The 72,089-nt window shown below is 39.9% G+C and overlaps 4 protein-coding genes across 6 annotated transcripts in view; all 4 read left to right on the forward strand.

The window, feature by feature from the left end:
• Nucleotides 1-2,802, forward strand: part of axdnd1 (axonemal dynein light chain domain containing 1) — a gene marked incomplete at both ends in the record, with an annotated part of 13,134 nt that extends 10,332 nt beyond the window's left edge. The window contains 5 exon segments of the mRNA XM_079221580.1: nucleotides 756-934; nucleotides 1,894-1,970; nucleotides 2,547-2,607; nucleotides 2,611-2,676; nucleotides 2,680-2,802. Coding sequence (XP_079077706.1) covers nucleotides 756-934; nucleotides 1,894-1,970; nucleotides 2,547-2,607; nucleotides 2,611-2,676; nucleotides 2,680-2,802 — 506 coding nt within the window.
• Nucleotides 2,803-5,679: 2,877 nt separating this feature from the next.
• tdrd5 (tudor domain containing 5) lies at nucleotides 5,680-27,653 on the forward strand (the record flags this gene model as incomplete). The annotated part of the gene is made up of 17 exons (XM_079221581.1): nucleotides 5,680-5,923; nucleotides 6,099-6,304; nucleotides 6,508-6,754; nucleotides 6,915-7,084; nucleotides 7,534-7,617; nucleotides 7,760-7,816; nucleotides 8,128-8,290; nucleotides 8,615-8,757; nucleotides 9,090-9,295; nucleotides 10,016-10,225; nucleotides 10,342-10,408; nucleotides 11,083-11,283; nucleotides 11,449-11,556; nucleotides 13,338-13,403; nucleotides 13,679-13,864; nucleotides 14,132-14,315; nucleotides 27,457-27,653. The coding sequence occupies 17 exons, from the start codon at nucleotides 5,680-5,682 to the stop codon at nucleotides 27,651-27,653; spliced, it is 2,739 nt and encodes a 912-aa protein (XP_079077707.1).
• A 20,385-nt stretch (nucleotides 27,654-48,038) lies between these two features.
• fam163ab (family with sequence similarity 163 member Ab) lies at nucleotides 48,039-49,103 on the forward strand (the record flags this gene model as incomplete). Its single annotated transcript, XM_079221104.1, has 2 exons — nucleotides 48,039-48,131; nucleotides 48,705-49,103. The coding sequence occupies 2 exons, from the start codon at nucleotides 48,039-48,041 to the stop codon at nucleotides 49,101-49,103; spliced, it is 492 nt and encodes a 163-aa protein (XP_079077230.1).
• Nucleotides 49,104-56,952: 7,849 nt separating this feature from the next.
• rabgap1l (RAB GTPase activating protein 1-like) overlaps nucleotides 56,953-72,089 on the forward strand; it is a gene marked incomplete at its 5' end in the record, with an annotated part of 94,179 nt that continues 79,042 nt past the window's right edge. Inside the window, 10 exons of one of the 3 annotated variants that reach the window (XM_079221060.1) lie at nucleotides 56,953-57,090; nucleotides 57,599-57,752; nucleotides 59,053-59,257; nucleotides 59,913-60,087; nucleotides 60,977-61,134; nucleotides 61,867-61,977; nucleotides 63,706-63,772; nucleotides 64,339-64,441; nucleotides 66,356-66,522; nucleotides 70,860-70,983. In XM_079221060.1, coding sequence (XP_079077186.1) covers nucleotides 56,953-57,090; nucleotides 57,599-57,752; nucleotides 59,053-59,257; nucleotides 59,913-60,087; nucleotides 60,977-61,134; nucleotides 61,867-61,977; nucleotides 63,706-63,772; nucleotides 64,339-64,441; nucleotides 66,356-66,522; nucleotides 70,860-70,983 — 1,402 coding nt within the window. Of the gene's footprint in view, nucleotides 57,091-57,598; nucleotides 57,753-59,015; nucleotides 59,258-59,912; nucleotides 60,088-60,976; nucleotides 61,135-61,866; nucleotides 61,978-63,705; nucleotides 63,773-64,338; nucleotides 64,442-66,355; nucleotides 66,523-70,859; nucleotides 70,984-72,089 lie in introns of all 3 variants that reach the window. The other 2 variants (XM_079221061.1, XM_079221059.1) reach the window with 2 other exon arrangements.

Raw genomic sequence — 72,089 nt, forward strand, 5'->3', positions numbered from 1 at the left:
TAAACATAGAGGTCTTTCTGGGTATTTCTACTTATCATCTTGTTTTTAAATAATTCTGATAATAATAAAGTTAAATTCATCTTTAGTTAAATGCCAATATTTGACCAAAAAAACTGAAAATCGATGAACATAAACACATAATATTCATATTATCATTTATAACAAGCTGGTGTACTTACTCTGACCTGGTGTTGTCTCCTGGCTGCAGCCTCTGCCAGACTCTGCTGTAAATCCACAGGAAAACTGAGCTCGTCTCTGACAGGAAATCAAACAAAAGCCTGGTCAGCAGGAAGATCACAGTACACTACAAATCTCTACATTCCTTTTTGTGATTTACCTGGAAAAATCAAAGATTTCAGAGGAAAAATACTTTGCACATAGAAGGTGATGCATTTTTTCTGAATCCCCGCTATCCCTTTGTAATGTACAAAATCAGCCTGGTCAGGGCTGGTTTCTTCTTGATTCTCTTTAGCCATTTAAAGCATCAGCCGTTAATATCAGGAATTGCTGGCAGTCCCTGCAAGAGCTACAATCATAAATGGTCACCCAGTGTAGAAGGAGCATGAAGACTAGATGCTATACCCACAGTAACGTGAGGTAGACCAGAATGCACAGGATTTGTTTTGTGCTTTTAAGTCTTGTCTTCCAATGAAACTCATGAACTGAGAAAGATGCTGCCAAGGAAGGTTATACAATACATTATCTTTCTTTATCTTCAGTCTTACATGTCTGCTCTCTCCACCTTGATGCCCCAGCGGCAAGCAACAGAGTCAACAGCTGCTTGTATCTGCTGTCCGATCTTCCTCCTGTTCAGCAGGATGTGGCTGAATGTGTGCTGGGCGAGGATGTCTCTGACCGCTGCCTGGACCAGAGTCTGCAGCACTGTGGTCAGACTGGACAGAGCTGCGCTGCACAAAGCCACGTTCTCTATCTGGTAATAACACACTGCACTGAGCTCCGGCCTCACTAAGTCCTTTGTCACCACCTGGGTAGAGACATATCAGAAGTCAGCAGTCTAATTAAATGAAACCCTCATCACTGTCTAGTTAATTACTTCAGCGGGGGGCACTTCATTTACTCATCATCCGAAAAGGTTGAGAAACACCGGGCAACAAAGATGGAATCCTGCTTTATTGTAAACGTCTGTGAAGATACCTAAGTGAAAGTAGCTAATGAAATGTACCAATAAGGGACAAAAGGGTCTGATCTCTTCATGAACTGTGACATTTTCAGGGAAAGCAAAGAGCATATACTGTGTACGGTAATCATTTTTAAGAGCTAAATGGAGCTAAATGGGAATTGTTCTGTACCGTGTGAGGAGGAACCTTCAGCATTGTCAGTCGAATGTCCACCTTGTGACACACATCAAGGAGTGGAAGGAAGAACAGAAGGCCTGGAGGGAGGAGGGTTGACGATGATGACTAAAGAAATTGAACTAATAGAGGGTCGTCCAAACTTAACACGATTTAGCTGTATGATCACAAGCCAGCCAACTGACACAGCCTCAGAAATGACAAGTCAACTGTGTTGCATGAAAAAAAGAACAGTAATTGGTGATAACCTGGTCCTCTGGGTCTTCCTCGCAGTAGATGACCCAGTCTGAAGATCACTGCTCTCTCATGCTCCCTCACTATCTGTCAATCCACATGACAGACATCAGTCAGTCCATGTGATGGAAGACAATGATGGCTGCACTGACTCAGTGTTTTATACAATACTTTTTTACAATAACAATGGAGTCAGAAAGTATTAGACAGTAGTGTTAAGTTGGCTATGAGTGCATTGCATTAGAAATGAAATATTGGATATAAGATGAAAATCCTGACTCTAAAATAGCCCATTGTCATGCTTAAAAGCTGTTGGGTCTGTGGTGTGTTTCGTACTTTGACACAGAACCAGATGGAAAGAGGGAGGATGAGGAGAACCAGAGCAAAGACGAAGACCATCAGCAGCCACTCAAACACTCCCAGGTTCTTGTGCTTCAGACCTGCAGAGATCCAAATACACACTTTGTTTGAAGAAACCCAACCAAGATACTCAGATTAAATATCCTTATAATTACATTTTCAAGCTCCAAAGATTTCCCGAGACACTTGCTTTAGTTATGATTTGTCAATACCAAGAAGAATGATGTAAATGAACATTTTATTTATGTGTATCATATCATTGTTGAATTCACAATACTATTTATTTAATTATCTGTAATTTATTTTATATAATGTACGCTTCAAGAAATTCAACAAATACATTCCCTGATTACACGATTACATCTTCATTTATCCGAAGAACGAACTGGGAACAACTAAACAATAACTCAAATAAAACCACTGTTGAGCTTTTCCCAACTGCATATAAAATGTGCCAGGCTTTCCTTCAGGCTTTGACTTACCTTCCTCCTGCTCTGCTGCTTCCAGGAGCACCACGTTCTCCTCCTTGACCTCCTTGTCTCTCACGCTGTCTATGTCCACCACGGTGGTTCTCACCTTCACTTCTGTCTCCTCCTGCTCCACTTTCACCTTGTTTGTCTCCAGCTTCTCCTTCTGCAGCCTCTCTTTCCTCACTGATGATGCACCGGGGACCCGGCCTGCCTTCGATGGCCTTTGTCTGTGACTTCTGGGAGGCACAGAGGCTCCGCTCTCTCTCTCTCTACTGGGCGTTATTCTGGATCTCGATGGGTGACCAGGGTGGACATCAGAAGACTTCTCCATTCTGGCCGGAGGCTCTGCAGTGAAGAGCATAGGAGTGATGGCTGCTGGGATGTTTCTGCTCGACGGGCTAGTGGATGGTTTTCTTTTTGGGTGAAAGTAGCTGGAGTCAGTGGTGTTGCTCTCTACTGTGGTGATCACACCGACTACATGGATGGTATGTTAGGCTGACTGTTTGAGGGAGTAGGACAGCAGTGGGAGTGACACCCACCACCTCTGTTTTTCAAATAATTTCAGGTCACTGAACTTTAGTAAGCATGATATTCAATAGGTTTTATGTTGTAAAAGCAGCCAACCAAACATTAAGTAAGGATAATAATGTGGGAAAACGTCAAGATACGGTAAAATGATTCATTATCATGTAATGGTCATCTCCTGATCTGCATGCAAATCTCTTCATCTATTCTCCCAGATTCAGAAAGGCCTTCACAGACATAAACTCAAAACATCCAGAGATTTATGGATAAGTTTACTTCAGCCATATTCAGTTTAATTTATTAGCATTATTATTTGCTCATTTTCATCAAAAAGCTCTCACAAGGGTAAAATACAACAACAACCGTATCAAGTTGTTGGTTTTCTTTAGCGGTTACAGCTTGGAAGCTTTTGATTCACAGAAATATCATCAACTATTACAATAGTCCTATGCATCCTCACATTTCTCAGCGTATCTACTATACCGTTCTGTAGCTCACTAAAATAACTGACATCATTGCTTTGGAAACTTAGTGAAGGTGCATGCCAGTGGCTGTCCTGAAGGGAAAAGTTAACTTTTACTCCATGTATAGAACATGCTACTTGAGTGAATGTCATGTAAAATATAAAACAGGCATACTAATTGCATTAAAAACCTCTAAATATTTGTGTCACTGGGTGCATGTGTTGGGTTATGCGTGTAAAGCCAAAGCCATTCAAAGGTAATTACTGGGACAAATTGTGTCATCGGAGCTGAGGGAGTCACAGTGTCTCCATTGGGAATGTGCAGACTTCGGCCTCTCCTTTCCCAAGAGCTGATGGTGTTTTTTCTCTGTTTTTACAGGAAGTAACACAGTATCCTCCCTCATAGATGCTTAATTAAACTAAAAATTGCACACTGTCAAATCACAGCTCGTCATTTCTATCTTTCTCCACCGAGTTCAGAGGAAATCCGGCATTTTTTCTTCTTCTATCTATTATTATAAAAGAAATACAAATTGAAACACTTGAATTACTTCTTTTCAATGCTATTTTCACAATATTTACAGGACAATAATCCTAATAATCATGTACAAAATAAATAATACTCCCAAAAAAACTACAACTGAAAAACAGAAAAGAAAAACAAATAAGACACCAAAATAACCCACTCAGAAGAAACTTAAGACTGAAGCCCCGTCCAACAAATAACCTTTTCCAAAAAAGTAATGAAGAAAAAAAAAATCCCCAAAAGTTCTCAAAAAGACGAATGATAGCAACCAAACCATAAAGAAATAAACACACCGACTGCAAATACAGCACAAAGACAGAAGTGACAAACTAAAGCTTTGTGAATTTGTAAATTATAAATCATAAAGACGGTTTGCTACAGATGCATTTGAGTGGAGGCTTTCGGTACTTTTTCAGTTTTATACAACTTCATACTTAATTTCAGAGGGCAACGTTATACTTTTCACTCCACTACATTTATGATTGGTCTTGCGACTGTTAACTTAGTTTGCAGATTCAGATTTGGCCGATAATAATATCATAATAACAGACTATTTGAATGTGCCCCTGACAAATTGACGGAATAAAATAAATAAAAGAAGTTAGTCCGACCTGGTCAGCAGCACCTGGATTGGACACCTGGCGAGGGCTAATGTTCTGTGAGCTTCTTCACTTCTCTTTCCAAACAACAGGGGGCGCTGCTGCTTCTTCAGGTAACCGAGCAGTAGTTTAGTTTTTGAAATCTGTACATCAACGCTTGAAAACGTATACATAATATTCTTAGCCATATCATCCAGCTCTAATTCATAGTGTTACCGCACTGATGATGAAAGTAAGTCAATGTGCACGAGTTGTGTGGTTGTTTTCTTTTTATTTAACTAATGTTTCTCATCATTGCTGCTACGCCCACGCAGTACTGACACGGTAACTTGACTGCAAGAGTTTGCGTGGCAATTTGAATTGAACTAACCAATGACGGCTTTGTGTTTTGATTTATTGTACGCTATTTGTGAGCAAGGTTTTGGCGCAGATAACTCACTCGTTGACTACAAATTTCATGGTCCCTTTTGTTTTCTTTTGCAGTTTTGACGTTACTCGTGCGTGGCTGTCTAACAACGTGCGCGGTGGTCTGTTAGCAGCAGGTGTGCAGAGTGAGTCAGGAAACCAACAAATTAACATTTGAGGTAAGGTGTCCACTATTTTTTTCACGACAGGCCTGTTCTGGTCGGCCCCCGCTTTTAAAGACAACGCTAATTTACGTGAATAAATGAAAAAAAAAAAAAAGTTAACGGCATTCGGGATACTGGATGTCTTGCTCAACCCCAGAGCGTTGGACGCTAACCACTCGTTTGCTATTCAACAGTTGAGTTGTGTGCATTGGGTGGTGTGTGTGTCTGCGCAGCAAACTGGAGCTGAACAGACTTGTTCTTCCTCGTATTCACGGTGTAGTGCGTTCACATTATCCCAAGAAGGTTTATTGGACCTTATGTTGTACCTATTGTAAGTATGTGTGGTGACGCTTAAAGATGGCCGAATAGGTTCTAATTAAACGCCATGACACCAACTGCACACATTTTCTAACATTGTCTTTAATATATATATATAATTGTGAGTCTCAGGGCAAAATTTGACCATATAGTTTTGTGTTTATAAAATGTTAATAGAAGTTAAAACCCACTCAAAGCAAACAATACTCCAGCATTTGTAACTTTATTTTAGCATTGAGGACTGCATTTCAGGTTGTACAGTGTTGTCATGCTTTGTTCCATCTGTCATCTTGCTTCCCCAGATGTCAACAGGCAGGATAAACCAGGACGAGGTTTTGGCAAAGCTGAAGAAAGATGTTCGTTCCTTGCTCATCTCATCAAAGATGGGCTTGGACCCCGATCAGCTCAGGAGAGACTATACTGCTATGTTGGGGCATCCCATGCCCCTGAAATTTCTGGGCTTCAGACACGTCATGGATATGGTGAACGAGATGCCTGAAGTGGTGTCTGTTAACTTCAGGGTAGATGGCAGCACATTTTTAAAGGGTAACGTCCTTTTTCATTGGAGCATGTTATTTGAGCAGGGTTTATATTCAGCAGTGAGGGGGGAACTACAGCATATCAGTGTTTAATGCATGCAAGTCCTCTCAAACATTTACCTATCCAACAAACAAATTCCTATACTTAATGTTGGCACCTTTTAACATGTCCGCAATTGCAGCTGTTGGCGACGATTCCACCCGAAAGATTGAGGCGTTAGTAGCTAATCAACGCACGCCTACCAAGAAGACTGTGAGAAGAGGTGTCAGCTACTTCTCACCCCGCTACCATCAGCTGTCCTCTGCTGTGGTCCTTCCCAGAAGAGGTCATGCTCCTCCGGCTGTCCCTGCCCATCTCAGGGCACAAGTCCGCATATTACTCTCCCAGGTAGGACTTGAAGGTAACCTGTGATGATTTGCTTTTGTTTGGACAAATTATGTCTAAACTGTTAACATTAGTTTTGCAATTCACTATTAAAACACACCCTACTAAATCAGAGAAGTAGTTTTCTATATGTTCATTTTTCTAACCGAAGCATTCAGCTCTGTTACTGCAGAATGGTTCTTGTAACGATGCGACCGCTCTCCCAGGGGCCACTCAGGTTGTCTGACCTGGAGTCCAGCTTCCTTCGCTGCTTCGGCCACCCGCTGCGTGTCCAAAACTATGGCTTCTACTCCACTGGGGAGATGCTGCAGGCATTGGCGGACCTCGTCCTTATTCAGCAAGGCAGGCTGGGATCAGTTCTGCGCTTGAAGGAATGTGGACAGCACAGGCCGTCGCCCGGACTAACCAGCTCACCAAGGACTGGACCCATTAAGTCCAACATCTTGCTAAAAGGTATCCCTAAAAGCAATCCATACCAATGTCATGTGTGAGAATTAAGACTTGAGCTTTGTTGTGAGTAGATAGCTATTTATCTTCCCAAAGGGAATAGTTTGTTATCTTCGTCACGCATTTCAATTTTTGAAATTCCTTTTGTGGTTTGCTCCAATCCAAGTCCCGAAGAAGCAAAGTCCTGTGAACGAGCCAGCCACTGAGCCTACTTTGGGCACTGTCCATCAAGAGTCCACAACTGGTAATAAGCCACAGGTAGTTGAGAAGAACCAGGAAGCGAAGCCAGAGCAATGTCAGGAGCAAGGTCAGCTCTTTCAGAAACGTGTTCTTGAGGTAAGAAAGCGTAGCAGCACCTTCATCTTGTTTCTTAGAACAAGACATGAGACATGAACTTAAAACGAGACCACACACAGCTATTTAAATGGGTTTACATACACACACACACACACACCAGGACGCGTCTTGAAGCCGTCGTCGTTACCAACGAAGGCTTTTGAAAGACGTATTAAATACATTTCAGTAAGCGTGTTCAATACTTTTTCCCTATGTCATTCCATTTTATTACACATAACTTAATTTCTGAACGTATTTGTTTGGTTTTCTTTGAATGTCTGGATTACTTGGGTTGTTACCGACATCCGGTGAAAATGTCATGTCAATAGCACCTTTTAGAAATATGTTTACTGAGAAAAATGGTTGACGAGTTCAATACTTATTTTACCTGCTGTATGTGCGTGTATAAGTACGTTATCTTTGTTTTTTCTACTTATATTCTATGTCAGCTGGAGGAGGAGCTTCGCCAGCAAATCCTGGAGAATGGACTCGCTGGCACCATTAGTCCGGAGCTGAAGGACAAACTACGACAGGTCAGAATTACCGTTAGTTTCTAAGCAGATCGCTAAGTGTCACCACCGACTAAATGCTTCTAATATGCTTTGCTTTCATGGCTGGAATTATTTTGGTTCCAAGGTTCCAATTGTTGTAATTCATATGTGTATGACTCTGCAGGTTGTAGGTCAGACCAGTGGTGGATTGTCGGTGCACGATCTGCCTGCTGAGTACAAGGTAAAAAATAAATTATCCTGTTCATCATCATTGTGTCACATGAAAGTTTAAGACAAATTGATCATGTGGTTGGGAGCTTCAGAACTCATTCATGTGAGCAACTGGATTAAGTCTTTCCTGATCAAGCTAAATAAAAAGCATTGGGTTCGCCGTTTTTCTTTTCTTTTTTGAAGCACCGTACTGAGCTACAAAATACTTCACTGCCATTTAGCCTACCTACCCCTACAAGTGATCAGGAAATGAGCAAGTGACAAAGCTGTTCTTCAGTTCAGATAATAATGAAAGATGTTTTTTTTTTTTTTGCTCCTCAGAGGCTTTTTGGGGAGGAATTCCCGCTCAAACAGAGCGGCTTTGTCAGTGTCACCGAACTGGTCGGTGCCATGAGTGACATCTTCCACCTGAAATCTGTACCGAGTGAAAGTGGGCAACACTGGATAGTCATCGACATACAGGACAGTGTCGATACACAATCAGGTGTGTATGTGTTTCAGAAACCAGTCGCAATTATCACCTTAATTACTTCACAAGAAATGGAATAAAGCTGGTTGGAAAATATTGGACATAGACAATTAAATTGGTGTTTACACTTGGTGCTATCGGTTATTGTTGTTGTCAATAAAGATATTGTGTATGGTCGCTACTAGTGTCTCATTTAGGACAACGTTCTGTGTTTGTTTCTGCAGTCAATACTTCTCTAATCCACGACAATGGTCGTGTCTGGGAGATCATGTGACAAATCTTACTTGTGGAACAATGGCTTTCAACGAAGTGGGAAATGTATTTTTCTTTATTTTGTAGAATCAAAGGTGACCGAGTGTGCTGGTGAGAGTCAGAGCTACTATATCGGCTCTGGCGAGTCTCCTTGGGAAGGCCATCTGGAAGGAGACGATAATAGCAGCACAACAGATGAAGAGAATGAGGAGCTAAAGACCAGTAACAATGTCAAGACAAATGAATTGGTTCGGCAATATCTAATTAATTCTGTTCCACATTACTAGGCTAACGAACAATCATAAAAAGAGAGACCTAAATAAATATTTTATCAAGTAATCGGAGCATCACATGGTGTGACGCCATTGCAAATCATGAACTTTTACTGCACTTAACAAGCAGGTGTCAATGCCCAATTTTCAGTGTACCCTGTGTAAAATGTTGATTGTGTCCATGTATGCAGGTTGGACAATGAAGTAGATGCTGTAAAATGATACTAAACATGGAGTAATACTGCTGTGTACTGCTCTCACTTTACATATTATCTGTCCTGATGTCTCAGATATACCCTGCCATTCAGGTGCACTGCAGCACTGCGGTGCCCCTGGATGCCCTGCAGAGTCAACGTCTCAAACCGCCGACGCGCCACAGTGCTCGAGAGCTGGTAGAAGTCCTGGTGGAACATGTGGAGTCGCCTGGACATTTCTACGTCCGCTTCAGCGAGAGTGAGGAGGCCCGCGCTATGGAGAACATGATGATTGAGATGAGGTGGTGTACATGCTAGTGGCAGCTTAGTCAAACGATAATGTACTAACACATTCCTGTACTTATTGCACATTGAGGGGGTCCCCTTTGGAATTGCAGTATATTCATTAATATAATGTATTTACCATTTTGTCATGCCTGGTACAATCTCACTATGTCAAACCATATCTCTCTATCTGAAGGGCAGGTAAGATATCAGTGTTTCCTAAGTGGGGTTCATCATAACGTGGCCCAGAATAGTAATTTAGCTTAATCAACATGAGTTAAGTATAATACATATATTAATGTGAACAACTTTAATATGTAGTCCCCCTAAATGTAGTTTCTCTTGAAGCATGACAGTAAGTAAACAGTAGAGCCAATACAGACAACACCACACATTTAATGGGGCATCAATCATTTAGACCTGTTTCATATAACATTTGTGCATATTATACCTTTTTTTTTTTTTCTTTTTTTTTCAAGCAAGAAAAAGTTAAAGATTTTTTCTTTTTTGACTAGGTCAAATACATTTCTGAATTGTCTCTTGACAGCAACTGTACCGTTGAAGCTAGGACTGGTACACATTTAAATATAAACGTTTTCTCTTATTTATTTATCCCAAAACTACGTTGTAAAAAATGTAAGCAACACTGCTCAACATAAACATTGAACAGTTCAAGCTTCTTGATGCTTCAATAAGAACAATGACATTTTTTTTCTCTCTTCCTCTGTTGCCCCTAGACGATGCTACACCTGCCCTGAGGTGTCAGAGCGTTACCGCCTGCCTGAGCAATTTCTCCGACCGGGTCAAGTCTGCTGTGTGTCACCCAAAGGAATGTGGTTCTACCGAGTGGTGATCCATCAGATCATCAGCCCCACTGAGGTTGAGGTGTACTATGTTGACTTTGGTGACATGATCGTGGTAGAGAGCGCCAACCTCACGTTCCTCAAGTAGGGACATCTCAACATTTAAGCATTTAAACCATCTAACTTGTACTACCACTACTAACTATTCAGCTAATATGTATCTGTGCTTTGCTCTCTACTGTTTATCTCTGTTTCCTCAGGTCTTGTTATTCGGTTCTTCCAGCACAAGCTGTTCCGTCATCGCTCGCTGGAATTAAACCCACCACTGTAAGTCTGATAACATATTATATGATATGCTCACAGTTACCAATGTGAACTTTCTTGCAAAGGCCTGGACCTTTGGCTCTTCTCGTTAGTACCACAGTGGTCATTTTTATCGGGCATCCATCCTGTATTCGTACCATAGACAGTGTTGAATATTTACTTACTTTTTGATTTGAAGGGTTATTTATAATACTCAACATTAGTGTTGTGTATTTTGTGTGGCCCTCCAACGGATTTATGATTTTATTTTTGTTCAAACGTTCCAAGCGCAAAACGATAGATAGATAGATAGATAGATAGATACTTACTTTATTCATCCCCAGGGGGGAATTTGTTTGTAGCAGCAGCAAGCAAGTTACAGAGTAAACATACAAATATTAAGTATGAAAATACTTGGTATATAAAATAGCAGAACATATTACATTTTCGAAAATTCAATAATAAAGAAAATGCAAAGTATATAAAGTGTATATACAGTGACTAACTAAACGACGAAGGGGGTTAGTGATGATTCAATTGAAGGAGGGTCTGGCCAAATTTGTTAAAAAAAAGTAGTGTGTAATTGTTTTCTACTTACATCTTGCTCCTATGAGTGAATTCAAACTGTTAAGCTGCAGACAGAACGTTCTGTTCCATGGAGTTTTATGAGTAAGAGTGTTGTGGTTTGCCTCTTGCAGGACAGCTGGACTGCTGAGGCCAGGGCTTCTTTTCAGAAGCTGTGCTCTGATCGCACCCTGGTGGGCGCTTTGGATTGTTACACTGGAGATGTGCTTCAGCTCTACCTGTGTGACACAAATACTGATCAGGACCTCTACACCCACACTGTCCTGCTGAACCAGGGCCACGGGACTGCCTGCAGGCATACGGCTAGTGCAGCAGTAAGCCGCGCACACAGACAGACTTATTTCTACTGTGGTCATGATAAATACCAGTCTTTGACTGGCTGGCAGATGTCTTTGAAAAGTAATCCATTTTTATTATATCAAAACCATACACCCTCTTCTAAAAATGTTGTGCTGTGTATTTTCTTTGTTTTTCTTTAGCTGTGTGTTGGCCCAGTGAGTCTCTACCTGGGGGAGGGAATGGTTGACCTGCCAGAAGTAGAAGAGCTTTCACCAAAGCAGGCAAACATTCTTGAACAGTCACTGAAGGTAACACACACACACACACACACGTCATGTCTTACATTCATTTCCTGTCGACTTACTCCAACCTATCCCATTTATTCACAGAATCCCCCCATAAAAATCTTTTAGTTTTAATTCCGTTTAGGTTATTTGAGATGTACCGGATTTTTATCCTCCACCTGGGAGACGGACCATGGAAATTCTTTTGATCCAATAGCCACTCCCGTCGCCCCGCCTGTCTGCTCCTATGTTCTTTTTAACCCCCCTTATTTTTTGTCTTTTATCCTTTGATTTTTTTTAATTATCAATTTAAATTGTTGTCTTTTTTTAATTTTTTTTTCCGAGGATTTATTGGACTTATATATGATGATTTTAACCAGAAATGGTTTTAAAAAGAGGAAACTCTGAGACCTTTTCAGACAGATGCTCCTCATAACATAGCCTAAAGCTAAATCTAATCGTACCTTTACCGTCATAACCTAACCTAAGGCTAAATCTAATCATACCCTTACCTTAAACCAAGACGTCACCATAAAATGTAGTGATTTATGTAATGGGGACTTGCATAAGGAAGGCTAGTCCCCACAGTGTGACTATGAAATCAGATTTATGTCCCCACACGACGGGTAAAACACGCCCACACACACAAACACGGCTAGCTTTTGCTGTTGTATGTAAAAAATCTTTGAAGTTGCGGTACAGCCAAAGTAAACAATAGTTTACTGGTTTACTTGGATTATTTGTGGTGGATTTGCAGCTTTGTCTCAATTGTTTCTTATCTATGAGTGCACTCTCTTTGTCTCTTCTCTCCCTCCCCATCTCACTTCTTTTTTTCTCACCCAATCTTTTAATGTTGCCGTAAAGCTTTTATTCTCCGCTGTCCATAGCTCTTATCCTACCAGCCATACTGTCACTCCTGCAGGCACACTGCAGCACCACGCACACACACAGTCGGTGTACACATTAACATCAAGCACACACATTCTCTTGCTGAATGCCCCTTAATGTATAGTAACACTGTTGAGAAGGTCACAGCTTGTTGTTGGCCAATAAATAAAATGGCAGCCAATCAGTGGGCAGTTGGATATTGGATTACAAGAGTGTGTCCCTCTTATGTTAATGAGTGGATAGTTGTAAACTGAACATATAGGAAAGGACATTTTACAGTGTCATTCTCAGCGACTGCAAAACACAGTTTTTCTGGTTATTGGTAAATCAATTTGCATGTTAATTAAAAATACAATGATTCAACTAGACTGATAAATAGTGGCAGAACACAAACATTATAAAGGAAAGAAACTGAATTAGGCTACATTGATTTGAATTGCCAATCATTGATCATTGTTGGTCAAAATGAAAATATGTTTGCCACCGTCCCAAAAATCATTTCAACCACTCTAAAGTCTGTAGACAATCCAACATTCTAAATGTTATACTTTTAGTTTACCTACAGTGTTTTTTTTCCTCTCCATAAAAGAACACAATTCAAATGATAAGGAAAATAAATATCTTCTATAGTTTATCTATATATAATATATTTAAGTTAACATTGTCATAAATCCATAGCAATAAATGAACAACTTCTATGGAAGCCAAATTAACTGTAACAGGCCTTTTTTATATTTTTTTATATGCAATGCCACCAGCTAAGATAACTTGCAATAATATTGCCTAATGTGCACTACAACCTACAGTTACAGGATATAGTGTATTTTGGTTTATGTAAAAATGAATCAACATGCACCAACTACAACTAAAGATCACTGGATAGTTACATGTGTTCATGAAATGTCTTGATGTCTCAGGTTGAAGACGAAGAGCTGCCCGACTTGGAGTTTATGGAGGACAATGGGGTCAGCCCGTATAACCAGGTATGACCACCTGATGCTGATTGTGACCACAACCACACCACCACTGCCTTCAAAACTGAGCTGCTTTCAGTGTCTGTATGACACTTCACCATCTTGTTATTGCATTGATTGTCAACTGACTTCTGAATGTTTATCTTGACTCCACTGCAATCACCCAACAAAGGATACATGGAATTAAATAGATGAAGACCGATAGTGTTGTTTGTCTGAAGAAAAAAAGAAAATACAGTGAACTAACGGTACTAAATTCTTGTTTATTGCTGTGTATTGTTCAGGGTATGGACGCCAACAGAGTCAATACTCTGCTCAATGATCAGACCTTCAGCTACAGTGAAATGGAATGGGCCTTGACCGACAAATCCCCTGCCATCAGCCCCTCCTGTGTGAACCCCAGCCCTCTCGGCCCTCCAGATTTGATCCTGACCCAGACGACACCAGCTCATTGTGAAGCTGATCTTAAAGTGAGAAGATATCAGTATCAGAATAATGTATTGTCCTGGGCAGTCAGAGTCAGTTAGAGGGGGTCCCGGGCTTTGTTGATGAACGAACTGCAGCTGGAAAGAAACTGTTCTTGTGGCGTGAGGTCTCGGAATGCAGTTGGTTTTATGGATGCAAAATCACTGTGGATTTATGATTTTTGTTTTGTTTTTGTAAAGCACTTTAAAACAGAATAAGTGAAAGTTGTTTCATGACTTTTGTCCATTAAAGAAGCGTAACTCTCTTCTCAGACACTAAGCCTGACTCCTCCTCCAACTCCATCCAGCGTCACCTCCAGGTCCTGCTATTCAACACCAAAAGAGGAGCAACACCAGCACAAAGTCGCTGCCCCCTGGTTGGACAGGCCACCTCCAATTCTGAGGAGCTTGAGCCTCCACACCCCGAATCTGGCCCAAATTCATGACTACACTCAGGGTACATATACATCCATCTTTACTTTTTAAGAAAAGTAGATAATATGCAATCCAGTGCCCACATGACCTAAGGTGAGTGTTGAGTATGTCTGATTAAGCGTGAAGATATTTCAGCAAATAGGATTTCTTATGTGAATTAGTTCTTGAATGGCAACAACATTTTTCTTATCATTATTATTCATTATATAAAGAGATGCACCACTTCCTGTCCGGTACTGTTTTAGACAGTATAGTGGGCCATAGATCAGAGAAGGAAATCACTCTGAAGCGTTAAGTTAAGCAAAACGCTTTACATTGTAAAACACATACATATTTTAGTCTTTTTAATCATTTGTTTGAGTAGTTACTGTTTCCTCAGGATTTTAGAAAGATAACATTGTGGAACAAAAGGCTAACGTACACACAAAGGCTTGTCCTCTCTATTGCACCCACGCTCATTTTTTAATAAGATTTAAAAAAAATGACCTTCATTAACCTGCACATGTACACAGGAAGAGAGAGAGGGAGAGAAGCCTTCAATGAAATTAGACTGTGTCCACGGTTCCAGAGAGGACGTATTGATTTCCATCCTGCTGCTTGCAGTGGTGGATGTACCTGCATAGAGAACCTGACACTGATTCAATTAGACCTGTTACCAGAGCTATTTGACCCAACAAGCTGCTTTCATTGCATTGCATTTGTCCTGATATCGATACACTGCTGCTCCACCATGCCTGTGCTGGCACAGTGTTAATGGAAAAAAGCAAAACCAAGTGGGTCAAGGCAGATTTATCTACAAATCGCTTTTCTGCACTGTAGCATTACAAATGCTTCACAACGCTGCTCAGATACAGATAAATACACAAGATAGAAACAAGAATTAGTACATGGCAGATTAGACGATATGGTGTTTGAGTGTGTTCCTATAACGTCTGTGACTACATGCAGACGGTACAATATGCTGACAATATTGGAGTTGGTAGAATTTTTTCTCCTTCCGATTTTTGTTTCCCAGCATGACCTGATGAGACTTGTATGCTGGCTTCCCTCAGAAACCTGACATTGCAGAAACTTGACTCAAATAAAAAAAATGAGAACCACTCGCAAATGCTAAGTCTGCACTTGTCTAGATTCTCTTGCATCTCTTGTTGAGCTGCTCCTAAGAGAAAAACAAACTGAAAGTGACATGGGTTTTTAGCTCCTAATTAATTGTAATGATGGTACCTGTTAGGGTTGTGTCCTACAAGGACCACGGTTAGTAGCACAATGGATGTTTTGATGTGACGCAAGAATAAAATACTGACTCTTGATGGTGAATGTGTTGTGGTGGAAATCACACATTTCTATGCTCGTTCAAATCACTTGGTCACTAAGCTTGTTCACATTTTTTCCTGAGCTAAGCGTCATCACTGCTCGAAGTCATTTGTACAACAGTAGTTGAACACATTTTCAGTGCTGCTTCAGTCTTCAGTCCAGGAGTTCAGCCTAAAAAACACAACTTGGCTCTCTTTCAGCTCAATTTCTTGAAGCTAGTGATGCGTTCACAACGTTGATTCAGTATCGTGAGTTCACTTTGAAATTTTGTTGATAAAGACTTGTTTGTGGCGAATATGTACTGAACCACTCAATTAGTAATAGTTGTCTTTTTTTTATTGATAATTCATTTTGAGTTTTATTCTGTTGTCCAGGTGTACCAATTTCTCCAGTCCACCTGCAAAACTCTGGCGTCCTGTTTCCTCTGTTTGGTGGCAGGAGGTCGGGCCTCTTCCATCCAACCCAACCACGTGAATGAAACCCCAAAGGAAAGAACATTCTTTCCTTAATAACTACAACTACTCACAAAATATTGTGACATACTTTGATAATCCAGTTTTGAACTAATTTTGCCTTTTTGATAAAAGATTTTTTATAAAATTTGTTTTAATCTATTCTAGATGAGTTAAATTGTATGTTAAGCTCTGTTTATTAGTTTGATAATGGAGTCACTGTAGCACGTTTCCTCTCTCAGAAGAATTACAGGAAATGGATGGCTGTTCTTTTTTAAATGTGAAAACGCTTGTGATTGTTTTTTGTTTAAAAAAAAAAAAGAACCTGTTTCTTTTATGTGAAGCGTTTCATCACTTTCTCAGAAGCCATCAAGATGTTTGTAATGTGTTAAATGGTTTATTTCTTATAAATACTAATGTAGCTGTTCTGGAATGTTAAAATCAACATTACAAAAAGTCATGACAAATGTACATTTATTTTGGAAAATAAATCTTATTTGATTGAAGATTTTAGTTGTCGTTTTACTTGTCTCAAAACAAATGGTAATTGTTGACCAACATACTTTGCCTCATCCTAATGAGTCACTCAAACTGTTTTGGCAAATCTGTTTTCCTTGAATTTGACTTCCGTGACTGCTTTCCCAATGAGGCCACACGCGAACAGCAGCACTTAAAATGTCTCTGAGGGAATATGAATGAAAGAGGCGAGATCAGCGCACAGGAACATGGAATGAAGTAAAATGACAAGGAGACCATCTCCAAACTCAGTGATGCTCGTTGCCGTTCTACGAGGCGCTTTACTGAGCAGAGCCGTTACGGAGCTGAATGTGTTTGTATTATTGAGCGGAGCCCACGCTAAAGTGTCTTCACACTTCCAAAGCCTACTTTCTTTACTTCATTTTCCTAAATGAGTTTAATAAAAGCTAAAATAATGTATGTATTCTTCTGAAACCTATGCAGAGGCTGGGTTACCAGAAAGGAGAAGGCAGAATGTGGCTTCCTACATCATTAGTCTGCATCCTGCTGGGCTCCCTGACCTTTACTGGCTCAGCCAATCAGCTTTCTAAAAAGACTCTTAACGAGAGTAGCTCCTCCTCTTATTCTATCGCAGCAAACCAGTGAAGAGCATTAGCCGATATATTGTGTACACTTACACACACACACTTTCCGTACAGTCCCACTGCATAACCTACATTAATGCGTACAGATATTATACATACTTGCACATCCGTCTTTGTTTTAAACCTCTAATTTTCACACACACAAACACACTGGATTTTTAAGCAGACATACAATGGCAGTCTTTAACAAGCATCCACATAATCACACACACACACACCACACACACACACACACACACACACACACACACCACACACACAACACTAACACCAGTAAAAAACAGAAAGCTTATACAAATGCACATAAAAATTACAAGGCTGTGCATGATAAAAGCTCCATTAGAGAGAGCGTGCACGTGCATGCGGCAGATGACCACGTAAACCTTATTAAGGAGGAGAGTAATGTAGTTGCAGCTGAATTAGCAGCCAACAGCAGCAGAGCATCCGTGTGTTACATGAAGCCTGAAGATCTGATGGCTTTGATTTACAGTCGAGACCCTGAAACAGACTGTCAGAGGAAGACTGCTTTTGTTTCACAGGCTTTTGGTTTGCTGAGTAGATGACAGGTACTATTGATCATCTGAATCTTTTGTCTCCCCTTTTTTACTTTAACATCCATAAATTGGGCATTTGGTTGTTGACAGCAGCTTTGTTGAAAGTAGCCTTCAGTGTGGGAGCAGGTAGAGAGCAGTTGTTGGAAGGGATGAGACCGACAATTAGACCAACCAATACTTTTACACATGCACTACATGCATCACCGCATATATATTTAACACATAAAATAAACAGTGTTTTTACCAATGAATATTTTTTAATGTGGAAAGAAACCAAGAATCTCACACCACAGCTCTTGTAAGTCGTTGTAGGGCCCAAACCCTCAGATTGGGAACCACAGGACTAAACTAGCTAAATGTATGAAGTGAGATAATTAGGTCCAGTGGTTAAAAAAAAGCTCCACTTCAACCATCTAATGTTATTTTGACGGGAAATAACATGCTATTCATGTCAGTCTAGTGCCATTCCTCTGCAGAACAAGTACTTTAAATTTTGACGCTTTCCTTGATACTTTTGGACTTGTTTTTTTTCTTTCCCTCACCCATTAGAAAAATTAAACAAAAAATCCAAAAATGGAGTATATTATTTTACATTGCTCTTAAAAGATCTCAAAGTGTGATTAAGGATGCTCGGATCGATCGGCAGCAATTTGTTATTAGCTAGTATTTATTTGAAATGGTTTGATCGTGGTATCTATGAAAAGCTGATCAAATGACGCAAAACAGACAATTTCTTGACGTGCAGCTAAAATTGGCTTCACTGGAGTTGTCTCTATGAGAGAGTGGAATATTTTATATAATATATATACATATTGATACTTGATACACGTGATACCTTCTCATCTCTTAATTGTATTACTCAATTTACAGTGTTGTTAAGAATAGTTAAATGAATAAATAATGCTGCACGATGAATAGAATCCTTCAACCAAACCCTGTGATCGGTGACGAGTAACGGCCGATACTGCTTCAAGTGATTGGCCCCAGAAGTCCTGATCGGAGCACACTGAATTGTTATTTGTGTTGTCTTTCAGAAAATCAGTTGAGGAATACAAAGGAAAGAAATGTCATATCTCAGAAGGCCACTAGACTATTTTTTTCTCTGTTCTCCAGTCTTTTCTTTTGTCTTCTTTTTCATCAGTGATTCTGGATGTTGATGCATTTGTGCGTGTGTGTCAATGTGAGCCTTCGGAAAGGTTGTGTAGTGTTTGGGGAGGTTTATGTGGGAGTAGATGTGTGCGCGTGGAAACGAGGGTGTACGAAGTCACACTCAACTGCCGAGAGATGATTTCTAAAAAAGAAGCGCCTTTATTTTTATCCCTGTGTCAAAATTCTTATCTGCTGTATTAATGTGAGGACAATTCTCCTGCTAATCCCTCAGGCCTCTAGTTATTCTACACGCACGCACACACACACACACACACACACACACACACACACACACACACACACACACACACACACACACACACAGCAGAACCAGCACCCTTAATGAAGCCTTTCCTCTCAACACATTGGGTTTATATGTTACACTAATGGTTCTCTTGTTCCTTCCACTAAATCCAAACAGCACTTTAATCACCACGGCTTGTGCAAGGATTGGTCTCGTTGATACACGGTTTGTGTTTTCACTGTGACATTTTTGTGTCACTCCTAAGCTGCAGAATACTTGACAGGTCAATATCAGAAACGATGACATCCCACTCAACTTTAAAGACATTTTGAGCAATGTGCTCATTCTTTTTCTTGCCAAGAGTTTGATGAAAAGAACAAAAACGCTCTGATCAAACAACGAGCCTGGCTCTGTTCAAAGTTCACGAATGAACACTTTTTCTGTTTAAGTCATACCTAAAATGCTGGAGACAATTTGTTGTGTGCAATACATGTTTTTGGCAACCAGCACAGTGATAACAAGAATTTAACTCCCCATTAAACATATCAAAGTTATATATATAGTTATAATACCCACATTGGTAACACTTTATAATAACTACACACTATTTAGCCAGCTGTTGTGATTACCCTCCCCTCATGATCCCAGCATTGCCTCCCATCAGTCTGAGTTTGAGAATTTATGCCTCTGTAAATTAATGGAGGCCTTGAGGAGACCCTGGGGGGGAGAGGGAAAGAAGGAGAGAAGAGGGATGAATACTAATGCTGAATCAAATTTCTTCACCTTGCTGCGCATTGTAGTTTAACGCTGTTGTGTCCAAGTTTAAACTTTGCTTCGTGAATCGACCATCAGGTTTTCAGGGAACATTAAATGCTTCCAGTGTAGTTATATTGAACCGGATTTTCACCTCAGAAAAAGCTCATGTCACTTTTGTGAAAACTCGAAACACGTTTACATACAAGCCACTTCCAGGAGTAAATTAGCTGAAATTTGTCTGTTGTCTGATATAAATCACCAAGTTTACAACTGCCCTGTAGCTCGTATGGAGGGATGAAGGACAGTTTGCTGGCACTTCTATTTATTGTTGGACGAATCAGAGAAAGCTGCTGACGAAAATCTGAGAGTAAAATTAAGCAGCAGATCATTAAACAGGTTGACAACTATTGAGCACAATCAACTTTGAGGATGAAAGACCTTGGAAACAGTAGTTTGACAAAAACAGACCCACAGCTCTGATTATTAAAAATGTTACATGTGGTTAAAAGACTGTTTATTCTGAATGATTTGCTTTGTTTGCTGCAAATCCCTCAAGGGAAAGGAAAACATGGAAAAGAGTAACATAAAAATTTAACAAGTATTGTTTTAATACGAAGAGCAACACCTCTACAGTAAACTAACATACCAGTTTTCAAAGTCTTTACAGCGGGGTATTAATCTAGGTTGCATTATTTAGCAGTGTATTATTTTGTTAAAATCAAACTAAGCATAACTTTTACGTGGATATTATTTGTAAGGCTTTTTCCATTTGGATTACTGTATTTACAGTTGTAATACAGTTTAAAACATGTTAAGTTGCAGCATAAAAAGCCTCTAACAATACAAAGGGAAAAATGAAAGCAGCTTTGCTATTTCTGTATTCAGTATTGTGAAAAAATACAGCCTAGTTGTTGAAATTCAGATAATATCTTTCTCACACACCAGCTGTCAGTACAGGTTCATCAGAACACCTGCTACACTGCCTGCTGTTCTCCACCTGGATGCAGATGTGGCCAGTATTATTTGGCAGTGGCATCCAGCTGCAGCTGAGCTCCAGCCTCAGTTAATATGCGATGGCACTCACTGACAGTTCCATTAAACCGTATTTATGGCAGCCACAAGTAATCGATATGCAGATAGGCCAGCCTGCCCGCGTTCTCAGAATTGTCTTTGGTCCAGCAGGGCAATGCATCAAACTGCCATGCACAGTGACAACAGAGACAATATACACCATCACTGGGTATTGTTTGTCCCCACAGACCTCTCTCACTATCCCTCTCTCTTATCGTGTCTCTCCTCCTCCATTGTCATCTTTTACTCATCCCATCCCCACTGTTTTTTTTTTTTTTAAATATCCATTAAAAAGCTAGAAAAATACAAGTAAAAGATGCTCAGCTATCCAACATATCTTGGATGAGCAGGCGTAAACCTATTCATATACAGTGGGCAGACCTTCAATTTTCACATCCATTGTTATGAATGCCCTTGGGAGGACACCACTATTCAACATGTCAAACGTATGGTGCTGAATTAGTACAACATAAGTGAGATCAGGGGTGACAGAATGCTGATGGTGGGTGATTCTGCAAAATCGTAAATTGCATTTCATGACAACATGTTTGGATGTTATATTTCTAGATCCAAGCATGGTGCAATGTTCAAGTTAGGGAAAGACTGTGATTACGCTAATGATTAGACAACAAACACGTACTTAATGGCACAAGATCTGAGATTGGGAGGATTTCCAGACTCTCAGCGGCTCTGTCGGCCCCAAGCCGCCGGCTCATAGCTAACTGCGCTAACTGTGTTTATCTGAGGGGGAACCAGAGATGGGATGCTTCACTTTTACGATGATGCTGTTAGTCAGGACAACATTGTCAGCTGTAACCGCCGTGTGAGAGCAGTGTAGAGCGGCGCCCGTGAGTTAAACAGTGGGGACTGCTCACATGCACCTACATGCACATACACTAACTAACAGAAGCTCTGCTCAGGTAGACACTACTCCACTATATCTTTACATAGATTATAGTTGTTTGCTGCCAAATTCAGAATGTTAAAACAGCTCTTTTAATTGTGGTCAGGGAAAGGTTAGGGTTAGTTAACCACCGATCTGTGATGTGGCACAAAGTCTGGCCTCCTGCTTGCCTGATCACACAGAATTGTCGATCGGTCGACTCTAACTTGGTGGAGTGGGCGGATCCAAAGGTCTGGACCCAGGCAAGCCTCCTGACATGACTAGCAACCATCACAGCCTGCACACCGTTACTTCACTGTTCTGTTTTCAACTCTGGCACAGAATGTCGTCAATGGACTAGAGTAGATACAAGTTAGTTCACCCAAGCAGGGTGAAGAAGATTAGCATCAAGGAGCTTGGACTGGTTGATCCATTTTGTTGATTAAAAAACAGTCGTCATGGTATCGAATCAAGTTGATTTCTGGGGTGCTTCCTGTGGAGTTATTTTGGTGATATCCAACTGGGTGGAGACCCCCAGTTGGAGGACTGCTCATTAGTGTGCTGCCACCACATCCTCGACCCATGATGACAGAGAAAATAGATGAGCTGTACGATTGATTGAACATTGCAATTAACTAGTTTTAAGAATCTTGCCGAGATGTTGTGTGTTGAAAATATTTCACTCGGAAAGGAAAAACAAATATTCCCTGAAAAAGTGCCCTCTGCTTTTTCTTGACTTCCTATATTACTGGTGACTGATCATGTAGGATGTAGTCCGTTCATATAATGTGATTTGAAAAGTTGCATTTCTGCACTTGAGTTAGCATAGATAGATATTGATGTTACCCGGCGGTGGCTAATCAATCTTAAACCGACGTGGTCTATCTGCACTTCAGTGATGAGAGCAGCTTTGAATGAGGAGCAGCAGGTAACCTGATGAATAGCTTCACTTACAGACAGCAGCATAATGCTTATTCATGATCAGTCATCACCCACATGCCTCGACCTCTCTTCTCTTATTCTGTCCTCTTCTATTTCATCATCTTCTCCCTTGGTACGACATACTGGTAGATACCCCTGGAACATAACGTCATGACCAATCTTACTTCCTTTTTACCGTTACGGTTAGATCAAACCTGACTTCATGTCATGTTTTGCCCAGTTTGTACTTTGTTTTTCTTGCCGTATGCACAATTTCTCAGGTAAGTCGAAAAAAATTAAATAAAGTGCTGTTAAGACGTAACTAATTTTTAGGTACACCGGATTGAAAAAAAGCTTTTTATAAAAGAGGAGGAGCATGTTTAGCCCTATAGATGAGGCTAACCAAGCGGACTGAAAAGAGAAGCCAACTCTTTGTCAGGTGTTTTAACTTCATATTGTCGTCTTTAGCATTAGATTGTACTTAGTTTCACCCTCTCGTGTCACTTCTAGTTGCAACAAGTCAAGATAGGGCGGGCAAAATCTAAGATGCCGATCGTCAAAAGGGCATTCTACTAAGCAATGGTTGATGACACAAGGCAAGGACTACGTCCACTTCTTATTCACAGCACTCTGTTACGTGGTCAAATTAAACATTTACCAGAGGAAGCTGGAGGCTTCTCTCAGCAGTGCTGAGAGAACCGGGATTTACAAATTGGGAGAAAATGTGGAAAACAGTCACACAAAATGTTCAAAGGGTTTTGTTTAAAGCATCCAGAAGAGGGACTTGCCTATGCCTAATAGAATTTTTTTTTTTTTATCATTTTTGTATTTTTTTTTTCAGTCTGAAGGGCAATCTTTTAGAAAGAAAGAAAGTTTGATTGAATAGAACATTGTGACATGAAACTGATCTTTATTCAGACGTGGACATGGCCGGAGAGACAACCAATCAGCACACTAAAATATCAGGGATGGGCAAATCCAGATAAGCATCAAGTTGGAGCTGCCTCCCAGCACAGGAAATAGCATTAGCTTTGTATTCACACACACACACACACACACACACACACACACACACACACACACACACACACACACACACACACACACACACACACAGTGACCTCTTACTCCCCAGGTTGCCATAGAGATACTGCATCCTCTTCACACACTCACAAACCGCTGTGAAGGTTAGTGTGTGTGCAATAGTTGTATGTTCATTTGAAATGTCACATACAGGACCAGAAACACTGCTTTATTAGATTTTACTCAGAATCCATCTTCAGTGCCAGAACTAATTTCATGGGGTTTCAGGACTGCATTTCCCACAACCCACCTGTCAGTCAAACCGTGTGGTTGGGACTTTCCAGTTCTGGATTTTCTGTAGTTTTGGTAGATGGGATTTTTTTCTTTTCTTTATCTGTTCAGCCACAGTGACGATCACTGCTCATGCTAATCATCGACTTCTTCTTCTTCTCCTTCTTCTTCTTCTGTTTAAATTAAAACAACACATAAGTGTAAATATATGTCATCCTCCTGCACACAGGATATGTTCACAGTGCTTTATGGAATAGAGTCTCTCGTTTCTCGTCTTTTCTTCTCTGTCGTGAACTTGACAATGAGACTAAAAGCTCTGGATTGAACTCATCAGTGTAATGGATAGCTTGTCTGGCAAACCAATCGAACAATCACCACAAGCCAATGTTTAGCTCATCAGCTTGGCCTCTTATTAAGATTAATGGGTAAAGTCAAGCCCATAAATACTCATCACAAACTATCAGCCTGATTCCCGACATGTTGTTGCAACAGGGTTAACCACCATACCTCCACTTCAACTTCTTCCAATTTACGGGACTTAATAACATGATGTGTTCTTGTTGCTAGTATGTGAGTTATTGTTTAAATCAGTGTTATCTGCACTGCCTGGACAAAGTAATGTCTGAACTTTTAAATCTGTGATACACCAACTCAAGGGGAATCCGCTTTCAGTTGAGCTACAACGTAATACTGCGGGCCTTTGGTCCTGGATGCAAAGAGCGTAGGTCACTGCTGACTGACCCAGCAATTTCAAGCCCAGATCTAGTGTCACACCTGAGCAGTTCACTGCAGTCAATACTGCCAGTTAAATCATATACACCATCAAAGTCCTCGCAACATCTCCGCTCCATCCAGTTCTGTACTGTGGATGTGCTCCTGTTCTGTATTTTATTGGACAGGCATCTTTCACTTCTTATACATTTCAGATTTTACAGTGGTTTTAGGTCACATTTCATGTGAAAGAATAGTTCTACATTTTGGGAACGACGCTTACTCGTCTCTGCCAACAAATAGTTCATCTCAAAACCCCTCTGTTAGACAAATACATTTCTTGTTTATACATCTTTATCTTGTATGTACAAACAATATATGGCATGCTAATGAGTGAGCTAGAGGTGCTGGCAGTTTCTTTCCTTTTTTTAAAGCCAGGTTAGATACTCCCTATTTATTCTAAGCTAATATATCGAGCTACTGTACTCTCCGCAACAAAGTGATTGTATTTCAAAAGATGTCAAATGGTTCCTATAAGTTTGGGTCACAATGCAGCTTAAATTAATTATGTGTATCTTTCTTCTGAGATAAAAAAGAAAGATCCTCTCTGCTTTACATTCATCTGGTTCTATTAAGTCAAGGAGCTGGTCTGGACTACCAGCGTCTACTGTGCAGACGTGGACTGGCTGGGGGTGAGTGCCTTGCTTATTGGCAGACTGACAGAGCAGTCAAATGTATTTTGTTTAATTAGTTTTTTTCCTAGATGTATAAGGCTGCTTTACAATTTGTACCAGTGATTCATTTTGAAGATAACAAAGCCAACAATTTCTCATCAACTCAATCTTTGTCCGTATTTTGGTCAAGAGTAAAATTACTCTCTACAGCAGGGAAGGCAGTTTTCTGGCTGAATGAAAACAGATGATGTACGGAGCTGTACAGCCAGCACTCCCTGCAGCTTCCTCTCTGCTGTGTAGCTGAGAACGATCAGGACCACAAGCTGCTGTTTCAAGGAAAGTCTGATCTCCTTAATTTTTAAACTGTGTTGCAATATTTGCTTTTTAGCTTTTCTGTGGGAGTGTCCCAGAGGCTGATGGTCAGATGGGTGTGGCTGAAAATATGCTGCTGGTGGATAAAAATGAATCAGCAATGAGAAGGAAGAAAAAAGATGAGCAGACAAGTGTGCAGCATGCTAAACATCAGCCTAAGAGAATATGCTGTTCACTAATTATAATAGGAATTTGAGGAGCAAATTTGAGCAAACTTTCATACCTTTTACATTTGAAATCAGATAGATCTTTCAACACGGAACCCAACCTTCAAATGTTTTTGGGCTGATTTAATTGCAAATTTTATTACATTTTATAGCAGATTTGATGGTGAAATTACTGTCTCAATCGGGTAAATATAAAATTAACAGGAACTCAATATTTGTTGCCGTGCATTGACTTTTGTACATTGGTTTGTTTGTTTGTTAGCCGAAAGTTTCAAAAGACATCATAAGCTCAGATCGTTTCAACCCATTAGGTCATCTTCAGAATAAATTACTCTTCTTTTGATCCCTCCTTTTGCAACATGTATTTGTTTGCTGTCTTACCTCCCTCAACCTGATTGTTGAGGCTTTTAAATACTGCCGCATGTGGTGTTGTGTGTGTGAGCCCCAAACCAGATTCCCAGACTTTCAACACCTCCACCTTCCAGGTTGGTCCTGTGAGTCAGTAGCATGGCTCTTGTAGTGTCATAGTTTGGTGGTGCAGCACAGCCCTGTCTGGTCCACCAGGCTTTCCCTCTCTGTCGATATTTGCGTTGACTTGGTTGCAACAGCAAGTAGATTAAGGGCCAGAAGATTGAGGGCAAATCAATTAATGTAGCTCAGTGGTCTGTGTTGGGAGGGGTTACTGAAGCATTTATTTACCGTATGCAAGGCACACCCATATTCTTTTCCAATGGGAACATTCTGAACAAACCATCATATTCAGGTTATAAGCCTTAAGGATACTTATGTGTCCTTGTTTATAAATAGTGTCTTAATCACTCATAGAAGATTGGCATCCTTATGGTTATCATTGGCACTGTGTTGGTACTGTGTTTGTACTAGTCTATAGTAGACTATATATACTACAAACTATATACTATAAATTATATACTCAAACTATATATAGTCTATATATAGTTTGAGAATTAAAATATTATTAGTATTATAGTCTGATAATATTCTAGGTATCTAAAGTGTCAAACATGACTACAGCCTACTTCTTATCATACCTTATAAACATTTCCTCTAACAACAATCCTGTATTTCCACAGATGTTTCTTTTATAGTAGTATCTTGCTGAAATGTACCTATCAGGTCCTTTGCCAGGGCGGTAGTGTCTCCGCCCACCGCCACCTCCCAGTCCGCCCAGCAGCGAACTCCGTCATTTCACCTCCTCGTCCCTCACTTGTTGGATGTGTCCGTTTGAATTTCTGAGATTTCAAGCTTTCGGATGGTTGTTTAGCCTCTCGGAGTCCAGAGAAGACCGCTGCTGTGTGCGAACGTTGAAGCGTTTTTAGACGTTACATGCGCGTAAAAAGTGCTGAAGCAATTGTCCTCGTCCGTACCTGTTTGTGGCTCCGCTTGCGTACCGTGACTATGCTCCGTTTTTCGGTGGCTGCTTGTCGTGGCTGTCTCTGCAGCCGTCCCTCTGACCTTTAGTCTGCTGATCCCACAGCGGGAGCGTGGAGTTTTCCTGGCGGCGTTGTGCGCTCTGGACTCCGGCTCATTCTTGGAGAAGTTCCGCCGCAGTCCCGTGCACAGCGCGTCTCTGCTCTCCTCCGACTGCAAGAAGGATGCTGGTGGCTTTACACGGTCAAACTCCACAGGATTAGCCTGAGTTGAACAATCGGACCATGTAACCAGATCAGGTACGTGCAGGGATGAAAAGAGGAGGGGGGGGGGGGGGGGGGGCTTGGGGGGGAGGGGGGGGGGGCACGTTTTATGTTTCTTATATGATCAATTGGCTCTGGATTCAAATGCCAGAGGTGACAGATACTTTTTTTTCTCTCTCTCTCTCTCTCTCTCTCTCTCTCTCTCTCTCTCTCTCTCTCTCTCTCTCTCTCTCTCTCTCTCTCGGACCCTTGATGTGAAGGATTCGCTCCCATTAAGTTGCATATCAATTTAAAGGTTCACATTGCCTAGCAGAGATCTTTGTGACTTCAATACACTTCAACGTGAAATGTGCCTTTAAGGCTGCCAGAAGAGAGGAAGTGGCAGTGGAGCAGCTCAGCAGGAGCTGGAGTCGTGGAGGTTTTGCCATTTTGCTGCTGCTGTGATCTTCTTTCACTCTGGCTCAGTCTGGTCTGGGTGGCCTGCTGTTGCTGGCATTTGGTTTTAAAAGACTGCATCATTTCTTATTGAAAAGCAAAGTAAGCTAGTGACTGCCACAGTGAGGAGTGGACTTAGGTCACCGGCATTTAGATGATAATCAATCGTGAAGCATTTTGGACAGAAAGGGGGCACAGGTGAAGGTCCTGAGATGATGAGCAAAGCACTCACACTGCTGGCATTTGAAATTACACTGAGGCTACTCCTGTTAAAAATGGGTCGATTGAAAGTGCTATATATGTTACACCTAATACCGCTGGATGCTTTAGGATGTTAGCTATAAAAAATAATTATTGGGGGCATAGTAACCAAACAAGCAGAGACATTTGCCGGTCATTTCACTGAGATATAAAACTCTAAATTTCATATATTTGTATCATTTGAAATTCACCAAATCTCCAGTCCCTCTTTACAATAACGATCTGTCAACACATCACCCAGCTGTTACTGTTTAAATTATACAAATACTGTCACAACTTGTATTTACTAGATGCCTGTTAACAGGATGCTACTTTTATATATACAATGGGCCTCCTGAAATAGATGAAAGAAGAAAATGTCTTAACCGGTCTTCTAAGATGCCTGTGTTTTTGCATCTGCTTGTTTATGTCTCAGATATGTTCACAATAAACAGAGAAACAAAACCTCCGCTGCCATGTTCCTTCACTCTGCACATGGCAGCTGTACGTGAAGAGTATTGATCTTCCACATCAACTGACCCATTTCTCACTGGAAGCTCCAGTAAATACAGCTTGACTAAATAACTCTAGAGCAGCCTCTCTAGATCCCCCTGTCTCCACCTCACCCTAAACACACACACACACACACACACACACACACACACACACACACACACACACACACACACACACACACACACACACACACACACACACTCTCTTAATAATTCCTCTACCTCCAGTGGCTGTGTTACAACAGGAAGTGGGCTGATTTCCCAGAGGAGTCTGCAGTCAGGGCTTGTCACAGCTAACACAGCAGCAACAGACAGAATGTATTTAATACACAGGTTGTATAAAGGTGTGCTGTGCCAACAGTTCAAAACAGGGGGATTATAAGTATCTGTGAGCAACATTTACTCTGCCAGTGCAAAGTTGTTCTGTAACAGCGGCTGTGGCTGGGAAACTAAATATTTGATTGACCACAGTTAATTTAAGTAAGTAAGTAACCGTTAACCCAAGCTGCCTTATTAACCCCGACAAATCCTCATGGCTCAGGAAATTTACGTTTTTGCTTCAGTTGAAGAAATACTGGGATGAGTTGACCTTGTTTGAACCGAGGAAACCTCTGCAAAAGACATGTTGAACAAACTCACTGCCTGGTGTTGTGATTTCAGCTAAAAGCGACAATATTTTAGTAATAAAGTACGTCCTTACCAGCCTGCATATGTTGTATGTTATGAAATACTGGAAATGTTGCCACTACAATCCTGCAATCCTAATCTCTGTCCTTATGCAGACACTGAGAATTGGCCTCATTTAACTGTCTGTATCTTAACATTTTTATGGTCTTCGTAGATAAATGTTCCTCTAACATTTTGAAGTATCTGAGTCATGGTTGTGCAACAAAAAAAATACATTGAAGAACCTCAAATTGAAAAGTGAGGCTGGCTTATCAAAATTAAGACTTCTTAGTCAAGCACATGTTGTTGAATTTTGCTGTTAACCATGACCGGCAATCTTGCATCATGTCCACAAAAGATTGGCATGAACATGTGAGGGTTAGTGGGCTTTGTTTTTAACAGAAATCCTGCTACAATTAAAATAAAAGTCCCCACATATTCTGTGCCTGGTTGTGTGGAGTAATGTTTTAATCAAAATAGAGACACTGTTACTGTAGGAAAGTCATAGATTTAGTCTCTCTTGCTTTCTGGAGGTGGACTGTACTCAGCCTACCTTTAGGCTGTAAAGTCATGTTTCTCTTTCTCCACTCAATGTATTTTCTGGAACAACATGCATGGAAAAGTGTTTTTGTGTGTGTGTGTGTGTGTGTGTGTGTGTGTGTGTGTGTGTGTGTGTGTGTGTGTGTGTGTGTGTGTGTGTGTGTGTGTGTGTGTGTGTGTGTGTGTGTGTGTGTGTGTGTGTGTGTGTGTGTGTGTGTGGGGTGGCTACCCAGGGAAAGTGTTTCTGTGTTTCAGGAGTGGTGCGTGAATTATTGAAATACCCTCAAGGTTTTTCATGCTGCTGGATCAGTATTTCTTGCCATGCAGTCGCAAGTTGAGAGTACTGTAGTTACACTTTAAAGGTGAGACGAGCTGTGTCCAAACTGCACTGCAGCAATAGAAAGATGGGAAACTTAACGTCGTAAGTCTACCATGATCCACAAACTATACTTGTATAAGTGATTTGAATCTCCAGTTACAACTTTTACCCATGGATGTGTCAAACAAAGAATGAGGGCTCCACCCAGCACATAACAAAGAGTTTCCCAGTTCTGACTTAACATAACAATTGCACATAACAATTTAACATTGGGGATTATCTGGCTAAATCTGGCAGATATACATGTTATATATGATACATATATATTATGAGTTAACATGAGAATGACACCAATATGATATGTTGGTATGTGGGTCGTGATACAGCTGTAAACATTACACATAATGGTTAACATCTTACTGGGTTTGTTGTTACATCAAAAAGGATAATTCATTAACGCTATGACTTGCGACTATACAACTATAACAGGCCACACCACAAGCCATCACCAGCATCAGGTGGGCCTGAGCAGATATTATTTATTTTCAGTTGCTTATGTGGTTTGGATCACGGCTTGTGACTCTTACTGTGTTGTTGTGCAAAGTGATGCGTGGCATGTGGATGTGAGCGCAGCCAGGCTGGGTGAGGATGAGGCCAGTGAGAGGAAAGCTAGTTGGCAGAGCCGGAGGCCTCTGGAACAGAAATGCTGTTATCTGCTAACGCTGCTCTACTGCTGCTGGCTGCTGTATCTGTGGTGACTCATCTAAAAACACACGCATGCAGACATACACACTTATACATACACTTCCTGACTTAATCAGACTGACAAACGTAAGTGTGCACATCCCAAAAATGACACAATACTCTTTGATATATACATACACAGTTAGATATGTGCCTTGAGGCATGCACACAGACAAATACAATCCTCCAAATTCTTACAAAGACAGCACTTAAGCAAGAATGACATTTTCTCTCCATCAACAGTCACCTAAAATAATGTGAAACGACTTTACTTAGATTTTCAGTAATAGAGATTGATAATAAAATGACATGCAAGAACACAATGTGGAAATCTTCCTTTGTTAATTGTTATAGGACAAAAATCTTCCCCAGATGTGAAAATGTTGTACACCTTAGTTGGGAATTGAACTAGGGAAATTTGAGCTATAGATCCATATCACTCCTGTTCACCCCCCTCACCTAAACCTTTACCGCTGAAAAAACACTCCTCTCCCACTGTTCATGCATAGACCTAAATCCTAAAGCGTCTGCTTTCATACAATTTCAGCTCCTTGTCGTCACTACACCCACTCATACTTTTTTAAACTGTATAACTCTCATGTAGCAGTCTTCTTATGCAATGACCGCTTGAAGCTTAAAATCCAATATTTACACTTGCAATAAGAAAGGTGGCTCATTGGATAAGATTGTTGGTTTCTGATTCTCTTACTCAGATCGAGCCACAATACAGTCCCTAGAATGAAATTAAATGAATAATAGGAAGGAAAAAGGTTGGAGGTTACAAGACCCATATGGTATCTAAGTATCATTGCTGAGCATGTAAAGGTACTGATATTCTCCAGGTGTAATGGGTGTCTGTTTGAGAGGTTTATCCATTTTCCAAGTTGTGTCTCTATTTCTTGATCCAAACAAGGATTGCATGTGAAAACATAAACTACTTTCTCTCCAGTTGCCATCTTTACTAATGAAGATCTACAGGTTAAGTGTTTACTTAGAACACAAGTTTTGTGGCTGAAAAATGTAAAAGATTTTGATTATGCACCTGTCAAAACCTCAGTGCTATTTGTTAAATTACCTATTGAGTCTTACTGATTGTTTACTAGCTGTTTATTTCTTTTAGACAAAACAGTGTGTTATTGCTTTAACAAATATGAAAACAATAACCTAACTAATGCAGATTGATGAAAGGAGATCTGAGTCTCTCTTTGTTCTGGAAGCGTTTCTCCTTCTGCGTCTGCCTGACTGTTAGCAGGATGATGGCACCGTGGATTCAGTTACCGTCCTGTCAGCTGAAGGTCACGGGTTCAGTGTTTTTTGCACAGCTGTTTTAAAATGGCCTTGAGCATGAGCAGCACTCTCAAATTCACACCTCCTCTCTATTTCAAATGTATCCATTTTGACAATAGGAAAGGCTCTAGAGTTGAAGACTTGACTGTTAGTGGGATCACTTTCTTTTTACACACTGATCAAGGTGTTTTATATTCACAGGGCAACCTCATGTTTTTCATCATTCAGGATAGGATTGGAAATGTAAAAGGGGAAATACAGTAACGTTTGTTGATCCCAAGACCTTAGAGCAGAAGCAGTAGAAGCTGCACTACTTTACAATAGCTGCTATGTCGTTAGTGTCTTACATTTTGTATAATGCTTAGAAGTTAACCACCATTATATATATATATATTTATTTATTTTACAGAAGGAATGAACTGTGAGAATCCACTTGTGAAAATGTTGGTCCCACACATCAGTCCAAAGGCAAATGGCTAATTGTAAGGTTGATGGTTGAATTCCTCTTGGCTAAACATGGATGTCTACAGGTCCCTAGAGAATGCTTGGATCTCAATGAACCCTAACGTTCACTTATGCTCTTCTGCTCCTGATCAAGGCACCTCGCAGCCATGCCTTCAGGCTGCTGGCTCTGCCATCTGTGGTTGTGCTCCCTCACTTTATTAACTGTCACAGATGAAATGCCCATGTGAATGTATGCTAATGTATATTCGTGGTACATTACTCCCTCAAAGATAGAAGCTGGACCATTTCTTTTCCTTTTATGAGACTACCGTGCTGACCAGCAGAATGGAGGTACAGCAATTACAGATTCCCCGGCTGCCCTATACTGGGTGTGCGTTCAATGATGCTGCTCTGCTGCCAAGTGTGAAAGGGAAGCTGGCATATCGCGGGACAGCAGAGATGGAGCTGAGCAGCTATAATCATACCTCTGCAAACCTCGTAAAGCAGACAAACGCAGAGCTGTATGCATGTTTAACGTCAGTTCCCTTTTCCTGCTCAAGTTATTCACTTCCAATTTGTCTGAACTGGATGTAAATTATATAGAAAATCAATTAGATTTTTCCAGTTTGAAGTGAAAGCGAGTCGGTGGCTCATTGGATAAGATTGTTGGTTCAGATTGTTAAAAAAAAAGAGTAATTTACCAGGCTGAAAAGCTGGGTTTCACTGCCTCTCTGGTTGAAACATGCTTTGTTGCACCTGAAACCAACCCCAAGAGCAATGGCACAGCGAATAACATGTCAATATTAGAAATTTGAATTCTGAATATTCTTTATATTCTTCTTAATCTCAATATTAAGTCCAGTTGTGCATTATGAACACCAGTGCAATGAAGCTTAGCATTTACACTTTTAATAGCATGCTTCTTTGGTGCCATTCATAGGAGATTGTTTTGCACACTTGGAATAACAGGTACGCAGAGTTGGGTGTGGGTTTATTGTAGTAAAAACAACAATGGGAACCTGGATCTGATTGTGTGACGGTTCAAAACATAAATCTTTGGTGAAATACACAGAAGGTAAATAATCGTGTCAGTCTTGGTGTGGAAGGTTTCAATGTGAAAAATCGTGAAGAAATATCATGCTTTGTTCCATTTTGTCAGAGATCACCTGAACATCACTGCACCAAGGTGAGAACTTAACCCACGGGCAACAACACGTATTTCAGTTACTCTTTATCAAGCTGCAGCTGTGACTGTATATTTGTCTGCATGTTCATAATGTGACTAACCCCAGCCTGTCTGTAGTGTTTCCGTCTTTGTACCCAAAGCATGATGGGATAGAGACCCAGTGGATAAAGACAATTACAATGAGTGAACTGTTTTATTTACCTCATTATATTATGTTATTCTTAATGTTGATCATATATGAATTATTTCCCCTGTTGCAACAAGTTGGGCCGTAAAAAAGCTTTCAGCAAGATTATGTTTAGCTGAAAGTGATACGATCATAGATACACAGTGCCCTTCTCACATTGTGTTTGGGTTGTTTATAACAGCAATGGATATACTGGTTTAACCCCATTCAGTTAGCATTTAAGTTTAAATGATGTACAGGATCTTCAGAACAGTTTAAACCCAATTCAGCACAAAATTCTCCTAACACAGTTTTATGGCATGGTAAAAGAGAAACAAAAGAAAAAACAGTCAGCAGCATATACATACATACATACATACATACATATATATATATATATATATATATATATATATATATATATATATATATATATATATATATATATATATATATATATATATATATATATATATATAGGCCCTGTTTTAACAAAACAGTCAGCAGTTGTGTAAAACCACTGGTGCAGCTTTACCTTCCATGTTTGCTGAGCATTGCTGCAGACTTTGCCTGTGAAAACAGGCTGGGCTCCATTCAAACACCGTCCTGCTCTACATTTGTACAGGTCCACACATTCAAACCTGGGGGATCACAATGTACTACTGTTGGTTCCAGCTCCAGCAGTTGCATCAGTAGAATGCCTTATCTAAGAGCACTTCAACAGCTTCTGTTTCACTGTTTGGGGGCAAAATTTCCTTTATGCAATAGTTTATGAGCTCTCTGATGCTGAGGCTGGCTTTGTGCCTGTTGTAGTTTTTAATGGACTCACCAGAAAGCCCCCGACTCACTGATGTGATTTGAGCTGATGGATTTTGAGAAAATAATTATGCGTTTTGTGTGATCCCACTCTCTTACCAACAGCCATGTATTTGTTCAGCTGGTACTAGGTACCCAGAGCATCAATGAGAACAAAGTCAAATTGTCCATAGAGCGCTAACATACCAACAATGACAATTTGTATGTATTGTAGGATTCATCAAATAATGATACAAAATAAATATACTTATTTATTGATTATAGAAGCTGTAGTCACAATAGTAGGAGTATTGGCAGCAGCAGAAGTCGTGGTTGTTACGGTGATAAATAGGGCTGACCTCGACCAAATACATTCTTAGTTGGTGAACACAATATTTTGTTGACTAATTGATTAGTTGATTTAATAGACAGATCTGTACATTTTCTCCATGAAGAATCGCACAAAAGCAGAGATTAGTTTGTTCGTCATTCAGCATGAAAACACATACAAAAAATACTAATTGACACAATAAATCTTGGTTGACTAAGACCAAAACCATAAGTCAACTGGTTGACTAAGAGGGGGCCGTCCAGGTTTTAAAGAGCAGGAGAACTATAGAGAATAGAGGTCACCCACAGCCATCCCACTGGCCTGAATAACTGGGCCTTTATTGAAAGGGAGGAAGTTGTATTTGCCGTTTGTATAAAATTGGAGAAGGACCATGAGTAATTAATCTTACGCTTGCCATTCGAGTGAAGGTATTCACCACATCTTGAGTCACATCATGAGTGTGTATAAAGGCTGAATCAGGAGCTGGCAGGCTAGAGTACAGTAGCCTGGAGAGCTGCATAGCGGCATAATGTACACCAGTTATAAATCTGCCAGCAGCGTATATACAGCATCACAACATGGTCCAGATTGGACGGAGAAAAAGACTGAAACTGTGTTCCAACTCTCTGTCGTCCTATCTCCCTTCATCTTCACGGGGACGAAGCTGTTTTACCGCCTGTATTGATCATGTGCTTTTCCAGGGCCAAGAGCATCATTCTGGGGAGTGGTTCTTCACATTCATTGCATTCTTCACCCCAAATGACCTTGAAGCAAAATCAAGTAATTGAACTAAAATGTTCAGTGTCATCAATCTCTGACCACTGGGCCGTAACTGCTGCGACAGCTTAAGAGAGAAGATGGGATAACGGTTGGTTGAACTCCTGTAGGTCCCTTAGTATATGAAGAGGGCTTTTAAAGTAATGTGGAGGTGTTTGCGTCTGTAAAGTTAATGTACTTAGCTTATTTGGAGCATTTTTACATCAAAAACATGTAGTCAAAAATAGTGACGCACAGTGGGGTAAAGTTTAAAAAGGTGAGAATCAATCCTTGGTTGTTCTTTTTATTTGCTTGTACAGAATGTTTCATACTCATTGAATAAACATACTAGTAACCCTTCCATTAAGGTCCTAGCGTTAGTTGTGAGGTAATATAATATAAGAGGGCCCTTACAAGTCCTGATAGCAATAAGGCTTTAGTTAACATTTTTAGGCCTTTAAGTCTATAAACTGTAAACAAGTTTCTTATAAGTGTTTGTACATGTCCTATCATCTAACATTCTAACAAAAAATGTGTTGCTATAATTAACACTTATATTGTAATACATTTGCAATAATAATGAACACATAATAAAAAAATGTATCTTCTATATGAATTTATAAAGGTCGTATTACCTATTAACGCTTTTACAAGGATTAAATATCAGGATTTTTTTCTTCAAAGTATGTGACTAAGTACAACAATTAAATACAACTGCAGTGTTAACAGCTGATATCACATGCCTCAACGAAGAAAGAGTATGTGTGCACATATTGAGTTCATGAAATCTTTCTGCATTTGGTGGTTCTTCCACGTTCTCTGTTATCATTGATCTATTTTCACAGTTTATTGTGAACAGCTTCTATTCCCATCATCTATTCTCTTTTCACATATTCATTTCATTTTTTATTATGGGTTAAACCTTCGGAGAGCCTTGTATCCAAAAGCTACACAATATACAGTATTTAATTGAATTGGTAATAATGGACAGAATGCAAAGTATGCATACATATGTCCTATTACTGCTTACTTGTAAAGTAACAACACAAACATCCTTACTGTGCATTGCATATGGAGAAGGGTATGAATAGTGGACATGTTGTCAGCAATGCAGATGTATGCTCTTTTGGAGATTTAGAACTGGAGCTAGAAGCCATATCCTGTTTCCTTCAATCCTGTTTTTGAGATGGTCAAACACAAGTATAAAAACAGTGTTATTTTGCCCCCAAAAGCAGTCTGCCGTCCATGTAACTCTTAACAGTGTTAGCAAGCCATAAGTGGCTACTACTGACCTTCTTAATGGCGAGCCACACCTCAAGAGCCTCTAAATTCCTACCACACTTTGGTTTATTTTCAATTGTATCTAGGAAAAAGGAACATGCATCCGGCAGTGTTTCATAGACACACACATACACTGAATGCCTGAAGCAATAATACACAAAAACCTTCAATAGAGCTCAATCAACCAGGCCTCACACTTTAGTAGATTTATTGGGTTTAACAATAAGGACAAAATAACATACACGCTGTAGGTAGTGCTTCCAGTAACATCACTTCAGCACCAAGGACAGCTCACATTTGTTACAGTAGAGTAAATCACCTGATGTTCTTCAGCTGGTCATGTTTTTAGTGATATACCGTCAGTGCTTTTACAGTTAGAGCTGCACTGCGACCACCAAACATGAGCTGTGGTTGTCACCTTGCAACATCTAACTAAAATGAAGTGATCCAAAATCCTGTGAATTCATTCTGAGCTTCCACTGTGTGAAGTTTACCAGTGCAGCTTTGTCTTTTTGTTTTGACATTTTCTATGAATAATCTTCATTAATAACAAATGCACCCTAAATTGTGTTCAGGCACCGACACATGTCTGCTCTCATGTCACCAATCTTTATTTGCTCATACTCTATCCCAGCTGCAAATTGGGTGCGGGACACAATACATATAGCGTTGCCCGTGTGGTTCCTGATCAAGGTGGTCAAAATATTCTCTGCTCAGAGGGCCTTGCAATTGATTTTGGAAGGGAGAGAGAAGCTTTTGATGATGCAGAGGAGGTTTTAGAATGTGATGATTACATTTATGAAAATTCAGAGTGACAGTGACTTTGAAGAAGAGGATGAGATTGAGCATCAGCTAGTTCCAAAATGAAGACGAGCACCAGACAGTCCCAGGAGCAGAATACGCTCGTCATCAGCTAGCAAGAAGCACCTCAAGGTTCTATGCTCTGATCACAGGGTTATATGCTATGACCTCAGGGTTTTCTGATCCCACGGTTCTATGCTATGACCTCAGGATTCTCTGATACCAGGGTTCCATAATCTGACCTCAAGGTTCTATGCTCTGACCTCAATGTTCTATGCTCTGACCTCAGGGTCCTATTTTCTGACCTCAGGGTTCTAAGCTCTGATCTCAGGGTTATCTGATCACAGGGTTCTAGGCTCTGACCTCAATGTTATATGCTCTGATCTTAGGGTCATATGCTATGACCTCAGGGTTCTCTGATCCCAGGGTTCTTAGCTCTGACCTCAGAGTTCTATGCTCTGATCTCAGGGTTCTAGCTCTGATCGCAAGGTTCTTTGCTCTGACCTCAGGGTTCTATGCTCTGATTTCAGGGTTCTCTTATCCCAGTGTTCTATGCTCTGACCTCAGGTTTCTATGTTCTGACCTCAGGGTTCTACGCTCTGACCTTATGGCTCTATGTTCTGACCTCAAAGTTCTATGCTCTGACCTCAGGGTTCTATCGTCTAATGTCAGTGTTCTCTGATGTCAGGATTCTATGCCCTAACCTCAGGGTTCTCGCTCTGATCGCAAGGTTCTATGCTCTGACTTCAGGGTTCTATGCTCTGACCTGAGAGTGCTATGTTCTGATCTCAGGGTTTTCTGACCTCAGAGTTATTTGCTCGGATCTCAGGGTTCTAGATCTGATCTCAGGGTTCTCTGATCCCAGGGTTCTATGCTCTGACCTCAGAGTTCTATGCTCTGACCTCAGGGTTCTATGCTCTTAACCATATGCTGTTCATATTGCTTGTAATTGGGATGAAGTAAACATCTGTTGAGTATTTTAACATACAATTGTGTGATTGCGTTGAATTAAAACCCCCAAAATGCAGCAGGTCCACCAGAGCCACGAACACTGGCTGAATAACAAAAATATGAACACCAAACAAGGTTTAAAACCCACGCATGCAAAAAAACAAACATGCACACTCGCACGCAAACACAGACACAGACGCCCACGCTGGGCTGCAACAGAGACGACAGCGAGGAAACAGATAGAAGGAAAGCCTTTGGAACGTCAGATAACAGGATTAGACAAATTACATTTCAACTGTGACCACGAATCCCATTGGGATGTGGGACTTGTTTTCTCTCCGTTTACAATGGCAGCCATAGAGCTTCAATAACAAAATGGTGGTTTTCCAAAATAATGTGTGCTGACATTTTTTTATGAAATATTGGGTAGGGTGTTGTTAGGTCTGCTGCTGCTGAGACCAACTTCTGAAGTTGACAGGAATTGAAAAGAGTTTAAGTTATGAAAAAACAGATTCTCAACACAGTCCTGGGTCCAGGGGCTTGGATTGACATTGATGGAGGGAAGATCGTCAATTTTCCACTTACCTCAGCCACCTTTGTTGGCGTACGATGCAAAGGCAGCCCACAATTTTCACATCTGTCATTGTCGTGTGACAAGGTCAAGGATGAAAGTACAACCGATGACTGAAAGTTAACTCTTCCCATAACTGATGTGACACACATACTGAGAACTGGGCTGCCTTTGGTCTTTGTGTCTTGTTTTAGTTTCAGTTCTTTAAAATTATTAACACAATTATTTTCTGAATAACACTGAGATGAGATACAGGTCACACAGTTGAATCATTTAAATGTTATATTCTTAACACTTACTTTAACCAGTTGTATGTTTCACCAATAAGTGGTAAATCAACATCATCATCTTAACACTCACACAGCGTTCACTAATCTGGTTCCTGGTTTATTGTCATTGCACTGATTACCATGTATTGCAAACAAGGGTTGGGTATTGAGAACCAATTCTGAACAAAACAACAAGGATTTAATAAGAATATGCTTTTTGCTTCTGCTTATTGATTTCTGATAGCATAGTTTGGATTGACTGCTTTCATCTGCAATGCCCATTTGTCAACAACAGTGTATAAAATATGAACAGGAACCAAAATCAATGGTTAGAATCAGATTGCTAAAAATCTAAACAATGCCCAACCTTAGCAAAAACATTGTCTTCACAATGGAGTCTTTGCAAGGCTTTGTCTTGCTGCTACTAGAAAATGGTATAATAGGAAGTATGGTGCAACATCTAGCTGAATATTTTAGAACTACATGAGCATAAGTAAGAAATGACATACATTTATTACTGAAAATGTGAATTTTCTTGTCAGTTACACCCTTCTTTGGTGAAAACCTCCAACAGCCATCCATTATCTGAACATCCTGTTTAGGGTCGCGGGCGCAGGGAGCCGATCCCAGCTGTCATTGGGCGTCCTTGTTCACCCTGGACAAGTCGCCAGTCTATCGCAAGGCACATACGTATATAGACAGACATTCACGCTCACATTCACACACCTACGGGCAGGTTAGAGTCCAATTAACCTAAGCTGCATGTCTTTGGAAGGAAGCCAGAGAGAACCCACACTGACACGGGGAGAACATGCAAACTCCACACAGAGGGCCTGCCCAGACCGGGATCCGAACCCCAGAACCTCTTGCTGTGAGGCGTCAGTGCTAGCCACTACACCACAGTAAAACAACTCTTCCATTTAGCTTGACTACAATGCATTATTTTAGGATGCAGATGGCTCAAACATACTTGTTTGCCAGGATAACCTGGGGGGTTCGAACCTGTGTCATTTATGTCACGCATGGATTATGTTTTTAGTGTGTTTGGGGGAGGAGAGACTGACACTGGCCGACTGCTCGTCTGAGCAATATAAGATCCAAAGAATCAATCTAGTAAAAATCCTCCAGGGCAGTCAAGGTCCTTCAGCTTCTCCTGAAGACTGGAGGCAGAGAGACTCCAGAGGGAACACTCCATAAGAGAAGCAGAGAAGTAGATTGCTCAAGAGATATTCTCATTACCCTGATTTGCCAAAAACAACGTATGGAAACCTGCAGTACATCATAATCCTACACATTTAATCTATTATTTATCCTACAAAGAGAATAATTTACAAGACAAAGTAAAGCAATAATGGAAGTGGAAGCAATGGGGTGCCAACAAGCTAATAAAACCCACAAAATATGAAAGAGCAATGATTGCATGTGTAAAAAACATTAAACATCAACATAGTGTAGTGCCCTGCACCAACACATAGTCTGATTTATGTAGTGTGTCAAAGACAGCAGCGAAGACACATCTGGGAGGCGGGCTGGGGTTGGTTGCTGCCGGAGGCCTCGCTGGAATCTGAGCTGAAGGAGTTTCTGGTGAACCTGCATGAACCCAATGGCACAGATGACAAGCATATAGAATAACTGTACTATTCCAAAACCAGTTAAAAGTCCCTCATATTCACTTTAAGAATTACAGGAATAAAAGAGAATTACGTTGTTTTCTTGTGCCAATCTACTGCTCCACAGTCCAGTAGTGGCACTAATGCACCTTTTGAGATGGTTTTCCAACCGCTATTTGAACGCAAAAGAGAAGAATTAGCTTGTTAGTTAGCTAACTAGACAGATGCTAAATGAGTATAAACTTAACAGCTTCATGTTTCATCCACACACTCTGTCACAGCACAGGGAAATCTCTTTTATATTGCCACAGAGGCGACTGTCCAGCTCATTTTCTGGAATTAGCTAGCAAGCTAACTAACTAGCCAGCCGCAGCTTCAACTTCATGTTATGCCCCTTTCTTGCAGTCTGCAGACCCCTCTCGAGCTCAGTGTTGGCTCCCGTTCTTTAACTTAACAAATAGATGCAGACAGAAATGAAACCAAAACACATCTTACTCGTCTTTGTCCATAGAGCTCATGAGGTTGGTAACCAATCAAAACACACACAAAAATCTATTATCTTGACACATAAAATAACTGTGTATCTGCAAAGACGTCATTCACGCTTGCCGTAATTTTTGTGCCATTTTTCTTTTGCTATTTGTAAAGGGTGTAGTTAGGTAGTTAGATAGCTATGAAGGAAATGTGCTTCTCAATTCATATTAAAGCTCTAATTGGTCTAGTTGTTTCTTCGCCTGATGAATACAATCGTCAATGCGCAAAACACAAGACCTATTTATATTGCTGAATAAATAAGACATGATCAATGATTTAGAAAGCAGACTACTTCAAAGTAATTTAAAGGGAAAAAACTAACCAACATCAAAAGGCAGTTAAACAGATTAACTGACGGATTATTATATGGTTTAAAAAGAAAATGTAATTACAAAATAAGATAAGAATGAAAAGGAATGACCCATTCATATACTGGATCATACCAAAATGTCACACACATGCTGTCAGGTTAGTGTAACAAAGTGTGATAAATGGTATAATCATTAACAGACACCAGCATTATTTACAGCCGCAGGATACACATAAGCGAACGAATATGACTGACAGGTGTCAAAGTGGGAATTTAAACATTGATGGTGGGATGAAAAAATGTATTTCTCCCTCAGGCTAAAATGTTACAGATTTAAGCTCTAAAGAAAAATAACAGCTTTCCCCAAACTAAAATGTGCTGAGCAGTGCAGCTCCAACTCACAACAAAGTGACACACCGAATGGATTCTGTGAGGATTTCATCATCCACAGGGTACACTTCAACTGAGACACACCCATAGTTTTTATATTATTATGCTTGAGAATTTAACGGATAGATCTATGGACTTATTGCTCGTTAAGTGTATTTTTGACAGCTGTCATGTCTGTTTCACAGGAGCTCAAAAAAATCACTATGAAACGGCTAAAAAAAAAGTTCCCATTGGTGTCTGTTCTAATGGATGTTTTATTAGGATGTCCTGATTTATTTGGTAATGCATGAGAACATGATTGCCTGAGTGAATTCTGTATGCAGTATGCGTGTGTGAGAGTCTTATCAGTATACAGGGCTCTTCAGGCAGTATTGGGGATTGAGGGCTACTCTAATCTGGACCCAATGGTGACTGATCCAGCTCTCTTTCTGTCTGTGCTTAGCATGAGAGTTTGCATGTGTGCTGATGCAGATATCTGATGTCCCTCTGTAGTTTGTCAGATGAAGTGAACTCAAATTAATCCAACCAACACGTGTGTCTGAAAGTGCTCGCAGATCAACATGTTAACAGGGAGAAAAACAAATCTGTTATTTCGTGTTTGAGTAAAGGATGACGTGGTGATAGCGGTGACTCCATTTCCTCCATGTAGTACAAGTCATGGTGCTGGCATTAATTATGAAAAATAGTTTGGTGTACTGAATCTGAGATTGCACTCACTGGAGAGTTATGATGAACGATGTTAAGAGGAATCTGTCAGCTGCCATCCAGTTTGGTCTCCACAAATAATTGAAGGCTAGTGTACTTTCCGACAGAAACATGGTTTATGAGCTCGGTTTAGACGGCAGCATCTGGGAGCAGCACCACCTCCTCGTCTTCTTCTCGGAGTCTGACAGCACTTCCAGCACAGTGTGTTTTAATGAAGAAACCCATTCAAAATATCGTAATATCATCATATCATCAGTTTGAGATGCTCGACACGTCTCAGGAGCTATAGTGTGATGCAGTTTGGTCCAGTTTTTAAAATGTAATTCTGTGTTTGGACTTAAGTATGTAATGGAGTCACTCTTAAATGCTTTTAAATATAACATGCACACTAACATTAATCCATTTTGGAGTGTCCATGGACACAATCATTCCACATTGCAATGAACAGGGAAATGACAAACTGCTGAAGAACAAAAACAAACATTTTTGTTTTGCAAGGAGCAATATAAATCCTTTAGAGCAGTAATATAGCAGCAAAAAACTATATGCAGTTGAGTAATGTCTACCTGAGCGGAGAATGAAGTCTCTGTGTGTGTTGTTATCTGAGTTTCTTTTCGCTTTGTTGAAATAGACGGGCTGGCCGTGCATGCTTTTAGTGCCTCACTGGTTAGTACGGCAGCTGCTCTGCACTGCTCTCATATGGTTACAGCTGATAACGCTGTCCCGACAGACGTCGTTGTTGCAGAAGCGTGGCACTGACTCCCCGGTTCCCCCTCGAGTAAATGCGGTTAGCTCTGCCAGCACTTTTGCTATTGTAAGCACGATTAGCTGTGAGCTGCGTCGCCATGTTTAGAGCCATAGAAATGCAATAGAAATGCAATCAATCTCCTATTTTGTACTTAGGTTTAGTTGCTATCTGAAATTATATTATAATTGAAAATGATGAAATACTTGTAAATGTTGTTGGAACAACATACAAGTCCAAAATCAGGAGGTTGGATGGGTTTCATTCAGCAACCTAACTTCCTGTATTGTCTGTCAGCTATATTGGAACAGCTACACTGTTTAGTCTTAGTGGCCAGTTGGAAGTGGAGGTCATGTGATGCCCCATTATCCCCAAAAAGACTTTCCCCACATGCACAATCATTATTAAGGGATTTAGAAAGAAGTGAGCGCACTGGACCTCTGTTTCCTGCTCCTCATATCTGCTCGTGATTTGTGGCTACATGCACTAATAGCAGAACACACCCAAGTATACAAATGATCTGTAGGTGGTTAATATGTATTGTGATTAATGTGGCGTCAGAAAGGTTAAGGATATATCTGGTTCTGCTGCATTGATTTTTATACACTCTGACAATGGTAGTGCATAGTAAATTGATGGAGTACTTACTCTTTCAATAAATCCTGCTGGACTGCCAGAAAGTCCCAGTTGTCCTGTTTGTAATTGCCACCAGGGCACAGGTGTGAAAAGGTTTTCTCACTAGGCATCTCATTTATACTGGAAATCCAGAGCAGCACAATGCAGAGTCAAGTGCTCTGAATAAGTCTCTTACATATACTTTCTATATTCTCTTATTCCCATCATCTTGCAGAATAAGTAGGGCTGGGCAATATAACTACCACGATGCATTCAATAAATACATTATCAATAAATATATAGTGTATATGAAATAACCACATGGTTATGTATAGCCTACTCCTGTGCAAATGAAATACTTGATACAGTAAGTATTTTCTCATTTAAGTAAGTACTGTAATATTATGTGTTTGTTGATATAAATTTGGAAAACGTAAATCCTAATATCACAATATATGATTCCATTGAAAGACAATACATTGTCACATTCAATTATCGCCCAGCCCTACCATTAGGTGGTTTGGCTTCTAAATTGTGTTTGTATTGCACCTCTGAGGTAATCACAGATACAGTTCTTGGTCGGTACCACTGAGGGAAGGTTTAGTTGCTTTGCTCTTTTCAGAGCTTTTTACTGTGGTGATCTGGTGAGACCAGTAGATGCAACCATCTCAATAGTAAGGTAGCTGATTCTCAATAAGCAGGTCTCTTATTAAATATGGACCTCATTGACACTGCACAATGATGGACTGACATTCGTCATCTATCACATCACAAAACAGGACAAACTGCTCACATGAAACCAGAGCATACACAAACACACTTTAGTCAATTCAGACATCAAACAGCAGGAATCATTTGTGACAGGCTGAGAAATGAGCTCTGTATGGTCATGCAGAAGAATGTTAATGCATGTGTTGATATCCGTACCCCTAGTGCTACTTACTTAATTTCTTCCTTTCCTAATTTCCACTTTCCTTACATGCATACATTCTTACCTTCTCTATGCTTCTTTTTCCTTTATTCTTTGTTAGAATTGCATATCCAAGTCTGCTCCCCGAACGGTCGGAGAGAGTCTCCCTCATATACGTAACATATACAGTCACAGAAGCCCTCATGACGTCTTGCACTTATCGTGAACCTTCCTCCTGTCATCCCATAGATATGTTTTTAGCCATAAGAACAACAATGATGTGTATTGCCTTCAGCCAGGAACATACAGATAATTCCCACAGAGTTTCATTAAGTAGGGGAGAGTTCACCTATACTTCACAGGCCATGAAACAGCATATATTAGAGAGGAAATCAGTTTTTCTCCAACATTCTTCATCCTTCCTTTTTCATTCATGTTTGTGTATATTTGATTGTGGATGAGATAGTTATATTGCTCAAGAATGTACACATCTGAGGATTGGGGGACTCTGATGTTTTTATTAATTATTTTCAGTTTCTTTCTTCTTTGTCTGGCAGCAGTGATGTGACCTATGAGTTCTGTTTCACTGATTATTTGTAGCAAAACTGAAGAAAAAAAACATTAATTTGGGAAATTCTGAAACTACCCTGGCAGAGTAGAAAATTAAAAGAGTGACATATACATAAAGATAATAGGAATATAAAGACAAGGCTGTGTTTACATTACACTACACGCAAACATTTACTGATTTCTACACACATGCTTTTTTGTCCATTTTACTCCAAATGGGATCATTATTTACTAAATGAACATCATACTGTGTTTGAGAAGTGTTGGCGAAGCTTATAACTAGAGATTGAGATCATAAACTCATGTTTACTGAGAAGTAGGGTCATTTTCTCATAGACTTCTATACAATATGACTTATTTTTGCACCCAGAGGAGTCGTCCCCTGCGCGCTAATAGAAAGAATGCAAGTTTAAGTCAGTTGTGATTGTTTCAGAGAAAAGTTTAAAATCTGTGATATGTTTTTGAAGCTGTGGTGTGGTAGTAAATTGAGTTGTCATTGGTATTTGCAAGGGGACAAAATACTGATTTACATTGCATCACAAAACGTGTCGCTATTATTTTGTCCACCTCTGTATGTATGTAATGCAACATTAGTTTGTTTATGCCCTGTGTACATTTATATATCATAATCATGCCTTTCTTACCTTGCTTCCCCTTTTCCTTCTTTCCTCCCTTTCTGATTGCTCTTTTTTACTTTTTCGCTAGTTTCCTTCTTCTTCATTCCTTGTCATCGTAGTCATGCCAAGGCATTATCTAGTGCCAAAGGCTGAATACTAGCGTGTCTGTGAGAAATATTTTACTGTTGTCTTTGTGCCACCTTGTGGAGAAACAATGTGTAAAGCTTCTTCAATTAAACGGTTTCCCATTTCTTCATATTGCTCAGATGTTCATACAGTGTGGCTATCCAGCGGCGTGCCGTCTCATCTCTGACCTCTGATTTGACCTCTCTACACCCTTGCAACCTTCAAACACTCCTCTGATGTAAGTCATCCAGTTTGCCTGTCTATCTGTCTATCTGTCTGTCTGTCCGATCTATGACATTTAATATAACTACTACTGTTACTGTATTTCTCTGCTTTCAGGTGTTAAGCAACTTTGCTGAACGTGAGTATGATAACAATAAACACGACCAGGTTTTATTAAATTTATGCCACTTGAAAAGATTTATTACAATGTTGTTCTGTTAATCTAAATGTGCTTTATATATGAATTTAGAATAATTTGATTTATGTTTCTGATTTTCAGTTACATTAAGTTAAATACTCATCTAAAAATACATTTCCCCATATGTGTATATTTAGACAAGCTAAGATCGACATCATGTGATCATTTATGCTGCAAAAAGAATTGTTGCAGTTTGGTTATCAAGGTGTTAAAGGTTGTAAATAAACAGTAAATTAAGTTAATAATAATAATACAAAATATATATTCAGGTCTCTTGATGATGGCAGTCCTATCTATCAAAACACAGACTTGTATTTAAGTAATTTACACTATGCATGTTTTCCACCTAATTAACCATGCATAATTACATAATGACATTTTGAGTAGTAATGTACATAGAACATATATTCCAGCTGTGTTTACTGTGATGGGGACCTTCGCCTGATTTGATCAAACTTCACATTTGCTGTGCACTGGGCAGCTCTTGTTAATGATGTCACTTCCTGTGCCTGTGTCAGAGTTTGATGGAGAGCTGGTCGGATGACAGCTGGAACTGTTGTCATAACCGGGGGAATACTGGCCACAGTGATACTTCTGTGTATCATAGCTGTGCTCTGTTACTGTAGACTCCAGGTACGCCTCATTAAGTGTGTGTTTTAAACATGTTTAAATCCCACTTCGATATTAAACCTTCTGGCACATTGTATGATCACATCACCTCACAGGAGACTGTGGGCACATTCATCATTAAATATATGAAAATAATCATACTAATCTGGCAGCAAGAAATGTTACTCTATTTTGAATATACGTACTTCAGACAGGTTAGATCATTTTATATTGGCTTTGGTTTATTAAACTAATAACCCCAACCTTAATAATAAGCCTTGAACATGTACTTTTGCCTTTCTCCGTTCTCAGTGCAGCTTGTATATTTCTAGGAATAGTGAACAAAGTGGGTGTCAGTATATATATATATATATATATAAAAAAAAGATACTAATTTTGTATCATGAAAATTGCCCTTGACAACATTCTTGGAGCATGTTGATTATATTGGATAAAGTGCATTGCACCTCATTCTATTTGCATTTCTGAATTTGTTTTGAGAAAATAAGAAAGTCTACAAACTCAAAGTTGTAGACTGAAGTGCAGTCAGTTTATGCTACAAATCTATATTGAACATGTAATGCACTCTGTCCGCAGTACTACTGCTGTAAGAAGAATGGGTCTGACAGTGGCTCTGTCTCTCAGCAACACTTTGCGTGCAACGCCTGTAGTGTCTCTGGCCTGGACGGGTCGATCATCACCCCGCTGTCCATGTCACCACCAGAGGCGCCCGGATCCTCCGACCCCACCAAACCCACAGGGGGGCAACACAGTTACTGTCCCACCTGCTCACCCTATGACTCACCCTTCTACATTCGTACCACTGATGAGATGCGCAATGGTGGTGAGCGCATCACCTACATGCCCACACACTATGAGAACCAGGCGCTGGCAATGCCTCTGCCCACCGTCCGAGGCTCCCTGCTGAGGGAGACCCAGCGAGGCCGGCCTCCCGATTTCTACACCAACACCCGAGCCATCAGCACCGAGGTGTGACCATCCTAAAAAAACACATCACCCCTACACCTACACACCAACACCCCTCCCTTCACTTACACACACACACGCACACACACACACATGTCCTTCATTGCTTCTCTCTGCCTCCCTCTGAAGACTCACCACCTCATAAACAGCATCGCTCTGACCCATCCTCTCTGGTGTCTGCTGCACACACACACACACACACACACACACACACACACACACACACACACACACACACACACACACACACACACACACACACACACACACACACACACACACAGCACCACCACTAACAAGACCACAGACATACTTTAGACACTTGCTGCAGCTGCCAACAACTGCTGAAGAATAAAGTCTGTGATACGCAGTAATCACTTTCAAATCTAGCTCCTCACTTTATACCCTTCAATTTTAAGTTTTGATGTTGACTCAGATAGTAATTCTGTAATTTACGGTAGATAAAACTGTAGGTTTCCTGTAAGAAAATGTCTCTTTGTGCTCCCACATGAAGCGTATGGTTATAAACCTGTTACCTGACTGTTACTGTGTATTTAATGACTGAGGGCTATCTTAGACCATTTATGATTTTCCCCTGCTACACATCTTCCTTTTGACAAAAAGACAAAAACTGAGTATGATGAAGTATGTAGTATATATGAAGCAATTTTGATAAGCAGACTGGAGACTGAAATTTATTTGAAAAAGTTACATGAAGGAAAGTCAACATCCTCTCTGCGGTTTCCTGCATCTCTAGAAGCATGCCTGAGTTACAGGGAAGGTGGAGGAGGGCGGACGACCGGAGCTTTCTCTATGCAAGCTGTCTGCACAGCTTGCATAGAGCTCTTCATCTCCAGCCATCTCCTTTCAGCGGGTTTTCTCTTTATTGGAGGAATGTTGGGAGCACGGTGCACACCCATCAAGATATGACGATGATGCACATGTAGCTAGACATACAAGTATACAACTGGATCATGGATACAGTATTTCACTTGGGTTGCCAGATCCACACTGAACCCCCACTTTCTCCCCTGAGGTGTAAGCCTGTGAACAAGCAAGGACGCCTAAACCTTGAGTAGCTATCTTGAAACAAACTGACTGAATTTCTCTTTTCACAGTAATGCAAAAAGTTTGATATGTAATTATGAACCAGAAAGCAATGAACGCCCGCCCACCTCTTGATCCTCCCATTGTGTTCTTGATGAAAAAGAGATTTCAACATGATGTATTTTGATCGATAGAGTGTGATTTGTTTGTGCTATTTTGTCTAAGCACTCCTATACTCCTGTACTACTCTCACGTTGAATCTTTGAAATGCAAATAATGAAGTTATTTCTTTTCATGTTCTTGTTTTCATATTGTGAGGACGTTAGAATACACATTTATGTGATTAAAACAGTTTCACAGTGCTCATTTTCTACATAACACTTACCCAGCATTGCGTGTCATACACTATAATATTTATTGTGATATTTGTATTTATACTTATGTGTACTGCAAGAATCAGTGAGGCTGAATGAGCAACAAAAGAGACATTGACGACTTGCATGGTGTGATAACATTGGGGGATTTTGCAAGACTTTCTGACAGGCCTAGTATTATCATTCAAGCGTTAAACAACAGTGCATATAATATTAAAATTCATTGATCAGCAGCTACCTCACTTATTTCTCAATTACTTTTTTTTAAAGGTTAAGTAGATGCCAACTATAGTGCCATGACACTATATATCTTGAAACTCCTTCAGACCATTTTACACCAGAATTTTGTTTTTCTTCTTCGCCGGATTAATTTAAAGGGGCAAATAAATGTACGGAGTACTTGCAAAATGAAAATTCATCACTAAAGGTAGAAAGATTGATTGGTATTGATTTTTTGAAAACTAGTCAAATCTGGTAAGAAATGTAAGCAGTGTTTCTCCATGTTGTCCACAATCACAAATATGGATACATAGTCGTCATTCATTTATTTAGGCATTGTATTAACTATATATTTTATTACTTACCAGTTATCTCTGAAAACAGAGAAAAAATGATTTTTAGAAATGTGGTTAAAACAGATAATGTACATGACAAATATACAGAAACAGTAATATTTGACAGTGTTAACTTTTGAATTAAAGATTTGTAACTGCTTGAAATGCCTATTTGTGTATTGATTGACAAAACTACATATAAATACACACACACACTATGCCTATTCAATGATTATTATTATAATAAAAGAGAGATATTTCCACATTGTTTTTGTTTCATCAAATTGTTTAAGGTGAAAGGAACAACTAACAGACCACTTCAAAGGCAGCATGAACTTTGACCTTCCTCTAATAATTAGCATGAGTCAAACGACCCCTTTAAGATGCTGGAATCAATTTTCAGAACAAAGCATTCAATTCATTCTTTCATATTTATCAATTTGGAGATATTTTGAAAGGATGCTACCAAATAGGAGAGAGAGAAAGGGACTCACATATATGCATGTTTGTGTGCATATGTATATACACCTACATGGCAGAGCTGAAGTAGAAACATGCTGATTTCAAATCGTTGTCCAGTGAATTTAAGAGGTGTGTGAGCCAGAAACAGCACATTCAGCGCATGCGTGTAATTACGCTAACATTCCAAACCGGAAGGCGTGTCGCTAAACTCCCAAGTGATTCATCTTCTTAAACATATACGATCTTCGCTGCAACTCCCCTGACAGCTAGCAAGTGAGCAACTCCTCTACGCTCTCGACAAGTAAGTTGACAGCTCTTTTCTCAACGTACGCGTTGGTTTCGGTGTCACATTTACGTACAGCGAGGACAGAAACGTTGTTTTCCTTCTACTTTCTCGTCATCTTCCTCCGGAGTCGGGCGGGGTGTTGCTGAGTGAGCTCGCTCCTCCACATAGTGGTCCAACTGTTTTGGACTTCGAGCTGGTTAGCGTTAGCCAAACTTAGCTTCAGGTCGCAAGTCTAGCCTGGCACACAGAGGCGCTTCCTCTTTCGCTTGCTTTCACCTGTTCTGGTTGCTAGCGCCTTGTCTACAGAGCTGCTTGTGCCGAATGTTATTTCTGTCATCATGTTGGTATGAAATGGCTGTACGGACAAGTTAGCTTGCCACTAGCTAATTCTGCCTTGAGTCTATGTCTGTGTGTGTTGTTAATATTAACAACCTGCTGTGTGTTGAGTGTCAGTTTTACAAGTAGGTTACCTTGTCATTTAACGTTAGGTTACCCTTCCTAAATGTCCGTGTTGAAACAGGAAAAGCTGTCATATTATGCCTGCGGAGGATGCTGTGAGAGACTGGTGTGCTCCATCCAGGCCTGCAGAAACCAAGGAGAGTAGCAATAACAGTTTACTGCAGTCATGAGTTAGAAAAATGTTCCCCAACACCGAGTAAGACAATATTTAATTGGGTTTGGACAACACATTCATTATATACAAACACTGATAACTGTCTCCTCAGCTGGATAAAACAAATCATAAACATTTGTATGTATTTTACACACATACTTGGTGTTTATTCCAGAAAGGCATCATAAGGCTTTTGTTTGACACATTCCACTCAATTGAGTTTTAGTCACCTGGAAGGCTTACAGGTATGTCGTAGAAAGTGTCTCAGTACCTCAGTAAACTCACTGCGGCTGCTGTCATGTTGTCACAGCATTTTTCTGCTGTCTATGGATGAGCTCCAGGATTTGTCTCTGGATGACTTGAGAAAGCTGAGACTTAAACATCCACAATACATGAATGAAGCAGGACGAGGAGATATTAACAAAAGTAGCAATGTGTTTCATTCAGACCTTGAAATGATGATACAAAGTTTGTTATTTAGTCCTATAGGAGTAGAGTTACACCAAACAAGGACACTCAATTGAGGTCAACAATATTATATTGTTATTATAAAGTCCCCCATTGTTTATAGGGTTTAGTAAAATATTTTCTTACTTTATCCAACATCAGGGTCTGGCTGTTAGGTTAACTTCCACTTTTAGCCTTTTTGCAAGTGCAGCTATGAAGTAATTGAGAGTTGGAGTTGGTGTTGAATTGCTCCAACTGCTTTGGTTGATATAAGCAACATTTTAAAATGATGTAGAGCTATGATAAGGTAAGAAGTCTCTTGACCAGCAGTAGATTGTGGATGTTTAAACAAACTGGAATAAACAGGTACGAGTCTGAAATGGGCCAGCCTTTAGCATTGGCACAAAGCCAAAGTGGCCTTTTGTTGTTTGTCTCGATGGAGCAAGTTTATTCAGAAGTAGCATTCGACAGCCGGCCAGAGGACTAACCAGTATAGCAGGAATTCATTATCCTGCATTTCCCATTGATTCATTAAATGTACTAAATTGCGTTGTCTATTCATAATCGTATGCAGTAATACAGGTTGTCATAGCATCATACTTCAGTTAAAAACAGTGTACTTAAATGGGAAGTGATTTAATGACGTGTAAGGTGTCACTAAAAGCAGACACTATTATGTTCACCAACAAGCCTGAAAGCAGGTTTCGGTTTCAGTCCCAGTTACAAAGGAGAATGAACAGTTTCTCTCTGTGGGGCTTTGTGGAGAGTCGCCTGGCTCAAGCTTGTTCCTGTTGGGACTGACTGAGGTTACTTGTAACAAGCTATGCGATGGATGCTTTTGGAGAAAAAGATTCTCAGGAACATTAGCACAAGGGAATAAACTCCCAACCCTGATCGTGCTAATGTCACGCCCCACACAGGATGGAGTTACTCATCCAGACTCGTGCTGTAGCAGATTGCTAGTAATTACAGAGACAGCAGCAACAACAACAACATCTGAAAACAGACGAGACCAGAGATTGCACAAATGTAAAGATATTAAAGTAATACTGTCTTAAAAAAATAGTTGAATCATCCCAACAAACAAACAATGCTGTTTAGTTGTTTAATGCTTTTAGGCTAATAATAGGCTACTTTTAGGTTATTTAACATTATCATTCAGAGTTGGAAAAGATGCAGTCAGCAGGTTGGCAGTCTTAGTTTTGTTCCTCACTTGAAGGTTAGAGTTAGGTATGTTAGTTAGTTAGATTGAGGCACAAGTCAGACATGCAACCATGATTATCTACAACCAAAAGAGACGCCAAGCTAAAGTCACCGACTGAAAAGATGGTAGTCAAAGGGAAACGTTTGCCCTAACCCTCCAAGTGTTGCTTTTTCACTAATGTACACAGGGTCATGTATAAAAATGTAATCAAATACAATGTGATTTTGTGTTTCAGTGTTCATGTGTGTCTGTTGACACATATACACACACACACACACACACACACACACACACACACACACACACACACACACACACACACACTCACTCCCAAATGTAATGTGTCCGGTTATCCCAGTACTTGTGGGTGTTGTTCAGCCTGTCTATGTCACTGGCCACTCACAGTTTCCATACAGCCAGTGGTTGTGTAGCAAGGCTGCCAACTAAGACAGCACTGGAGGAGCGGGCTGGTAATGACTGGGTGCAAACTTGCTACTAAGTTTACAGTTTGAGTTGCAGCTTAAGAGGAATCGACTGTTCAGCCCCATAAGGGCAACACTAAGAGTGAAAGTAAGATTAGAAACAGAGTAATCTGGATAAATACTGTTTTATGTGTATAATAACCAGGTTTGAATTTACCAGGTGGCAGTAAAACCTTGACTGGATAAATATGTTTCAGTCACCTACCTTATTTTCTTGTTATGAGATAACAATTCAAAAGCCTTTATTGCAGTTTGTTTGTTTATTTACATTTACATGTGTGTGTCTGAGAGAGGGACAAAGAGACGGAGATAGAGAGAGATGGAGGGAGATTATGGGATAATCTGTACTTGCAGAGTCAACATTAAGTAATTGTGATTAATAGCCAGTTCAGTGTGGCTTGCGTCAGATCGAGTATGATTTTAGAAGAAGAGACATGTGATTCAACAGAGCCTACATACTTTTGCTCTATATGTCATAATATTCCTTTTCATTGCAGCTTCTTCCTGAAGGCTGCTGTGTAATTGAATAAGTGTGATTTGAGCACATGACCCATTGGCTTTCCTCACGTTACTGTATGTGGGTGTGTAACGTTGTGTGTAATTTGCCGCGGCGAAGTGTGTATCAATGCCTTTTGTATGCATGTCATCATGTCACTGTGTATGTATGGACACCCCCTTCATGCTTTTGGCCTCGACTATGTGTGTTCGCATCATAAATGCTGCATAACTAAAATATTCATCTTTTTGTCTATAAAGTGTCCAAAAATGCCCCTCAAAATTTTTGAAGTCCAAAGCGACATTTTAAAATGTCTTGTTCTGTCCGACCAACTGTCCAAACCCATAATTATATAAAACGGAGAAAAGCAGCATACCCTCACAATTTAGAAGCTGAAACAAATACATGTTGGCCAAAATTACTCATTATTAATTAATTACTAAAATAATGAATTTTTGGATCAGCTGATCTCTGGTTTTAGTACATTTGTAAATGTGTTTAGCATGAGGTCAATAATGTTTGTTAAAACCAAACCAATAGGTCCGTCAGGCTTCACTTAATTGTTCCTTATCACTTACTAATGTACTGTAATAGTTTTCTGTCTTTTAATTAAACGGAACAGAACTGCTACAAAACACGTCCCTGTTTATACAGGGTTTTATTTATTTATGCCTACTTAATATTTTCGAGCCAGGTTTCAACCATCTGCCCTTGAAAACATGTTGGCAAAATGAACGAGCCAGCAAGATCTAACATGTGGAGGCAATGGGCTGATACAGAAGTGTGGACAGACTTTGTCAGTGCTTTTCTTTTGGTGGTGTGCTAGTAAACACACATAGAGTAATAGAACAAAAATAAAAAATGCTATAACAGGACACATATTATCCTCATTTCCAGGTTCATATGTATTTAGGATTTCTGCTAGAATATGTTTACATGCTTTAGTTTAGAGGGGCAATCTTGGAGATTTTCATTTAAATAATGTCTAACCCTAACCCTAACCCTATAGTCACATGGAAAATCACAATATTTATCTACCTGCTTTATAATGAAACAAATCTCAAAAATCTCACTTTTTACAATACAGGACCTATACCATTTAGCCCAGTAGATACTTAGAATGTAGTCTGAAGTATTGTAAACTTTTACAGAGCTTATTTTCTGCGGCTATCCAAAATCCAATGTAGAAATCCCGCCGGTTTATTGTTGAGCAAACCAGTGCGATGCTAGCTTTTGGGCTGGCCTTCAAAAACAAATCAAAAGAATTTACTTAGCTTACAAAATTTACTGTCAAATACTTGAATGTGAAAAATAGGACCATGCAGAAATGTGGCTGCCAGCTTGGGCTTGTTAGACACTGTGACAGGCACTAATCACACTGACAATAATTGCGGTACAGACGATTTGTGGTACACTAACAAATTGTGCTAACTTCCGGACTGGTATCATTAACTCGAAGATGACAGGGGCTTAGAATATGTTTGGCCTGGACTCATTATTTAAAAATATGGCCTACCAACCAAGGTAGTTGTTAGTACCTGGCATTTCCCTGCTGTCCTCCTGAGTGTGTGTTTTGGTTTGGCATTCCTTTAAAGAGACAACACTGCACACGGTACATTGACTGTGATGTAATACACCTTTTATTAGCCAGTGTTAATAGATCCTAGACAGATGCGCCACCACCTACGTTGTGTAGTACTCTCAATCACTAAGATGATCTTGCAACTCTTTCAGTATAATGCCTCAAATGTTCACTGAAAAAAAAACAGAAAACACCTCACGTATAGTCTAATGCATTTTGTTTGTCTTCCCACAGAGCTGGGTGGACAGGACAGGGAAGGGGAGAGCTTTAACCCTGGTCTCCCCAGCCGACCCTGAGTGAACCAGCCAGTCATGGATGACCGCTCCTCACTTGGAAAAGTCAGCAGCTCTACCGAGTCCGTTGCCACCGTCACCAGTGAAGAGTTTGTTCTCGTACAGACTAGTGCTGCAGGGTCACCGCAAGGCTCTGAAGGCAAACCAAGACTCAAGGTCAGAACCAGACATTGACAGACAGACTTTTACACTTGACAATACAAAATGTAATGTCCATTCCCCCAAAGAACGCACATGAAGCCACTTCAAGGCTGCTGGTCAGATGTTCTGTTGCAAAAGGTAAAACGCAGCTAAAAGCCCCTTTTCCCCCACATCCACCTGGATAGCCTGTCGCGTGAATTACATTTGTTGGACAATATTGTGTTTCAGAATGAACTGAAACAAATTATATTATTAGTCAAAGACTATGTTATGCCACTGATAACTTTATAATATAATGGCATAAAATGCAAGAACACATTTGCAATTAACTTTTATTTGTCAAGAACATTTAGACATTGGAGTAGGAATTACATTTTTTTTTTTATCCTTTTGCCAAAGCGCTGACTCATTCCAGGAAGCTCCACTCTGTCTTCATCTAGCTTTCTGTTTCTTTTTTTCTCACCCTGTTTTATCTGTCCTTGTTTTTCCTTCGCCTTCACCCCCAATTTTCTCTCTCCCTCAGATGTCTTGGAATGGGAGTGAGCAGCTGGAGAAAGCTATGGGGGAGGTGTTGGATGATGACGATGAGGTGAAGGTGGAGAAGAGTAATGTGGAAAAGATGGAGAAGGACAAGGACCCAGAGAGCGGAGTCCCGGAGCCCCGATCTCCAGTTATAGGTCAATTTGTAGTCATTGTGTCTAATTGTAGTTACAATCTGCCAGTCAATGAATAACAACAAATAGAATATTTGATGGATCCGTTCAGTCAAAACTTAAAGTGAAACAAAAGGTATTTTAATTTTTCTGCACGCTGTTATCACTTCAAGTTATTGTGAGGTATCTGAACTCTCTGACATTGGCTTGACTGTTCTGTAAATCAGCAACGACATGTTGGCACTGACCCCTGGACAAACATTAGTGCAAAAACAACATACTAACAGTGGTCAGCAATATACTGCTCAGCGGCAGGTGCAAGACTTTAGCACTACCAAGGCTACAGTTTACATGCTATAATCCCTCTGGAAAACTTTAGGGTTGCTTTAAATCCAAAAGATTCAAGTACTCTGTTACATCAAATGTGCTTGTCTGTCTGGAGAGTGATGTAAACTCACCTTTTTATTTTGAGACCGGCAGCTTCAGCTTTTCAAATGCTTCATTAAGTGATAGCGTGTGTCACAGAGGGAGGAAGCACCGGCCTGTCTCTCGCCAGACCTACAGTGCATTTAGCATTGTTCTCAACAACTAAGTTTGTAGCACAACAAATCAAGATGTGTCAAAACCTTTTCATAGCACTGTCATTATCTTTTAAACATGCTGTATACAGTCTAAAAGCAGGAGAAACTGTTAATTTATTAATTGAATATGTGCCTTACGTACATAATTTGTTACCAACTCTATCTGTATGTACACCTAGTTCAACCCCTTCTTTACGTATTTACTTGCAGTTACTTACTTATTCACAGTGGTGCTAGTGTTTTGTGTTTTACTACTACTGAGTGAACTAAGAGGAAGTGGTTAGTGCAATCATGTTAAATAATAGCTAGTCAGCAGTGGAAGTGCTGTTGCTGCTCTCATTGTTCTGCTTCCTGTTTTCAATGTGTGAAAGTAGCAGGTCAAACTTCCTGTGTAGTTCTCGTTCACCTTCTGCTTATCGTTACCTCTTCTCTGTTGTCTTTTTGTAGTTTTCTCTTGTCTGTTTCCCTCTTCTCTTAAATACACCGGTCTGCTGTAGAGCTGTAAGGCCACAGAATGTGAAAACATGTTATCAGGATACCTTGATGGAATGCCAGATTCATGCTTTACAGGGTTGTTGAAAGCTGATAATACAATTGTTATATTATCTTGGTTAAAATGTTCCCAGACAGCAGAGAAAAAGGCATCTGTTTATCTTAGAATACGGACAGAACACCCCCAGAACGTGTTTTTAACTTTTCAGGAAAGTTAACACTATCACAACCTCTCTGCCGTCTGTCCACAGAAACATGTCCAGCACCATCCAGTCCCACAGTGCTGGAGGAGGACAGTGTCCAGTTCAACAAGCTGTCCTACCTTGGCTGCACCTGGGTCAAAGCGCCTCGCAACGAGGCCGAGGCACAGAGGGCCATGGTCACCCTACGGGCCGAAAGCGCCATCCCCATCCCCATCACCCTGCACGTCCCCTGTGGACCAGACGGATCCGTCAGGTCAGCCACCCACTCAGACAGACACTGAGTATATTGAGACCTTGATCGATTAAAATGGCCTGTGATAAAGGGACAGTATAATATACTGTATGCCATGTAATCAGTGTGCGAAATACCAACTATGTCCGAGATCGACCAAGAAGAGATTATCATAAATGGTTGCCTGTTAGCTAGCAGAAGAAGTAAAGTTACAAATGAAGTGGATATTACATGAGGTGAGAGAAACCTTTTGGCCTTCGTGAGTCATGAAGGGTAACATGAAATGTTCAGATACACTAGATAAGAAATGAGACATGGCTTTTTTTGACCACTCTGAAAATATTGACATTTCCGCTCTGCTAAACAAGAGTGACATGGAGGCCGCAGATACCTTTTTGACTGACTGTAAACTTGGTTGAATTAAAAGTTTAATTCCATTTATTGAGGGAGACTATTACAATACAGAGCCTTTTTTAAGCCCAAAGTACTATGACATATCTGATGCATCCTTGGGGACCCCATTTTAAGAATCACAGATGTAAAAAATATAATTTGTTAATTGATTAATGGGGGTGGGGTATACATTTCAATTTGGTATATCTTTAATTTTCCCTTACACCGACTTTAAGTCTGGACCAAAATGCCATTTTCACCTGTAAATAAAATTACTCCCCAGGATTGCGGACCAGGCCTCTGGGACAGAGATCGCCTCATTCCCTATCTACAAGGTGTTGTTCTGTGCTCGTGGGAAGGAGGGTTCGGTGGAAAGTGACTGTTTCTCCTTCACTGAGAGTTACCGGAGCTCTGAGGACTTCCAGATTCACGTCTTCTCCTGCCACATCAAAGAGGCTGTGAGTTACACACATGTACTCCTCATTATAAACTGTAGCTCAACATGGTCTCCACTCCGCTGTGGAGCACAATCCCACAACATTAGACACAAGTTGGCTTTAAAGGTGAGTTACTTTGTCAACATGGCCGTGTGAACCAGAATCGTGACATAAAATGTGAGACTTTTTGTCGCGCAGTTATGCAAATAGAAAAATCAATACAGTTTTGAACAGGAAACTGAAACAAGTATTTATACTTTATTTATACCACATACACCATATCACCTGCCTCTGGTTTCCTTTTAATAATGTAAAATGTCACATTAATAAGTAATTGACGTTGCTGCAGTTGTAATTTAAAATCAGCATCATTTACCAGAAGAGTGGAGTGTATAAGGTTATCCACCCACGAACAATAATGAATACAGTACACCTCCATAATCAATGTGTGTACTTGTCAATAGTGAATTTGTTCTTAAGTGGCAGAATTGTGAAGCTGCCACTGGACTCTAATAAACATACAGTAATACCCACTTCTGTCGTAACTTAAAGAACAGACATTTCAGTATGTGCTTTGTATGCTGACATGAAAATGGTAGAGATTTACTTGAGTCCAATAACTATTGAGACCAGCTGAGGGCACTGTTGTCCTCTATTGTGTTTTCTCAATAATGTCCAGTTCTATTTTACTCTTTAATTATCATGTTCTGCTCATTTATATTTGCATGTATTGATTCTATTTACTAATTTCCTTTCACAACATTTTACTTTATCCTTTCAGCTTTTTCTTAAAGGAAAGTCTATTCCACTTAGATTTTTTTTAAATTATTTATTTTGTCTTCCTAATCTTTCCTACTTCCTTTTCTTTCTACCTATAATGTTTCTGTTTGTCTTTTCCTTTTCCGTCCAGGTCAGTCGTATCCTTTACAGTTTCTCCACAGCATTTCGACGTTCTTCGCGGCCGACAGACATCAGGGACACGGCGCTGTCCAGTCTGCCTGATGGTGACCTCTACACCTTCACTGTCACGTTGGAAATAAAAGAGGATGACGGCAAGGGCAATTACAGGTACTTTGTCCACACAGACATGCAGATACACATTGCACCATGACACAGGTTTCTCTGAGTATAATTATTCTGTACATTTACAAAAGGTATATTCATATCACAATATTCATATTGCATTAAATGTGAAAATTGCATGAGAATTAATGATGATGGTGCTATATTATAGTTTGATCATCTGGTGCCGTTTTGCAATTTTTTTGCAAAACACTGTGATACATGTAACTCACACCAAACGCATATTGTGTGTTTCTTATCAGCTCTGGGCTGTTGATATCCCATATATGGTGATAGTTGGAAAGCTTTAATATGCTGTAGCAATACAATTTTATCTAACTGTTAATGTTCATCCGTGAAGAGTGTAACGCTTATCGGCATAGTAAGACAATATTTTCATTTTCACTTGCCATCATATATTGAGTATTTTAGTGATGGATTTTTATTTTCTGTTCTCCTCTGAAATAAAGTGGCCCAATAGTTGTTTTGAAGGCACAGCAGATACCCATAAAGTATAATACACTTGTCCGATTTTATCTCTAACTCGGCTGGTCATATTAAGGTAATGAAGATTTAGCAACAAAACAACTGACATTAAGACATAGAAAACAAAACATAAAACATTTCAAAATATACTTAAAATCACATTATAGAACACCACAGCACAATAATGCACAACATCTTAATTGACGTCCCTAAGGTTATGCATGATAACCCCCCCCTTCTTACCCTCTACAGTCCAGTGCCTAAGGACAGAGATAAATTCTACTTCAAGCTGCGACAGGGCGTTCAGAAGAAGGTCATGGTTTCAGTTCAGCAAATGTGCAACAAGGAGCTGGGCATCGAGAGGTGAGGATTACTGTGAAAAGAAATGATGTACAACAAGGTCCCAGTAACCTTCCATTGGGGGCTCTTTGTTGAGGTGTTTATTCCTCACCCATTTTCCAGGAGGGATTTAATGGGTCTTTCCCAGGTTATGTTGCACTTGGCTTTCCAAAAGTTAGGAAATGCCAGACATCAAATGTCTACACTTCTTTCTTTACTTCCACTAACGCTTTGCTTTTTGTGGTTGTTTTTCGTTAATGGTTGGCTTAATTTACTATACTTCAGAAAGACACTTGCCTTTTCATCTATTTGGTGCTGTAACCACCAGAGATTGAAAGGCAGCTGGCTCAGCAGGACAAATAAGCTTAACGAAAGGAGTTAATGATGTAGAGCTCAAAAACGCTGCTCTAAACATGCTGGGGATTCACACATCACACCAAATCTATAGTCTTGTCATAAACTTCATTCTGGTAAATTAAACAATGACTTTCCAGATTAAATAACCAGGTTGGCTTGTTTTCACAAGGACTGTGCACATACTCAGTGGTCAAATATTGTAGAGAGAAAGCAATAGGAACAACAAAAGAAAAAGTAAAATGAGTCAAACCACCCAAATGGAGCATAATAAAAAATAATGCCCCAACAGAGGAATACTAGTGTAGTTAAATCATTTCCTGCAATCTCTCATTTTTATGTGTTTACATGCTCGAGCAGCGTGGCAACACCAAAAAACTAGGTCATCCTCATAACTCCCCTCCTTTCTTCATTCCCTCACCTCCTATCGCTATCAGAGAGAGACGGACACCTGCCCTCTCCTTTTATTTTTAGCCTCTATGGAAACCCCTATTGTGCTCAGAACTGATTCTTTTCATGAGGGGCTTGGCCCATGTTTGACAACACTTTATTTCATTAATTTTCATTTTTGTAAACCGGTCATCATGGTTCATTTCTTTTAAATGCGGTACAGTATGGTTCTGCAATATGTGGTTTATGGATGCTGTACAGAAGTCTTTCTATCCATTCTTACATATCCTTTTGAGATATCACTTTGCAAGACCTGTGACCCATATCTTTAAAACTCATTATGAGCCCTCCTGGGTTAACTGTAAATTTATTCTTGTACAATGCATTTTTGAAACGGCATGATTCTCATTCTGACCACTTGATGGCACCTCTGATAACTAGTGATTATGTTGGATTGGTACGATGACCTGGAAACAATGTAAACCATGCTGCTTGAGTATAGTGCAACACCTTTGATATATTGTGTATTAAAAACAGAAGTTTGCCTGGTATATATTTTAGTAATTTGAAAATAACTTGTGTATTTTAACATTCTGTGTGTCGACGCTCCCTTTTCTGTTCGAGAGATGCAGCCGAGGAGAGCTGGGTCTTTTATCACCCTGAAGGAGCTGAATCTATCAAGGCTTGCTTCTTTTGAGGTTTTTGTCAGATCATTTAAATTTTGGCCAAGATAATATATTTATGATATACATATTGGTCTAATTTACCAATGTGCAATAATGGTGCTTGAAGCCCTTCATACTGTCAGCTTTAAACCTGAAAGATTATAAGACATTATTACAATATTAATGAGGGTGGTTTGGTCACTTGAGTTGTTTTACATATTCCGGTTTCCTTTCCCTCCCAAGAACTACTTTGATTCACTCTGCTGGTGACTGCAGACTGTAACATTGCAGTGGAATTAGTGAATATTGATTTGTCTTTGTACCTCCTGTGTCTTCCCTCTAGGTGCTTTGGGATGCTGCTGAGTCCAGGACAGAAAGTCTGCAACAGCGGCATGCATCTACTGGAGATGGTGAGCAGAACGCACCTCAGCTAATTTAACCAGCTTTAAAACAACAAAAAATGTACACCTAAATTAGCATTTCCAGAGTAATAGTCTGCAGGTTAATAATATATCACCCACTGTAGTCGAAGGAATCCTTTATCCTTAAAATTACCATTTCTATATAAATTACTCTGCGTGGGTTACCTTGAATTCTTGAAGAAAACTTTGTTTTCACACATGCAATACAGGAACAAACAAAAAATGTGTAAATCCTTGATGAATAGAAATAAATGGGGTAAACCAGCAGCAAACTATATGAAGACATCTGTTTACAAATTCTCGCACAACTCTTCCAGTATAGTCCAAGTCTCGTTTACACATTTGTATGCTAAGTATTTCCCAAACAAACGCATCTTAACCCAAATTCTTACTATTAAAAACCCTTCAGTAGCTACCGTCTCATGCTTCAAAGTTTAAGTATTAAGTATTCCTTTAACTTGCAATTTTCTTTGTTTCAGTTTATATTTGTGAAACTGATATTGGGTGCTTTTACAAAAACCTAGTACATAATCCATACATTAATACTTACACAGGAGTCGATGGGGAAGAGCTCTGATGGGAAGGCCTATGTGATCACTGGAAAATGGAACCCAAACATGGCCGCCTTCCAACTGCTGAATGAAGACACACCCAAAGGTGAGGAGTGTTATTGTCGCCCCAAATTATGTTACACAGATTACAATTAAATGTATATCCAGCTGTGAAATATAAAACATTGCAGTCATGTGTCACTGAGCAAGGCTAGCAACTGTTTTACTTCAAAATAACCTTCAATTCTTAAAAAGTAACTTTCAACAATGCATAAAGGCAACTGGAACCCACCAGTTCTTGTTTACTGCTTTTTCACAAACAAATATGGTAGGAATTATTTCCATACATTATCGTCACATTATCGTCCGTTCTAACATGCAGCCTTGTACCTGGCCTTGTGACCATTACTTGTCAAAGTCTGGCACGTTTTTGCACATTGAAGCGTGAATTGTGTCAGGCAGCAGAGCTAACAGAGCGGTGGACACTCACTCAAGTGAGAAATAGAAATAAAAGCAGCATTTTGAGGAAATTATTCTCATGCAATTCACTTCGCATTTCTGTCTGGCTTATAGCTATGCAGGTCTTTGAGCATAATGCATTTTCCTCTTTTTATTGTCTCTTTGTTTTGCAAGATGAGGCTCCTAATAACACAACTTGATAACATAGGCCTGCAGGATTATTCTATTGCATACACAAACAATATATATTATATAATGATAATATACTCTGTTGATGAAATATGAAATATATTTATACGGGTTGAGCTCGGATCCCATAGAGTGATTCCAGGCAGAGAGCTTTCCTCACCAAATACATTACCACTAACAATTTAGAGCACTTGGCAAACTGCTTACTCAAAGGCTGCTAGAGTTTGACTTGAAGGTGGGTGGCAAGTCTGTCAAAGCACTCTACCTCATGTGAGTCTGACTAACTTTAACACACACACACAGCGAGAGAGAGAGCGAGAGAGACAAAAAGAAGGGAATTTGAAGGCAATCATGTAGCATAGAAAGTTACTTGTTTTTTTTTATACATTATCATGCATTTCAGTGTGATGTGGAACTCGTGTTAATTTTCAAAGCTTGCTTCCCTCAGGAGTTGAGTAGTTTCCTGCTGAGTTAAAGGATTAATGATTAACTCGCAAAAAAAAATTCAACTAACTTGAGTTCTTTGTCCAAGCTAGTTTTGTTCATTCTTTCTTTTCACAATCTGTACATAAATTAGGACACATTATATAAAATAACTAGACTTTCTTTTTCTGGTTATCAGAAAATAATGGTTGCTTACAAATAACTGCATCTTGATATGACATGCAGCTACTTGTAACCAACACCTCGAGAACTCCAAACCATCAAAAGACATGTTTTTATTATCGGCAAACCGTAAACTATCTCAGCATCAGCACCACGAGGATCTGAATCATCAAACCAGTCCTTTCCCCAAAAAAACAAGTGCTGGATATTACCATATCTGCAATATACTGTATATTAAGATGCTGGTAGATTATTTCTGTCCCTCCTCAGGTTGATTGTCTTTTTTAACATAATCACAAAGTGATCAGACCTGACTGTATGAACCAAAACATCTCTACTATGAAAACAAGTTCACGTTCCAGGGCTCTGCTTGCAAAATACACGTTTTCACCTACAGTAACAAATACATTTATAGACTTCAGTTGTGAAGTTGATGACATTAATGTTATGTCGTTATCCACTAGAGGGTGTGGCATCCTCACAGGATGCATGGTGTGTATTTTCTGCCTCACAGTAGAGGCCAGTCAGATGAAAAGTGAAATCTCCTCGCCTTAAAGTTGCATTGGATGGATTTGGTTTGCTATTGTAAATCTGAGTATTATATAGAATTGAAAAAAAATACTTGAAACTATGTTATTTAACATGATGGACAGAAGGTAAATGTGCTTCATTGACTGGAATCAAGTAAAAAGCAAAGGGAAAAAAAAGAGTTTCTCTTTCTACCTCCACAGTAACCTTGCTTTGCTTCTTTTCTGGTTTGTTCCAGATAAGCAGGTCTACATGACGGTAGCGGTGGACCTGGTAGTCACTGAGGTGGTGGAGCCAGTTCGCTTTCTGCTGGAGACTCTGGTCAGGGTGTATCCATCAAACGAACGCTTCTGGTACTTCAGCCGCAAGACCTTCAGTGAGACCTTCTATCTCAAACTCAGACAGGTATCTCTACTAACTATGACAACCATCTCAGAACCTGCACTCTTTTTCATATTTTACATTTTATTTATTTATTTTGCACAATTCAAATAATAAAACAAAAAATCATAACAGAAAACGAATATCACAGTGCAGGAAGAGACAAAAAGGCAACTGGGCTTATTTGAAGCCTCCACCTATATAATATTTAAAATGTTACAAAATGACAAACATAAATTGAAATATACATGTAGTTAGGATCTTGCTGGTTTCGCTAATACAAGGCTGGTTTTTCGACAGTTTCTGATTGGTTGGTTGTAGGATTGGGCAATTTGCCTATTTATGCTATATGATTTTTTTATATTTGCCATCCGGTTTATCCTATGGTAGCTTCCCCTTTCCCATTCTGGGTGGAGTAAGACCATTGCAAAACACTGAGCAGCACTGCTTTATGGTCATATTGGATTTTAATCGTTTTCTCTGATGAGATATTTCATTTTTGATTGTTCAATTTATCTTCCAGAAAACATCTTATCTCACAATATGACTAATGTATATTGATATAAAAATGTACGCATATTCTGATAGTGGATATTATTGCCCCCTACCTAATAGTTTGTTTGTTTGTTTTTAAGAATTTCGGTTGCTCAAACAAGAAAGCTTTAAACTTGCAAATGCTTTTGCCAGCATTTCATCTGATTTGTTGAGAGTAGAATCATTGTTGACAATGGGATTAATATCTTGTGGTAAGGATTTACCGGAGTAAAATGTATGGAAATAACCCCTTTGATATTGTTTGTCAATGTATGAAGCAGTGCCAATCCAATCTATAATCATTATATTCTTATTGTAATAAAAGTAGTCAAACATGAACTAAATGTAATAACTTAAATAAATGATCAGACGGAGTCCGAGTAGAGACCTCTGGCACAGAAAGGTGTCGGCCATATTGCTTTCACAGGGTTATTTAAGTCTAGTCAAGGTTATTGACGTAGTCCAACATCACATATGTCTCAGAGGGCTTTACAGCTATAGCTTTACTTCACAACTCGGCCTAAGCTCTCCACAAAGACAAATGTGCAGGGAAATGTGGCGCGAGTGGATGTGCAGCTTTGAGGAGGTGTGGAGTGGAGGACGAGGTCAGAGCGGGCATTTGGAGGCATGGCGGTGTGTCAGTGACCAGTCAAATGCTGTCCGGAGGGCTGCAACACAGCTATAGATATGTGCTCAAAGATGCAAATGTCTCATCATCAGATTTCCATTCCTCTCTTTCCATCTGTGTATCTTCCACAGTCTGCCTGCCTCTCATTGTCAAGCTGGTGCATTGATGCGCAACATGTTATTCCCTAAACTCTGTGCTAAACTCCAACCCAGTTATCACGTTTATCTTGTGAGCCGATGTCTGGCAGCCGAATAATAGTCGCCACAATCCTCTGATGTGATGAATTTTTGTTGATGGCAACAAATGCTCAATATCCTAGAAGCTCTTGTTAATGTATAATGGCAAATATCACACACCCTGAACTGTTTGCCCTTTTGAGTTTCCTCCCAACTGATTAAAAAGTGCTGAGAGACAGTGAAGAAAGCCCATTTCCTCACCTCCCACCAACACAAGGACACCAAGCCTGTGCAGTTGCTGCAGGTGCTTAAAAAATACAGTTAAGCTGTAAGCCACCTCTTTCTTGTTAAAAAGCAGATCTCCTTTAGTAGGCCGTGGGGAGCTGGCAAAGCAGTGGAGTGTGGGGAAGCTTTGGATTGTAGGGAGCTAATAAGAGGCTCTGTCTCATTATTGGCATGTGGGTAATTAACAGCGGCGGTCTGATTGCCTCTCTAGTTATCTCCTCAGTGAATGGAAGAATGTTGGACTGGTGCTGTGGTTAAGAGCTAATTAAAAGATAATATTGTGTGGAGGTTTTTGTGGAAGATGGTAATCAGAGGTGATACACACACAAAATATGTAGTCCTATTATGTTATTGTATATATATTCAGTCCTTATTTTTCCAAAAACTGTCAGTTAGTACCAGGGAGTCATTATATCTGCCAACTTCTCAGAATGTTTTCTGTGTCTGCTTAACTGGAAAATGTATTAGGTGTCTGCTCTACAGGGAAGAAGGCTCTAGGCTTCATCACATGGGTCAAGTCCAAGTTAATGCCTAGAATGAGTCCAGACAGGACAGGGCTGAGACTAAGTCGACACTAGGACTGAAGAAAATGTTGAGCACATGTCTAAAAAGCCACTATAAAGATTTGGGAGTTTTTAAAAGATCAGCAGATATGTAAACCTACAACATCTGCAGGAGCTACACACATGTTTCAGATGATGGAAAATAAGAAAAAAGATCAAACAAAAACATGAGTTACCAGTTTGTATGCTTTTAAGATGATCAACTAAAATATTGAGCCAGCATTTAGGTTTGAGTGGAAGAGCGTTGCCCTTATTTAATATGACAATAGCTGAACAATTGCTTTGCAATAGATATATGCTTGGTAAAGTTACAAATACTTATTAACTGTCCTGTTAATTTGTGACCATGCTATTCTATGGGTTGAAATGATTACCATTGTGTCTGGTAATCAATTCAATTCAACCTATAGAATAACATTTAGCAGAGAGAGCTGTGCTTTCTTAATCTGTGAACAAACTATTTTGGACAATCACTTTTGATCTTATTAGACATCCACAATAGATGATAATGTGTTTCAACAGTAGGACCTCTCTGGTCCAATTACCTGTCACAATTTGATCAGTGTTAATAATTCACTCTCTCGGGTTAACAATTCACCCCGAGCATGCGTGTTACCTAAACCTCCTCAGATTGTCTCCTAAAATAAGCCAGGCTTGATATTCTCTCCCAATTTGTGCTCTCATCACTGACTCGAGTTAGTCATTAGACGCCATGCGAGTGGGCAGATCAATGCTGCTCATTGATCCATTCTACCAGGTGGATGAGAGGAAACAACACTACAGTAATTGAATAGACCAGAAATAAACATCAGTAGCTTATGACACCCAAGGTCAAGGCTGCTGGTGTCTTTCTACTCGTGTACATTTCTTCAGTCTATTATGATGGATTTAAGTAGTTAAAAGCTATTTTTTTAAGCAATTTTTTACACGCTACACCTCAAAGCAAACTTATTGTGCCGATCATTGATAAACTTCAGCAAGTTTCAAGTTCAGTTGACGATGTGTTTGCTAAAATCTTCGTGATGGTACCTGTTGAGTTCAAATTACGACAGTACCCGCCCAGCAGAAACGGAGCAGTAGTCTTAGATCTCTCTTCCTGTAGAATACAACTCAAGTATTCATTCGGGTTTTATTCCTTCTGTACCACCTCAAGAGTTAAAACAATTCATTCATTGTTTATTTAATTTATTTCAGGCTATGGTTTCAACTCAAGTTTCACACAGAGTGCTTTTCATGACTGAAAAAGACCGTAATAAAAATATCTTGAAACACACAAAGTCTCCTAAGTCAACAACCTTTTGCCCATATTTGATTTATCATCATTTTACATACAATTTCTATATTCATTCTGGATATGTTTTTGTATCTTTTAGCTTGTTGAAGCTTGTTGGCTTGCCTGTCCGTAGTTTTATATGACTTTCCTTGTTCACTTCTTCCTTATACATGCTTCCTTATACATGGCTATTTTTCTTTTGTTGGTGTCATCTGATGAGACAGTGAGCTCTGGCCTGGCCACCTGCTTGATCGATTGAGACAGTCAATGTGAGGTCTCAGAGTGGTCACGCTGATTCCCTTGTTGCGATTGTCCCTCACTGCCAATCTCACACTGACACAAGCATACCTGCAGGTGTTCTCTCCGACTGCTGTCCGTCCTGGAGACATGATAACCGATGGTATGCTACTTCGAGGAACTCTGTGCTAGCTCACGACTCTGTTGCTTCTTTGGCTGCCATGTCCTTAACGCTTCAAGTGAACATTTTCACACTGGATGATCCTCCTCCTCCTCCTCATAGCTTTCGTGTGCTTGACGGGATTAGTCATCTGCATATGTAAAAGTGTTTAAAGCTCATCACCGAGCCTCTCAAGCCTCTGTAGCATCTGATTGTCTTCCAGCACTGATGTACCCTAGTTGCTTGAGTCTATTTGTTTTTGAATTACTGTACCTTGTTGACAGCTTACATGCAGTATGTGTACAGTATAATTAAAGAGAATGACTTTGCAGAAAACAGGCATCTCTCTCATCAATGATTTTCTAAAGCTCTTCTAAAATCAAAGAACTATTTCCACTTGAAGATAAGATTGTGATTGTGTGTGTGTGTGTGTGTGTGTGTGTGTGTGTGTGTGTGTGTGTGTGTGTGTGTGTGTGTGTGTGTGTGTGTGTGTGTGTGTGCGCAGCAGACACCAGAGAGGATGGGTCAGAGCGATGCTGTTTATGAGGTGGTGAGTCTTCAGAGGGAGGCAGAGAGAAGCAATGAAGGACAACTGGCCTCGCCCACTGAGGAAGAGGAGGCTGATGAAGGTATGGATGTCTCTTTTTTTTTTTTTTCTCTGGCTTTCTCCTCGGTTGCTTGGTTTCTACCCCTCTTACTCTTCGTTGAGTTAATAATATACAATATATAACAGCTATGCCACTGACATAATCACTAATCATGCAAATTCTCTAAATCTTTGAAAAGACAGTGAGGCTTTCACTGTCTGTACATCATTAATAAGATGCCAGAATACCAAAATACTTTGTCAGAATGTCTACCCAAATGTATGTGTGTGTGTGTGTGTGTGTATATACACACACCATATATAATGTGTATTATACAACCTCACATTGTGTGTCGCTGTACAAATCCCTCACGGTCTTTAATATCAGAGAAAAATGAGACACTTCTGTGAACCTTCACAGGCACAACAAAGAAAATAATTGCCTTGCCACAAATAGCTTGGCAGAGGGAGCGTTTACTTTACATTCCACATATCCAGCATTTTCTTTTCTTGGTGGCATGAACGCCTTTTCTAAATGAGATTTTATGTCAAGATATTCAGTCTAGCATAGAGGTTCACCAACATACACATTATGTGTTTTTCTTATTTGTTGTGAGAAGCACATGTGTGCTATTCATTGACTGACATGAATCAACAGTAAAGTAGGCAAATACACATTGGCAAATGCACGTTTGTGTGTGTTAGAACGTGTTTATGTGGGGTTTGTGTAAGTGAGTGTGGCTCAGCATGTGATAACCGCAAGGGGGTGTGTGTGTGTGTGTGTGTGTGTGTGTGTGTGTGCGCGCATATGTGTGTTTTACAACCAATGTTGTGTGCATGTGTGTTACACAGAAAACTGCTATGACTGCTGGCAGAATCTCAGGGGTTTTGATAGCTATTTGTGTGATTATGCACGCTTGTGTGTGAAGCGTGATTGGTTTTGTGTGGCGCATGTCCCAATCCTGTTAGGGCTCGTTGGCTTGTAGCACTACAGCACTGCAGTGTCAAACTTCAATCAAACAACCCCTACACTACCTTTTTTGGGTGAAAGGAACAGCCTTCCTCAGTCAAGCAGTCCAATGATCTTCCGAACCAGTCAAATACTGCCAGTTGTTTGAAATGTGATAAATAACAATGTAAAAATGTCCT

Source organism: Taurulus bubalis, assembly GCF_910589615.1.
Source record: "Taurulus bubalis genome assembly, chromosome: 7".
NCBI lineage: Eukaryota > Metazoa > Chordata > Actinopteri > Perciformes > Cottidae > Taurulus > Taurulus bubalis.